The sequence below is a fragment of the Vicugna pacos genome, chromosome 19 (genome assembly GCF_048564905.1).
Source record: "Vicugna pacos chromosome 19, VicPac4, whole genome shotgun sequence".
Lineage (NCBI taxonomy): Eukaryota > Metazoa > Chordata > Mammalia > Artiodactyla > Camelidae > Vicugna > Vicugna pacos.
The window spans coordinates 28444817-28516020 of record NC_133005.1 but is presented as its reverse complement, the minus strand read 5'-3'; the positions used below and the strand labels follow the sequence as shown (position 1 = coordinate 28516020).

The 71204-nt window shown below is 48.0% G+C and overlaps 2 protein-coding genes and 1 non-coding gene across 3 annotated transcripts; 1 reads left to right on the top strand and 2 right to left on the bottom strand.

Moving 5' to 3' along the window:
* The first annotated feature begins 12469 nt into the window (after window positions 1–12469).
* Window positions 12470–45396, top strand: TGM2 (transglutaminase 2). The gene is made up of 13 exons (XM_006202552.4): window positions 12470–12583; window positions 15830–16009; window positions 20822–21064; window positions 24699–24817; window positions 27337–27465; window positions 28511–28688; window positions 32267–32402; window positions 33065–33168; window positions 34599–34841; window positions 36400–36672; window positions 40887–41047; window positions 42070–42206; window positions 42937–45396. Exons 1-13 carry the CDS (start codon window positions 12574–12576, stop codon window positions 43085–43087), a joined length of 2064 nt encoding a protein of 687 aa, XP_006202614.1. The 5' UTR covers window positions 12470–12573; the 3' UTR covers window positions 43088–45396.
* Window positions 18915–18986, bottom strand: TRNAT-AGU (transfer RNA threonine (anticodon AGU)). Its single transcript has one exon. It is a non-coding gene; the product is annotated as a tRNA-Thr (tRNA).
* A 22682-nt stretch (window positions 45397–68078) lies between the features above and the next one.
* On the bottom strand, window positions 68079–68647 carry LOC140687276 (glycine cleavage system H protein, mitochondrial). Its single transcript, XM_072943589.1, has one exon. The coding sequence runs from the start codon at window positions 68637–68639 to the stop codon at window positions 68118–68120; it is 522 nt and encodes a 173-aa protein (XP_072799690.1). The 5' UTR covers window positions 68640–68647; the 3' UTR covers window positions 68079–68117.
* Window positions 68648–71204: the final 2557 nt, after the last annotated feature.

Below are 71204 nucleotides of genomic sequence, written 5' to 3'. Positions count from 1 at the left end.
ACTCCAGCCACACTATAAGACATCCCCTTTCTCATGAATTTGCAACACTCTTCCTCATCCCTCTGACTTTGCCTCTGTATGCAGAGAGATCCCTTTGCATGAAATGCTCCTCTCTGTAGTAGCTACCTGACAAACTCCTACTCATACTGCAAAACCCAGATTAAGTATTACCTCTTCCGTGAAGCCTGCCCTGATCTGACACACAGAGAGTCTCTCTCCCATCTGGGTTCCCTCAGAACCCAAGCTTTTCTCCATCACAACCTTGAACACAGTACATGGAAATTAATATTTACATAGTGAGTCCTTGTAACCTGTTTCCTCCACTGATCTGAGAGTTCCTTGACAGCAAGAACTGTCTCACTCGTGATTCAACCCACAGTAGGTGCTCAATAAGTAAATTATTCAGTAAGTAAAATAATCTCTTTAAAAAAGAAAAAAAAAAAAACAGCTTTGTCTCTAACCCTTTGTGGTCTCGAGACAACGTGCGCCTTAGTGCCCTAACTAGAAAATGGCAAGGCTGAACCGGTTGGCTTCAGAGGGCATGAACTCTCTCTTCCCACAAGCTGTGATGACCCAGAGACACCAGGGATGATGTCAGCTCAATGAAGAGCTAAAGGAATCAATTTTTTTAAAAAAGAGCTAAAGAGGAAATCGAGACAGAAGGAAGTTCTGCAATCTCTAAGGTCACCCAGCATCTAATGCACAGGGACCAACCCTTCACCCCTTCTTTCACTGAGTTTCCTCCAAGCTGAATGCAGCCCACTATTCAGATGCAGCATACGCTCCTCAGGCACTCACGCTGTTCCCACATCACCACATCAGGGAAAAGCATCTCAGGCAGAGGGGACAGCCAGTCCAAAATCTCTTAACTGGGAAGGTCCCTAGGGAGCTGAAGGAGCGTCAGAGAGACCAGCATGGCGGGAGCTGCAGAAGCAGGGAGAGAACAGAGATGATGGATGAAAAACACAGGTCCCCGCATGCAGTGAGTGCTTAGGGAAAGATGACCATGCAGCTGCTGATGTGGCGGCTGTTGTCAGGACATGTGACCTTGGGGTTAATATGAGAAGGACAGACAAGTACAAAGAACAGACGGCAAAGGTACCAAGGGGTGGACAGGGCCCACCACCTCCCTAGCGTGAGCCTCCGCCTCCTCCCACCTGGACTCTGACACCAGCCTCTTCCCTGTTCTCTGCACATCTTTACTCCCACCCTAGTGAGCAATTAGCTCACGACAGGGGAAAGATATTGGTAAAAAGCATGGGTTTTGGAGCTGGGCAGCCTTGGTCCTGGGCAAGTGTGTCAGTTTCCCATCTGTTAAAGGGAGAGGGGTCCTGAAAACGCTTTAACAAAAGCCACTGGAGGTGGCTGAGCTGGTGTTTGCTACTCCCTGTGAACCTGGGAGGGAAAATTCATGAAGGCCAAAGACCTGTTGGCTTCTGCCTCCTTGGGGCACCACAATGAATGGCCTGTCTGAGCTCTAGCAAGGCAATTCCAGTGAGTCCTGGAGCTGCTGGTCTAGAAAGATGCACTTTTCCCGGGGCTGTCTGATGGCAGCCAGGAAAGGGCAGGAGTAGGGAAGGCAAGTGAAGGTGGCCCTTTGGGTTCAGCTGGAGAGATGGGTCAGAACACGGGACTGGGACCCACAGGGAAGGCGAAGACCAAGAAAGAACCTACTCTGAGGGACCCCAGAGCCCATCCCAGCTCTGAAAGTTCCACCCCGTGACTGTGGGCAATCTTCTTGATCTCTCTGGACCTCACTCTTCTTATCTGGAAATTGGCCAATAGAGCCGTTCATCATGCAGACAGAGACAATGACAACTTAGGGTCTTCAAGGGGCCAGATGGGGCTATTTAAAAACAAAAAAAAAAACAAAAAACAATGAAAAGCATAGAACAAAGAATGCGCATAAATCTCCACACAGAGCTGGCACACAGTAGGTGTCTGGGAAGATAGTGTCCCCTCTCACCCAAGCCCCAGAGCTTTGAGGGAGCAAAGGAAATCAAGGTGGTTGAGGCTCTTGAAAATATTAAGATTCATCAAAACTGCCAACATTTATGCAGCTTTGGCTGTGCCCTACCCTACCCCATGCAACAACTCATTTATTCTCGAGCTTGGCATAAGATTGGACAGCTGGGAGCTGTTGAAGCCTGGAGCTCCCCATCACTCTGCCTCCCAGCTTCCTGATAAGCCTGAATACCACTCAGGGAGGGTGGTGATCTGGGAAGAAGGTGGGTCCTGATGCAGGACTTGTCCAGATCTGAAATGGAGCATCAGTCACTTCCCTCTTCCCATCTCTCCATCCTCAAACAAAGCCAACAGCCCGACTGCCGCTTAGGAAAGGACAGGGTTAATCTAATTTGAGCCTCTAGAATGTGCACAAGGTGATTCATTTTATTTTAAAAAGCTTAAAAAAAAAGAGAGAGAGAGAGAACTCGACCTGTCAGGTCTTATTTAGAAACCTGAATATTCTGAAAATATTGACGAAGAAAGGGGGCTGCATTCATGAGAAGATTCTCAGTGAAAGGGGTGATGATAATCCAATGTGACAGGAGTATTTTTTTTCTTAAGCCAGAAAGTCAGAGGGTGCAAATTGCTCCTCTGGGGGTCAACCAACTAGGGTGCAAGCTCAGGAAGCCATCTGTGGGGGCTGCTGTTGGGTGAGCGCTGGCGCCCCTCCCCCACCAGCTACATTTCCCAGGAATCGTAAATCAGTGGACTCCATCTTAGTCACAGGATGTTGAAATCACAACCTTGTCATTTCTCAAATGAGCAAACTGAGACCAGGAAAGGGAGTAAAGCATTCTACCAACCATCAGTCAATCAACATTTATTAGAACCCAAATTTTGAAGCCACTCTCCTCCCACCAAAATGACCAGGGCTTTAGAAAGGCAGCTGTGGCTCCCTTCATGACTTTGATTTGGATTCAGATCCCTGCTGTGTGGTCCAGGGCAGGTTATTTAGGCTCTCTGAGCCTCAATTTCCTCTGTAAAATGAGAACAATAATCCCTGAACCCCACAGAGTCATTGGGAGAATTAAATGAGAGAAATGTCTGTTCTGGTCTTTGGTTACTTGAACAGGCACAGACTCAGGGCAGCTTAACAATTCCCCAAAAAATCAATTGGAAGGACATGAGGATGGCTCACAGGTATTTACTCGAAAGAAATGAAAAAATATGTCCACACAAAGAGCCGTACCTCTGCGTTCATAGCAGCTCTAGCCATAATCGCCCAGAACAACCCAAATGTCCTTCAACTGGTTAATGCAGAAATAATGACAGTAATGTATTCATTCGATGGAATACTTACTACTCAGCAGCACAAAGTAAGGAACTGCCGACACTTGCAACAATTGGATGACTCTCAGATGCATTAATGCTAAATGAGAGAAGCCAGACCCAAAATGCTATCTACTATATGATTCCATTTATATGATATTCTGGAAAAGACAAAACAGTAGAACAGTAATCAGTCAGCAGTTGCCAGGGACAGAGGGAGTGGGGAAAGAATTACCAGGAAAAGGGCAGGGGGGAAATTTGAGGGGTGATGGAAACGTTCTATATCATGATTGTGATGTAGCGACAGGACAGTATATGTTTGCCAGCTCACTAAACTGTACACCTCAAAAGGGTGAAATGAATTGCATATAAATTGTAACTCAATAAATATGACTTTTTAAAAAGTCAAATAAAAGCTGAAAAGCCTAGCTTTAGAAAAGACAAGAAGTAAAGAAATTTTAGGAATGAACCAGTAAACTTTAGCCATCATTTAGATCTTGTGTTGGAGCTGGAAGATTCGAAGTCCCAGAAGAGCACCTGATTGGCTGAGTTTGGGCCCCAGGCCCACCCTTAACTAGAGTTGGGCGGGGCCATTTGATTGACAGCCCCATCAAGCCTGTAGAAAAGGGCAGTTTACCCAGAAGTAAATTGGTGGACCAGCCGTGTCTAACAAAGAGGGCACCATCAACTGCAGAGGACTGTAGCCTTGGGGTTTATTATCCTGGACACCGAGTTGTGCCTTTGCAGGAATGAGGCCAAACCTTCCAGCTCCTGTGACAATGGGACATGTTGACTGCAGAGTCCCCTCAAATGTGAAAATCGGGTTTCAGACTGAGTCAAGCAGAGTGCTGCTTCAGACCTACAAATAATGGGTTCAGACAGTCGCCCGACTGGCTCATCAAACAGGCAGGAGAAACAAGTGGTTAGTACAGCCACATAAGTGTTCAATTTAGCTGGACGTGCTCAGCCACTGCCCTAGAGGGTCATTTATTTCCATGAAAGAAAGTGGGTTTTACTCTTATTGACTGAATGAGGTGTGTCAGGCAGACCCAACCAATGACTCAGCCAAAGTGGGGGAGATACAGGGTGATGATCCAGAATCCATGGTTCATCCCCCATGTCGCTGGCAGCCCCAACTGACCGTGGGGGCTTATCCAGGCCCCCACTTCAAGGCTGAACTCCCCTGGCATGATGTTCCAGCAGATCAATTACAACTATGGACTTCAGAACACTGGCTCTGCCCCTTCTGAGCTTTGTGACCTTGGGCAAGTCACTTCACCTCTCTGATCATCCTTTTAACACAATAAGAGATTTTTCAAGCACTTTCTTGGATTTTACTGGAATAAAGTGCTCCAGAAGCATTTAAAGGCAAAAATAGAATTGTGAAGTAAACAGAAACTCAGTGTACCATTGGCAAAGTTTCGAATCTCAGATGTAGGAAAGCTCATGAATTTCCTCTTTATTCATGTGCAGTGCTTGTGGGTTTGGTTTTGTAAAATTGTGCCAATATTGACAAAAGTTTTTTTATGGGATGATTGTGGATTTTTTTGGTAGATTTATTTTCTCTTTTATCTCCATCTATATTTTTTCTACCCACTTCACCAGAAATTCTTTATTTTGGAGTATTTCCATTTTCATAAAAGCCCAATTCTAAATATAAATAGATTATTCTTTTTCTCTTGAAATATTCATCATTAATAATCAAAGTGGTCCATAAAAACATTTTCCCACTTAAAAATTTTCTCTGCAGCCATTATGGGAAACAGTATGGAGATTCCTCAAAAAACTGAAAATAGACTTATCCTATAATCCAGCAATCCCACTCCTGGGTATATATCCAGAGGAAACTCTAATTCAAAAAGATACATGCACTCCAATGTTCATAGCAGTACTGTTTATAATAGCCAAGACATGGAAACAACCTAAATGTCCATCGACGGATGACTAGATAAAGAAGTTTTGGTATATATAAACAATGGAATACTACTCAGTCATAAAAAAGAATAAAATAATTCCATTTGCAGCAAGATGGGTGGACCCAGAGATTGTCACACTAAGTGAAGTAAACCAGGAAGAGAAAGAAAAATACCATATGATATAACTTATATGTGGAATCTTAAAAAAAATCAACACAGATTAACTTATTTACAAAACAGAGACAGACTCACAGACATAGAACACAAACTTGTGGTTACCGGGGGGAAACGGGTGGGGAGGGATAAATTGAGAGCCAGAGATTTGTGGATACTAACTACTATATATAAAATAGATAAACAACAAGGTCTTACTGTATAGCACAGGGAACTATATTCAATACCTTGTAATGGCCTTCATGAAAAAGAATATGAAAAGGAATTTATATATATATATATATATATATATACATATCCATATATATATATATAAATGAATCACTATGTTGTACACCAGCAATTACCACAACATTGTAAATTGACTATACTTCAATTAAAAATATTTTTTTCTCACCTAGGGAATACTGAAACTGCCTTTAATCACTAATTCTCACCCTCTGATTATGGCCCCAGTACTCCTCCCATCACTGTTAGCAATTTGGAGTGGATTTTTCCAAACCTTCTTCTGTACACGTTCATTTAAACATTTCACATATAATTATTTATTTGTTCTCATAGGAAATGAACATTCTTGTGGAATCATCCCCTACATAATGTCCTGCAATTTGCTTTCTTAGCTCAGCATTATGACTTGGAATTGTTTCCATGTCCATACACAAAGGATGACTTCTTCTGCTTTTTAACTGCTGTGTAACATTTTCAGGCATGGTTTATTTATCCATCCCTCTTTCCTGGGCACTTAGGTTGTGGCCAATTTTTGCCATAATAAATAATGCTCCAAAGACCCTCCCTGTACACACCCCTCGGGCACAAGTGCAAGTATTTCTTTTAGGTTTTTGATTTGAAGATGGGACCATATTTGCAAAGGCTTTCAGAGCTATATTTCTCGGCTTTTTGTTTGTTTGTTTTGTTAACTGCCATTTTTAAAAACTATTGCAAAAACCGTGTTATTGAGATATAACTTACCATAGAATTCATCCATATATAATGCACAATTCAACAGTTTTTAGTATATTCACAGATTTGTGCAACCATCTTCACAACCTACTATCAGAACATTTTCTTCTCACAGAGAAACCCTGTACCCATTAGCAGTCCCTTTTCATTGCCACTCCCTTTAGTTCCTGACAATCACTAATCTACTTTCTGTCTCTATGGATTTGCCTATTTGGGCATTTCATATAAATCCAATAATACTATAAGTAGTCTTCCATGTTTGGCTTCTTGGATTCTTTGGAAGTTCATCCATGTTGTAGCATTTTTTTTAATGGAGGTACTGGGGATTGAACCCAGGACTTCGTGTATGCTAAGCATGCGCTCTAACATTGAGCTATACCCTCCCCACTACTTCATTCCTTTCCATTGTCAAATAATCAACCACTCTTTTTGAATGCTTATTCTCTACCAGGCATGCTGTTAATCCTCACAAAAAGCCTGAGAATGTAGGCACTATTACTATCATATTCTTTCTACAGATGAGGAAACTGGGGATTGGAAGTGCTGGGGCTTTGCCAAGATCACCCAGGAAAGTAAATGGCAGAGCTGGATTTAAACCCAGATCTGTTGAGCTGAACTGTGTCCTTATAGCTGAGCCACACTGCTTAGAGGAAGCAGGCGGGGAGTGAAAAGTGTCTCAGGGGCTCAATGTGCAGATCACAAAGTCCCTTTTACTCATAGGATGCCTCTGGGTCCCTGTCATGACCACTGATGACGGCCCTGTGAAGGCTGGTTAGAGTGAGCAGGACTATTTACCCAACTCCAAATGGTCCCACATCTTACCAACGTCAGAGCCCCTGGGCCTGCTTGTGCTGTTTTTCTGACATTTCTCTGTCTGTCTGTCTGTCTGTCTGTCTCTCTCTCTCTCTCTCTCTCGGCATTTCCCACCTCTAGCGTTTCTTCTCCCCAGTCCTAATGTCAGCTTCTAACCTTTAGGGGCTGTTACATCAGTTAGGGTGTTACATCTTTCTTAGGACTGTATGCCAAGTAAGTGATCATTGGTTGTGAGTAAGGGTCTGAAGTGGGTTTTCCTGTGAGTAAAGCAAATCTTACTGCCTGAAATGGTCAGGATGCTACTCTCAAAAATCCTAAAACTCTCCATTCCCTGGGGTGTCTGGAGAGTCAAGAATAGTAACCACTTACTGGTGACAACAGTAACAGAATCAACTCATTCTCCGTGGGAGGGATTTCCACTTCTTCTTTGCGTCTCCTCCTCTGAGCCCAGTGGGTCCTTTTTTATAAGAGATTAAGACTTGAGGCCACACAGCCAGTGAGAGAGGGGCCAGGAGCTGTCAGACCCCGTGTCAGCCCCCACCACAACTCACCCTGGTTCCATCATGCAAGTCTCACTCCGTTCTCTGCTACAATGCTGTGCCCAACTGCAAGTTAAATCAAAGCATCTTTCTACCTTTTCAAAGTTGGGAGTAGAGGTACAGGCCAGTACTTACTTTTCTGTGGGGTTTGGAGGTCCCATCCTGAGTCTGCCCGAAATTGCTGTGTGATCTGGAGAAAGTTGTTTGCGCTCTCTGAGGCTCACCAGTGGCTCTTCCTACTTCTGGGATGTGATTGGGCAGTAAATTGGGCCCAGACCTCTCATCTCTGATGGAGGTAACATGAGATGCCCCAGTACCATGCCCTGGCTCTTGGTCCTGCCCCAGGCAACCAGCACACAGATCCTGCCAACCAAGGCTCTGGGCTCTTCCCTCAAGGCTTGAACAAGTGTATCTCTCTGTGTCTGTCTCTCTCTGTCACAATCACTTATTCATTCAACAAACATTTATTGAGCAGTGACTAAGAGCCAGGTAGGTGGTCAGAGACAGAGACACACACACATTGGGCCTTATACAAGGCAGACTGTGACTGTGTCCTGTGGGTGTTGGGTGGAAGGGAATGGAAATCCTGCTCTGGATGGCCTCTGGGAGGAGGTGGCCTTTGGAGGCACCCAAAGCCTGGGTGAAACTTTGATAGGTTAATACAGGAGGGTATCTTAGAGGGTGCAGCTTGAGCAAAAGCCTGGAGGTAGCTAACTACAAGGTGCATTTGGGGGCTGGTAGAGTGTCTAGTGCGGCTGGAGGGTGCAAACATGGGAGGCACAGTTAACAGGGAAGTTGGACCAGACCAGCAGGGCCTAAAATTTGTGGCCAAAGAGCTCAAATTTTCCCCTGAGGGGTTTCAGCAGAAGAGGGACAAGCTCAGACGACTTCTCAGAAGGCTCCTCTTGGCCCCACGCCTCCTCTCATCCTCACAGCAGCCCTGTGAAGTCTGGGTTGTGATTCCTGCTTTTACAGAAACAGAAACTGAAGTTTCGGAGAAGTAAACTCAAGTGTCCACAGTCCTCAGAGCTTAACTGGCAGAGTTGGGGCAGAGACCCCATGCTGGGGGAAAGGGCAGTGGAGAGGGCGACACATTATAAGGGCAAAGCTAAGGACACTGGCCAGATCAGTTTTCCTATCTGCAAAATGGACACATTAGGAGGGCCCTCCCCAATCAGGTGCCCTGCTCTCTGCTCCCCGTGGCCTGGGACACCTAGACCTTGCCTGGGACAGGCCACTCACCACCAGCACTCCCCTCTCAAGGGCCTGAAAGGTCATGCTTACTCCTTGACATTTTCCCCAAGTCTTCTGTCCTAACCCCCCTACCTCAGCCACTCCCACCTCAGGGGAGTCTGGCACTGCCTTCCCTGAGCTTCATGCTAGACACTGCTCATCTGCCATTAGTCACCAGCTGGTAGAAAAGCTGAGACCAAATCCTATCGTGGTCCCACCCACTACTGCCCAGACCTCCCTCCCCTCCCAGCTCAGCCATCCGGTGCCATCTCTGGTTGGGGGGGGGGTCCCTTGTCCTTGGGGAATACCTGAGCCGAGTCGGGGCCTGGGAGCCCAGCTGTGCTGTGTGACTTCAGACAGTTTCCCTAACCTCTCTGAACCTTAAACCTTCTCCGTTTCCTCCTTCCTTCCTTTTTTCCAGTCTTCCTTTAACTCTCTCTGACTCATCCCTCCCTCTCATGCCATAGACATTTATTGAATGTCTACAGTGCACCAGGCACCATGGGTCACAAGCATGGACCACTGCCCTTGGAGGCCTCACTCGCCAAGGGCTTCATGACTAGACAGGACCCTGGGTGGATGGGAGCGGGAGAGAGGAGGAGCATAAGACTAACCTCTGAACTATGGAAGAGCCAGCACAGGCTTTTGAACCAATTCCGGTTTCCATGTTCCCACTTACTGTGTGACATTGGGCAAATCACTTTACCTCTCTGACCCCAGTTCCTCACTTAATAAATGACAAAAATCATATTGTGAGATTTAAATGGGCTATCTGGCTGATAATGGGTTCATTCTAAAGTTCTAAAAATTCATCTTTATTACACCTTGAGGCCTGGAAGCCCTAATGGAGTGAAAGACAGATTCCTCTGATGGCGGGGGTGAGGGTGGGGGTGGTTCAGGCATCAGTCAATGACCCTGGGTACAAGACTTACTGGGAGGCAAGTGTTTCTTCCAAGCAACCCCCTAACGAATATTCTAAATTGTTTTGCAACCTGCTTCACCTTCATGTAAAAATTTCCCTTTTGTGGGGGAAAGGGAATCCTGACTCGATAGCATCATTATAAAAGATTTTAGGTGACATTTATGAGCACTTACTGTGTGCCCCCCACTGTACAACATGATCTCTGATTCCCAGAGGTGGTAACTCTTACGATACCCATTTTAGAGAGAAGGAAATTGAAGCCTGGAGGAGTCTACTAACTTGCCCAGGATCACACAGCCAAGAGTGGCCTCAGCTGGGGCCTGCACATCATCCCCCTGCATGGGGTAAGGAAGGGCCCCTTCCTGCACTGTCTGGGGACCTTGAGCCCACAACTCCCCTCCCTGGGCCTCAGTTTCCCCCTCAGCAAAACAGAATTTTGAGTCTTTACTAGCACAATGAGGTAAGACAAGGCAGGGTTTCCCGGTCCCTGTGAACAGATGGGAAAACTGAGGCCCGGAGTGAGGCCAGGGCTCCCTGGTCACCCAGCCAGAAGCCTGGTTTTTGGGCCCAGCCTGGGGTCTGTTCTCTACCTGCCACTTCTTGGAAGGAAGTCCTGTCCCTAGCTGGTCCTGTCTTGGGATTGCTCAAGGCACTGCGTCACCTTAGGTGGTTCCAGTACCACAGAAGCGGGGAGAGGAAGGAAGAGGAGGCCACTGGCTGAGTCAGGGTCTGGGACTCTGGGCCAAGCCCAATGCTGGGTGTGAGGAGCAGCCTGAGGGGTATTCTACAGAGATCCACTGGATTCCTGCCCTCCAGGGAGCTCTCAGACGGGGGTTGTAATGGGGGATTAGTACCAAGTGGAGGAGAAAGTGTAGTTTTCAAATGGAGAAGAATGGACAAAGGCCAAGCCATCCTTTCTTCTGGGGCAGGGCTGACACTTGTAGAAACAGAGAGCCTGCAGCCTTCCTTCTGCAAAGCCTGACTGTCCCCTGGGGCCTCCTGTTTCTCTTTGAGGTCCCTGTACCCCAGAGCCAGGTTTTGGGACACATGGCATTTTTGCTCCAAAACTCAGAGACCCCAGTTACCAAGTGCTCACTACGTCCTCGGTGCCCAACCTGAGTCATTCTGGTTGAGTCTTACCCCAGGCCTATGAGGGAGGAAATTCTTGCTCCCATTTTGCAGATGGGGAAACTAAGGCCCGGAGAGCCAAAACACCTGCCCATGGCTCCACAGTGGGAACTCAAACCCTGGCTTCTTGACTCCTGTCCCCTCCCCCTGCTTCTCCCTCTCAGCTCTCACCAGCTGCAGGGAACAGTTTCTATTAAAAAAAAAAATATCTGTAAAACGGGGCCATTACAAGGTTCACCCATGGGGCCCTTTTATGGGTCAGCAGGGCCCCAAACTGTCGTGAGCTTATTCAATAAGATGCCAGGCAGGGTCCATTTGACTCACGGATAAACATCCACTAAAGCAATACAGGTTTATTCCCTGCACTGAGTCACATAGGAATGGAAACTGGGACCCATTTTGTAGCCCAAATCCATCCTAAATATGGAACTTATCCTGGAAAAAAAAGGGCTGGGGGGAGGCTCACAGGCCCCTGTATCGCCAAGAACCCTCCCTGCTCTGAACTCATGGTGGGTAAGAATCCCCACCCACGGTGCTAGGAGCGAGAAGTCAGAGGTTGAGTCCCTGGGAGGTGGGCTTTGTTTCCTTCTGGCACACAGTGGGTCTGCAAGGAGCTTCATCAATGGAAGGAGGAAGGGGAAGGGGAGTAAGCGGAGGGGTGGCGAGTGGATGGATGGATGAATGATTAGATGGATGATGATTAGATGGATAGAAGGACAGGAAGATTGTCTGAGTTTTGCTACAGCGACAGGTGTGATGTGTCTGTCTTTGTGGGTGTGTCTGCATGTCTGTACGTGAGGCTGTGTTGGTATGTGTGTCCGTCTCCCAGTATCTGCATCTTTGTGTGTCTGTAGGTGCCCCAATCTGTAAATGTCCACATCTGAGGATGTGTTGTCTGTGTGTGTCTGTGAGCTGTGTGCATCTGGATACCTGCTTATTTGTATGTGGCTTTTGGTGGTACCTGTCCGTGTATGGCTGGTTGTGTCTATGTACTGGAACGTCTCTGATTTTAATCTGATTTTGTGTCCATGTCACCATGTCTCTGTGTCCAGGTTTATCTCCTGTATCTGTCAAAGTGTGTCTGTGTTTCTGGTTGTGTGTCTATGTCTGCTCCATGTGTATCTGTTTCCGTGTGTGTGTGCGTGCGTGTGTCTTCTGTCTCCCAGGTCTGACCTGACTATGGCTCCACATCTATGTATCCAATTACGCCTGTGTGTCCTGGTGCAATTGTGTGTGTGTTTCTGTGTCCAGGTGTCTCTGTTACCCAAGATCCAACTCTGTGTATCCAGGTGTGTCTGGGTATCCTGGTCTGTGCGTTCTGTGGCTGCTGTCCCAGCCCTGCGCTCTGTCTGCTCCCCCAGGGGGCGCCCTTACCTAGCCGCCTCTTCCTCCCTTGGGCTCCTGCCCCCCGGGCTGCGCCTCAGCGAGCTGCCCCGGACTGGGCAATGCTGGTCTCACCAGTTCCCCGCCTTCCCATGAGGCCCCGCCCCTGGCCCGCCCCTAAACAAGCTATAAGTTCTCGTGGCTCTCGGCTTCTGCATTGCCGGCTGCCAGCAGTTCCGCACTTGGAGGATCCTGCCACCAGTCTGAGGAGTACAGCCACCACCTGACCATGGCCGAGGGTGAGTATCAGAGTCAGCGCCACTGCCGCTTAGAGGGTCCCGTGTCTGGCCATCCCTCCCTGGTTTCAGTGGTCCCACTGGTGCACTGGGGGTCAGGACTGGGCTGGGACCCAATCCCCAAGTCCCCAGTTTGGAGCACAGAAAGATGGTTGGGCTGGGTGAGAGGTCTCTGGCTCCGGGTGTTGGTTCTGCCTGGGGCCTCAGTTTCCCTAACCTCAGGGCACAATGATTAACCCCTGACTCCCTGGATCAGATGAGGCAATGAAACACAAAGGTGTGTCATTATTGTAAGGCACCGTGTTAGTGGACCACTGTCACCTCTTCCTCAGTCAGTGACTGGGGGCCAGCTCCCTGCTGAGTGCCCCAAGTGAAGCTGTGCAGAGGGTGCCGGCCTGGCCTCAGATACTTAGCTTTGGTTTGTCCCTGGTGCTGTGTACACCAAGTCTGTCTGATTCCTTGGCTGTAGGGGTCGAAGAGGAGCTTCTAGCATCTTATGGGGGAGTGGGCTGAGAGCAGGCTTGTTCTTCTAGGTCCCTCCCTGCCCTCGAGTTCTGCAACCCTAGTCCTTGTTGGCTTGTTGAGTGTCAGTTTCCCCTCCTGTAAAACATGGACAATCAAGCCAGCCCTTGGTACATCTGTGAGGGCTGTGAGGAGGGGAGAAGGGCTGAATTCATTTCCTACTTGCCCCCTATACACACACACACACACACACACACACACACACACACACACACACACACGGGCAGGGATACCATCCGGGAGGAGGAATTTCTGTGATGGGGGATGCTCTGCACTAACGCTTCTGGACTCAGCATCCTGGCTGACTTTTGGGTCAAGTCCATTTAGAGATGGCCCCTGCAACACACACCCCTGAGGAAGGACAGTGGACAGAGGGAATGTGGACGGGGATATGCAGCAGGTGGAGCAGGAACGAGAAAGGGGGACCATGGCCCTGCCTGCCTGCTGTGTGAACTCAGGCCACATTTGTCCCTCTCTGGGACCCAGTGCCCCAACACATGCGATCAAAAACCAGCTCAAGGCTGGCTGTGACTTGTCACCTAGGTGGCCACTTGTGCCCCATGCAGTTTCCCACCCCTATCCCCAAGAGTGGGGCTCAGTAGGGCTGGAGGACCCTGGAGATGCCAGTTATGATAAACCCCCTGCCCCACTGCCAGAGTGGCTACTTCCTACAAGGGTCCCAGTGGCCTGGAAGACCTCGGGTCCTTTCTCAGTGCAGAAATCCGATGATCCTAGACCCCAGTATTTGTGTACCTCCAGGGTTGGGCAAGATTTCTGGAAATCCTTTTTTAGACAATAGCATGAGAAAGTGCCCCATCTGTCCCAGAGCAGGAACTGACCGTCTCTCTAAGGTCTCCCAGAGGGACAACGGTGGCCTCTTTCCTGCCTGAGCTCTCTGGAGTTGAAGTTTCCCCAAACTGTTTTTTCACCCCAGTAGGTCAGCAGGAAGTTCTTCCTTGTGGCTAGTGGAGGTCTCCCCTGCAATCCCTCAACTTCCCCCATGTCTCCTTCCAGGCTTGAAACAACAAAGGACTTGGGCGGGGGGCGGTGGGAGGAGTGGAGGAGGAGGCAGGGGATGGAGAACAAATCCTGAACTGTGAATGAGGTGGTGTCCAGTGTGGGCTCCAGCGTCTGCAGCCCTGGAGTCAAACCCCAAAGCCGTGGCTGGCGCTGGCTGTGAGACACGGGGCTGCGTGCTGTCTTTCTACAAAACGGTGATAGCGAGAGTAGCTGTGTAAGTGGGGTAGTTGTGAGGTTTGGCAGAGATAATCCACACAGATGCCCTCGGCAGACACTAGGCAATGTATTTGCCCCTCATTTGGGAGATGTTCCATGTAGGAGGTAGGAGACCTGCATGGATGTCCCCATGAAAGGACCTACTTGCTGGGTGACTTTGGCAAGTCCCTGCCCCTGGGCCTCAGGGGAACCACATACTCTCACAGTTCCTACAACTCTGAGAGTCTGCCTTGCCCGCTCCTCCTACCATACAGTCCCACTAATCTTGACCTTGAGTAGGTCAGATTGAGCTTGCCAAGTTTTATGAGATTTGTGCTTCCCTTAAACCCTCACTCTCCCTTCGCCCCCACTCCTGCCTTGGTCTTCAGCTCCCTCTGAAACTATAAAGAGAACTTTCCCATATCAAACTCTCACCCTGTTAGGCCCTGAGGACAGGGTGTCCTCTCCTAAGCCCTTACAGCCGCCCTTTGAAGCTTCAAAAAAGGAGGCACAGAGAGGGAGAGACACCTACCCAGGATCACACAGCAGCACAGCAGAACTAAAATCCAGAAGACTCCAAAACCCCTGTCACTTGAAAAACCTTTATTATGGAGAATACTGAACATACATAAAATAGAGAGAATAGTATAATAAATGCCTATGTTTTCATCACCCAGTCCCGACCACCACCAGCATACGCTTACTGCTGCCTCCTGCCCCTCTCACTACCCCCTACCCACTATTTGGGAGCAAATCCCAGACATCGCCTCATTTCATCTGTAAATATTTCAATGTATCTCTCCAAAGAGATGGTCTTTTTTTTAGACATAAACAAATTAAAAAGTCCTCAGTATCACCATTATTCCATCAGTCTTCAAATTTCCCATGGTCTCGTGCATGTAGTAAATGTTTAAAATAGTTTTTAAAATCAGAATCCAAATAAGGCTCACACAGCTCTGTGGGCTGAAATGTCTCTTCGGTTTCTCTTAGTCTCTAGGTTCTCCCTTCAGCTTTTTTTTTTTCAATTTTTTTTCTTGCAATTTACTGGTTAAAAGAACCAAATGCTTGACCTAGAGTTTCCCAGAGTAGGAATGTCGTTGATCACATCCTGGTTCTGTGTTTAATGTGTTCCTCAGTCCTCTGCATTTCCTGGAAATTGGAAATTGAATGTACAAGGCAAAGTCAGTCATGACAGCCTAGCTTGTGTTTAGTGAGCATTTATTATGCACGAGACATGGGGCTAAATAACTCACCACAGCCCTGCGAGGTGGGTCCTGCTGTCCCCTACCTGTGGATACAGATGGGGGAAGTGAGCTGCCCGAGGTCCCACGGCTGAGAGGCAGCAGTGCACCACCCGTGATTGAGTCAGGCCATCAGCCCCTGGGTGACCTGGCAGGTGGGTATTGGAAGGACTGGCTCCCAGGAGGCCCTGACGCCCCAAGTTCAGGGATCCCAGGGCTCACAGCTGGCTGAGGGATGGACCACAGCTCAAGCCCCTCACTGTCCCCACAGATCTGGTTCTGGAGAGATGCGACCTGGAGCTAGAGGCCAATGGCCGTGATCACCACACAGCTGAACTGTGCAGGGAGAGGCTGGTGGTGCGGCGTGGCCAGCTCTTCCGGCTGACGCTGCACTTCGAGGGCCGGAGCTACGAGGCCAGCGTGGACAGCCTCACCTTCAGTGCTGTGACCGGTGAGTCCCTCCCCCGCCTCCCTCCTCTCGACCTCCCTGTTCTGTGATTTCATGGTCCCCTGATGGACCATGGGACAGGGGACGCCATTCCTCTTTGTCCCCTGAGAGATTCCCAGTAGTCACTACCCCATGTTACAGATGAGGAACCTGAGGCCCAGGAAGTGGAGTGATGTCACCGTGGGCCACTCAGCTTTGTAGACACGGCTGTGCTCCTGGACACCTGGGTTTCTGACAACCTGTTAGCACCAGGGCTGGGGGAAGTTTCCTTCCTCGCAGATGCATCAAGACCCTGCCCGCCCTTTCCCACATCAAAACAACTTTACAGTTCTTATCAACAGCTGCTTCCCCAGGCCCACACAACCTGAGAAGTCCTCTGGGATCAGACCCAAATGGGGTCTGGGTGGCAGAGAGAACTCAGCTGGCTCCAGCCCTCTGAGTGGGCAGTTTTGTGTTCCCATGGTTCCTTCTCTAAGCCTTGGGAGGCTGCCTCAGGTTCAGGGGCTGGACAGATGCACCTGGGTTCTGGTGTGGACCAGACTGCATACCCGCTGTGTGACCTTAGACAAGTTGCTTAGCCTTTCTGAGCTAAGGCACTCCTGGCTCAGAGTTGTTAGGTGAGAAGGGCCTGACACGGGAGAGTGCCCGGCCAACGTGAGCAGCTGTTGCTGGTCTTGTTCCAGGGACTCCAGTGATGGAGGAGGGACAATGAGGCCCCAGCCATCCCATCCCTAGATGTCCAAAATCTCATCTTCTTTGTTTGCCATTCTCAGGAAAGTGGCCTTGAATGCCAAATCTCTGGGTTTGGCTTCTGGTGGGAACCACTCCCTTGAGGTCAGTGAGGGGCCACCTGGCTGGGACTCTGGCCCGAGGGTGGGAAAGGCCAGCTCTTTCTGAGGGCTGCGAGGTCAGAGAGAGCAGCGAGCGGGCTGAGGTCCGTATTTACCTGGGAAGCCGTTTGATAAGGCTTATCACAGAGCCTGCAGACTGGCCCCGGATATCCCCTCCATCCCTCTCCTCCCCACCTCTTCCCTTCAGGCAGGGGCACACCTACTAGCCGGGGCACCCCCCCAACACATACCCAGCACCCCTGTGGTCCCTGAAGGGCCTCCAGCAAGTCTCTAATCTTTCCAGCCTCAGTTTCCCCCTCTGTAAAGTGGAAGGCTGGATCCATGGCAGTGAAGGGCTGGGTGTGGTACCCTGAGAAGAGCCAGGCTTGGGCTGAAGAAAATTACAATGTCTTTGAGCACCTACTGTGTGCAAGCTCATTCTGAATCTTGCTGTTGTAGAGGCATAATAAGCCCCCATTTTACAGATGGGAGCACTGAGGTGCGGAATGGTCAAGTTACTTGCCTAGGTCACACAGTGAGTTAGGGACATGGCAAGATTCAAACCCTGACCCCAGAGTTGAGGTTTTCTGGTGCTTTGACCTGACAGCAGGGACATTTATCTCTTTACCACCTGCTGGGCCTCAGTTTGTTCCTCCGTGAAATGGGTGGTAGATGAGCTGCTGGCCTGGGCAGCTTGGGATTTCCCACCTTCTTTTTCCTTCTTTCATGCTCAGGGTGTCCCCCCTTCTTCTCCATTTGTCTAGGCCGCCTGGCAGTAGGTAATAAGGCCCCAAGTTCAGGGTTGAGGCTGCAAGGGAAGTGGGCAGCAACTAATCTCTGTTCTCCAGTCTCCGACCGACTTATCTCAAACCATTGCCAACTGCCCGGGTGACTCCCACAGCCCCCAGGGCAGCCACGGAAGGCACTGTATCTCTGGGTGCACACGGCTTCCCTGAGTTACCAAGACCTTCCCGCAGGCTGGGGAAGCTAAGGGACAATACCAGGAAGCCAGGCTTCCCCCACTCAAGGCCTGGCTTGGGTCAGCCTCCAGCCCTGGGCCTGGCCTGAGCATACTGCTCTTGTCGGGACATTCTAGCTTACAGTCAGCCTGTCCTATCTCTTCAGGGAAACTGAGGCCCAGAGAGGGGAGAGAGCTGGCAAAGGTCACTCACCGAATGGCCTGGCCCCAGCCCTATCCGGATGCTGTGCATTTTACCCAGGCAGTTGGAGACTGGACAGGCTCTGTTGTGGGGTACAGGCCACAGCAGACAAGCACCCTCCTTGTTATGGAATAAAGCTCCGCTTCCCCCAAGGGGGGCGAGGGTTTGGAGGGTGGGTGGGGTGAGAGTGAGGTCAGCCTGAAGCGGTGAAAAGAGCCCTTATACAGCTAATAGAGGGCTTAACCTTGGAAGGTTCCCCTCATCCACCCCACCTGGCCCCTCACTGCTGTCGTCGGGATAGTGGCCAGGACCCCTCAGATCTCCAGGGTCATTTAGGTCTTAGAGGGGTCTCTGCGATGCCTCTGGCCCCACAAAGAGTACCGTGTGGAATCACAGCCAAGGAACTTTCTAAACCAGCTTACGTGAGCAGTGGTGGGGCCAGGGGAACAGCCTGTCCTCATTCTACCCATCAGGACCCCTCAGAAGAAAGGTTTGTGTGTGTGTGTGTGTGTGTATGTATGTGTGTGTGTGTGTGTGTGTGTGTGTATACACAGCTGCCCCGGGACAGAGAGAAAGGGAAATGTGTTTCCTCACCTACCCCCGAGGGTGGTGTGTCAACAGTGACAGTGGCTATGGGACCTGGCCCAGGCTGTTACTATGGTGACCAGATCATTGATCATCCAAATAGTCTTTTCTGAGAATGAAAAGGGTGCTGTTAAGAATTATGCTGGGACCATAGGCATAAAATAGGACTGTCCTAGGAAAACTGGGACATACCGGTCACCCCAACTTTACCCCTCTTGCCCTCAGTTTCCATATCTGTGAAGTGATTCAGTTGAACTAGACAATTTCTACATTTCACTCCAGTCCTCAAAACCTGTTATTTGGCCTGAGAATTCTGATTTTTTTTTTTTTTGATGGAGGTACTGGGGATAGAACCCAGGACCTCGTGCATACTAAGCACATGCTCTACCACTGAGCTATACCACCCCCCTGAGAATTCTGATTTGTGATGGTCCTTTTTGATGACACTGAGGATAGCGCATGTTCGCTGCATAATTACGATGTCCTTGTCACTGAAATGTTTTCTGTGAACTCTCACTAATTCCTCTGAACAGCATTAGGAGGTGGTCATGACAGTAATGAACAGTCACTATCATTTACTGAGCACTTACAACGTGCCGGGCACTTTGTAATGTGCTTTACAAGCCTCACCTTCTTTAAGCCTCAAGATAACCTTATGAGGAGGGACTACAATCAATTCCATTCTACACATGAGGAAACTGAGGCACAGAGAAGCCAAATAGCTTGTCCAGGGTCACAGAGCCAGTTTTGGACCCAGAATCAGACCTTTCCAGGCATGTGATCTAAGCCTATTTTCTTCTTTGATGAGAAAGCTGCAGATCAGAGAGGCCTGGGGACTTAGCCCGGGTCACACATCTCCCAGGGCCTGAGTGGAGGAGCTGGACCCAGGCTGGTTCTTGGGCCCCAGTGCTGTCCAACTCCTCGAAATACTGACTCTGGAAGACAGTGTTTAAAGGCTTACAGCTGTCTCCTGGCACCCAGACAGGGCCCCAGAAGCCTGTGTCATGCCTGTTAGTTCATGGTTATATTTGGGCCTGGGTGTGGGTGTGGGTGGGGCTGGCAGGTAGCCCCTCAGTGAGCAGGCCCCCATATTGTCAGCAGTGGGCGGGCAGAGCTGCAGGGAGGGAGATGGAAGAGTAAACATAAGCCCTCCCGGGCAGCCGCCCAGCCAAGCAGAGAAGGTTCTGTTTCTTCTCTCCGCCGCCCAGTCCAGAAAGAGTGACCAGCCCCCACCCATGCCTTCCCCATGACTCAGTCCTGCCTGCATGGGCTGGGCCCTCCCCTCCACCTGAAAAGGAGCCAGTTCAGGGCTGGCTTTCAGCACACCGAGCCCTGAGACCCCTGCTAGGGAGCATCCTCTTTGGGAATGAGATGCACTGTGGGGACAGCCGAAGCCTAGAGACCTGGACTCAGATGCTAGCTTTGCCACAGATCCCTGGGAGATTCTGGGAGAGCCCTTCTCTCGGAGCCTCACTTTTCCCTCCTGTATAAGGGGTCTTGAGGGAAGCGGGAAGTGCCACGCCAGTGAAGTGTAAAAGGCTGTAGGGAGGTGATAGATGGTTCAGACCATCTCACTGGAGCTGCCGATGGAGATACCCAGGTCAAATGTTGGAGGGGGCCTGGAGAGACAGACACCTAGACCTGCGTTGTTCAGCATCTCTGCTAGCCAACAGCATGCGGGCTTTCAGAAGGGCCCTACTGGACATCAGAGGACCAAGTTCCCATTTTACTCAGAGTCTGGGCTTCTTTTACTGAGAGGGAAAGGAGGATACTAACAGGTGGAGGATACTAACAGGTAAAGGATTTAGGCTGAAAAGAGGACCCTTGGGGAGTGTCTTGCCTAATTCCTGTCCATGCTACAGATGGGAAGACTGAGCCGAGAGAGGAGGATGGTTTTGGCCAAAGTCACTCCAGTCCAAAGCAGTGTGACAGTGACCCTGCCCCAGGCCACGCTGTTCCTCCTCCCAGGACGACTCTCCCAGGAGACTGAAGACGTGCTGCATGCCTGCAGTTTTTTGTGCATTCCCACAAAACCACCCTGATTCCCATTTTACAGATGAGAAAGCTGAGGCTCAGAGAGTTGAAAGCTCTCATCAATGTTCCCTCAATGGGCAGTGGCAGAACGAAGCCTCAAACCCAGGCCGAGGGGACCCTCCGGGTGTGTGCTCTGCCCCTGCCAGCCCTGGCTCTCACCCTCCCTCACCACCCTGACTCACAGCCCCTGCTTGCTCCCTCTGCAGGCCCAGCCCCCAGCGAGGAGGCCGGGACCAAGGCCCGCTTCGGGCTGTCTGATGCTGTAGAAGAGGGTGCCTGGGCGGCCGCGGTGGTGGACCAGCAAGACGGTGCCCTCTCGCTGCAGCTCAGCACCCCAGCCAATGCCCCCATCGGTCTGTACCGTCTCAGCCTGGAGGCCTCCACCGGCTACCAGGGCTCCAGCTTCGTGCTAGGTCACTTCACCCTGCTCTTCAACACCTGGTGCCCAGGTGAGCTGCGCTTCATCTATGGGCGGTGTGGGGAGATGGGCAGGACCCACCCGTGGGAACCACTAGGGTGGGGGAGTGGGGCGGAAGAGACCTCCAAGTGGATTGAGTGAGGCCCGCTCCGTACAGCTCCGTGCCCCAGCCTCCTCCGCCAAACCTCATGACGTCAGGACTCTCGTTACGCCTGTTTAGGGAGGAGAGACAGGCTCACAGAAGCAAAATGACTTGCCCCAGGTCATGCAGCGACCAAGGGATCTCACCCCCCAACCCCTGTCTGAGGCCCGTAGGTGCCCCGGGCATTGTGAGCTGGGCATGGAGGTGGGTTCAGAAGCCCCATTCAAGAAAGGGCAGCCCAGCGGACGCCCAGGGCCATACCTTCACTCTGGGCTCTGTTCTGCAGGGCTCTATTCTAAGTTCACCAGGCTGGCTCGGGGAAGGGAAACTGAGGGAGGTGGTGCGGTGGGTAGCCAGGGGAGGTGGGCAGGAGCAGCTGGGTCCCCTTAGTGCCTCCTTATACATGCTCTCCATGATTCCTCTCAGCAGTTCCCGGGGTTGGTGGGGGTCGGCATCCTAGTTTTACAGGCAGGAAACAGGCTCAGAGATAAATGACTTTTGGCAGCTCCTTCAAGAAGCAAGTGGACCGTGCGGGACAAAACTAGAGGGTTAAGAAAGAGCTGAGTGTGTCTGGAGCAGGAGGGAGGAGGCGGGGGCTGCCACACCCCTTCCCTGGCCTCAGTTTCCCCATCTGACTCACAAGCCAGTGGGATCTCTCTGCCTACGCAGCAAGGCAGAGAGAGAGGCCATGTGGGCAGGCCCAGTCTGGGAATGGGTGTTGCTCCTCAAAGCCTAGGCCCAGAGCAGAAATTCTGGCCACTCCAGCATCGGACAACTAGTTTCCTCCTGGGCCAATGCTTTATTTATTTATTCTCTTCTCCATTTTGGGACATTTTATGTCATATTTGAATAGGAAGATTTTTTTAAATTATCTCTCTTACACACTTTGGCTTCTATTTCTCATTATAACAGCAAGACGTGAGAACATCTTCTTTATAAAATCTTCAAGTTCTGCAGAGACACAGCCCTCTTTGGCTTTCCTCCTTGGGCATCACCATTATTTGCCGTCTTTGGGGGGCTCATCTCCGCAGATTCGAGTGTATGTGCCTGGAGATGTTGCTGTGCTTCTTTTTCTTCCAGTTTTATCGAGATGTAATTGACGCACAGCCCTGCAAAAGTGTTAAGTGTACAGCATCATGATTTGACTTACATACATCATGAAATCATTATGACTACAAGCTTAGATCATCTCATACAGATACAAAATTTAAGAAATAGAAAAGAAGTTTTTTTCCTTGTGGTGAGAACTCTTAGGATATACTCTCTTAACAACGTTCATACAGCAGTTTTAATTATATTTATCATGTTGTATGAGACATCGGTGTATTACAGGTCTCTCTGTCTGTCTTAAACATCAAAGGATCCCACGGTGTACAGCAGCCGACATCTTGGGTTGTCTTCTTCTTACCTCTTCTGTACGGTTTAACGTTCTTTTCACATCAGTCTGCATACATCTGCTCATCTTTTTTAAGAGCTGGGAGTGGCCGGGTCTTGCCGGGTGGACCGTTCATTCATTTGGCTCCCACCCACGGACATGAGGTGGTCCCCCGTGGCCCATCACAGGGAGGAGCCCCCTTGCTCACAGGCCCCATTGCCACACGGAATGGTTTCTCAGGACAGAAGGGACCTTGCTGGACCCGCTGTACATTCATGTTGATTTTAGTCAATCTGAACTTACAGCTAGTTGGTGACCTTCACCATGAAGCAGGAACATGGCAGTGTGCCTGCCCCACCCCAACACCTCAAGGTTGCAGAGTTCAGGGAACGGGGAGCGAGGTTCTGGGGGACGCTCCGGTCCTCTAGTCCTGCCCCTTCCCTGCCTGGCGGGTTGAGGTGGTGGTGAGCCAAGCAGCAGAGTGACTAAAGGGACCTGCGTTCCAGGGTGGGAGCTGGTGATGCAGAGGGAGGAAGTTGGGCTCAGTGGGGGTTGAGGTGCGGGGGGGGGAGGTATATGGCTCTCCCTCTGAGGGGAGAGGGCGGATCCACCTTTGATAGGGATGCCTCCTGTCCTTCGTCCCTGAGCTCCAACATGCACAGGATCGACAGCCAGTTGTGAGGCTTCTCATGCCCAAAGTCTCCACGCTTACCTGACAGAGACCTGAGCAGGGACATCATAGTCTGGGCTTCCTGGGCTGCGGGGGGGACAGTTCCGTATGTCCTGACACTCCCATTCGAAAGGAAAACACCAAGGGCTTTTCTTTCTCTTAAATTCTTTCTCCTGCACTGCCAGCTGATTGACAGCCACATAGTTCATTGATCTCAAGGCTGATTTTCATTGCGCGGTCTCAGAGCCGAAGGGCAGGATGCCTAAGACACTTGGCACCTTTCACATTTGCTTCCTCCAAGTGAGCGGTAAGAGTGGGGGTTGCTGGTCGCTGCAGATGTCCCCAGGGATCCAAGGGGCCAGGGCCTCTGCATCTGGGCCCCGCTCCACCAGGCACTGGACCTGCTTCCCCGGGCTGACTTCAGGAGGCACACCACCTGGGACCTGCTGTACTTTTAAGGACCTATGAAAATGTGTTCATTTCCTTTAAAATCAACGGAGAAAAAATGAACTTTTAGGCTAGAGAATATATTTTAACATGTAATATTAATATATCATCATTATACCAACGCAGTCATAAAATATATTTTTAATTTTCTTTAAATGGAGGAAGGGTCCCATAGAGGCAACAATGCCCAGGGCTCCCCAAAGTCAGAATGTGGCTCTAGATTTCCCCTTCCCAGCTTCAATTTCTTCCCCTGTGAAGTGGAACAGGAAAGGCCAGCCTGACCTTTGACCTTTGACCTCCTGCCCTCTGGCCTGACTACCCCAGTCCCTTTTCTGTCCTCACCAGTCACAGGGGACTAAGTGCCCTGCATTTTCCAGCCTCATCTCTGCGCTCTCTGGTCCTCTGCTTAGAATGTCATCAAGGCCACCTTCAGATGCAACCTGGCCCCCAAGCTGGACAGGACCCCACCTGACCCTTTCTCAGCTTTCCCGCCACCCTGAGTCATGCTCCTTCCTTGAGCTGACACAGGACTTCACTTTGCAAAGCATTGTTCAGATCTGTGGTCACATTTTACTCCCAGGGAAGACAATCAGGTGACAGGAGAAGGGAACTGCCCAGGGTCACACAGCAAAAGAGAATCAGAGCCAGGGCTACCTAACTTCTGGCCTAGAGTGCCTCTGTCTCCTGTTCTGGCATCAGCTTTCCCATCTGTGAAATCTTCCTGAGACTCAGTTTTGCCATCTGTGAAATGGGGCCTCCAAGAATCCCTCCCACACAGGGTTTTTGTGGAGATTAAACAAGTTAATGTATGTCATACATTTATCACAGGTCCCACACGGGGTAAGTATGGGATAAAAGACAGCTGTTGTTGTCACTAACCAATAACACCTTGTCTCATTGACAAAGGATTATTAATTAATGATTAGTATTTCTGATTAAAAGAGAGAAAGGCTACTGAGAAGCCGGCCTGGCCCTGGGGAGCTGGCCCCTCGCCAGACCCAGAGCTGAGGCCCTTTCCTTTCCACCTGCAGCGGACGCTGTGTACCTGGACTCGGAAGAGGAGCGGCGGGAGTACGTCCTTACCCAGCAGGGCTTCATCTACCAGGGCTCAGCCAAGTTCATCAAGAACATACCTTGGAATTTTGGGCAGGTAGGGCCACGCCCTGCCCCTCCAACCCTCTCGGGCCCACTGCGTACTGGGCCCTGAGTCTGACGCAGTCAAAGTCAAAAGTGTGAGCAGAGTCACCCATCCCATGCTGTCAAGGATTCAAGGGCCCCAAAATGGCTGGAGGCTAAGAGAGGGCCCAGTCCAGGCCTGAAGTCACACAGCAAAGGGTGGCCCTACCCACCATGGGAGCATCAGCTCTCGATTCAGGGTGGGAAGGAATCAGGAGAGCCTTTGAGATTTGTGGGGCTGGCAGGTACTCTAAGAGGGAGAATGGGAACATTCAAGGCCATATATCAAAATCATAGGCAGCACTTGGAGAATGCTTACTGTGTGCTAGGCATGTGCTGAGAGGGGCTTTAAAACATTATCTAGATCAGTGGTTTCAAACTTAAATATACATCAGAATCACTGGAAAAGTGTTAAAAGACAGGTCACTGGGTCCAGCCCCTAGTTTCTGATCTAAATCTGAAGTAGGTCTGGGTGTGGGCTGAGAATTTATGTTTTTAACAAGGTCTCAACTGATGCTGATGCTACTGATCCAGTGTCCATAATTTGAGAATCCCTGGTCTGGTGTATCAGCTAGCTACTGCTGACTAACAAACAAACCCAAACTGTGGAGGCTTAAAAAAAATCATTTATTATTTCTCCTAAATCTGTGGGGCAGCCAGGACATGGCTGTCTAGGCTGGGCTTGGCTGATCTCAGCTGGACGGCTCATCTCTGTTCCACATGGTTCCTCCTTGTCCAGCAGGCCAGCCTGAACTGGGTCTCTAAACCAGTGCTTTTATTTCCTCTACTATCCAGCATCCCATAAAAATTCTTGAGATATTGCTGAGAAAACTCATGAAGCAAGAACCATCACACCCTTGGCCTCTCAACCTCCGGGTGTTTTAGTGGGTATTGGCCTCCTGGGGGTTGGGTTCTCCTTGGGACATTTCCCAGCAGCCCCCGGATCAGGGTCCATGTTCAGGACTAAGGAATCCTGCCCTGGGACCACAGGAAAGTCCTCCCTAAGAGCTGGGGCTCTGGCCTCAGTTTCCTCTTCTGAATAGTGGGTATAATCATTGCAAAAATATCTTCCCCCAAATAATTGCCAAAACCCTGGAGCCAGCTGTGGGCTGTAAATGAAATGGTGACATGACTGCAATATATCAAGAAGGAATTGGCTCATGTTCCTCAGGGCTCTGGATTCTCCCCTGAGAAACAGAATAAAACCTTTCTGAGGAAAGAGTCTCCCTTTCATTTCCTGAGTTCCTGATCTGTGTCCAGTCTCTGCACAGCCTTGGGACATGGCTTTGCAAAGCTTCTGGAAGTCATCATGACCCAAGATAATAAGACCTAAAGGAAGGAGGGGAATGACTGCCTGTGGGCATCAGGGCAGGTCCTGAAATAGGCATCTGGGCTTTGAAGATGGGTGCACAGTATTCTAGGCAAAGGGAACTGCGTGAACAGAAGCTCAGAGGTGGGAAAGTATACGTTGTACCTAAGAAGTATGTTGTAGCTTGGGGAGCACTTTATAGGAGAAGGGGCCCCAGGAGATGACAGCGGGAGAAGTCAGCAGTGTTCAGGTTGTGAACAGCCCTGAATGTCAGGCTGATGGCAATAGGGAGCCACAAAATGGTTCAAGCCAGGGAGGGCTGTTCTGCAGCATGGAGACAAGGCCTGGTTTGGGACAAGACCACAGAGATGGGGAGCAGGGGGCAGACAGGAGAGCCTTTGAACACGACAGATGGGTGGCCCAATGGAAGGTGACAAGGACGGATTTTGATAAAGATAACTTCTGAGTTGCAAGGTTGAGAAGGTGTGAGTCATACAGGGAGAGGCAGGAAGAGCATTCTAAGCAAAGGAAATAGCAAGTGCAAAGGCTCTGAGGCCATGAGCCTGGGGCAGGATGAGTATGAGTGAGAGTGGTGAGAGATGAGGTCAAATTGGGGATGGGACACGGATCACAATGGCCCTGCAGGCCACAGGGAGACATCTGGAGGTTACTCTGGGTGCAGTGGAAACAGGAGTGATAAGATTAGATTTGTATCTTTATAATCTACTTGGGTTCCAATCTGAGCAGTGTGTGTGGGTGGGGTGAGGGGAAGAGGGACACTTACCAGCTCTGCAGGATGAGTCAGGCTTTAGGGAAGTGGAGGTTTGGCTGAGCAGAGAGGGAAGGGGCAGTGGCATGGCTTGAGGTGACCCTGAGCCTCTAGAGGGACACCCCAGGGATGTTGAGCTTTCACTCTGTGGTCTCCACTACAAATTCCCAGGCCCGCAGCCTGGATGCAGGCACACCCTCCCCCATTTTCTCTCACACTGTCATTGTCCCATCCCACCCTTTCCCAGGCCCAGTGAAGCTGGCACCCCAGAGAAGTGACAGACCCAGCCCGAGCCCCCAAGTCTGGTGTGTAAGGCAGAACAGAGAGGTCCCACAGCTGCTGGACTTCAAGGTAGCCTTCCTGGAGGAGGTGACATCTCATCTCCCTCATCCTCCTCTTGTTTCCTCTGACACAGTTTGAAGACGGGATCCTGGACATCTGCCTGATGCTCCTGGACATCAACCCCAAGTTCCTGAAGGACGCCGGCCGTGACTGCTCCCGCCGCAGCAGCCCAGTCTACGTGGGCCGGGTGGTGAGCGGCATGGTGAGTGAGTGGAAGGCCCACCCCAGGGTCCCTCCCTTCCTATGATGATGGGGGTCAGGCCCCGTTCTGGGTACGATGAGGGGACCTAGGAGCTGGGCTAGTCTCAGCTACGAGAGCTTATATTTGGAAAGACAAGATTTACACAAATGAGAGTAATGCCATGTGGTCCCTCAAAGCAGTTCATTCATTCATCCATTCATTCACTCACTCACTCATCCAGCAAGTATTTATCAAGTGTACCCATGGGCTAGGCCTGAGGGAAAAGCAGGTGTAAGACATGAATGGTCTCCAACTTCCTAGAGCTTCTGTTCTAGTGGAAGTGTGGGAGGAAACAGACATTAACCACCATATCATGGGAGCGCACAGTCATAGGTCATGATGGACGCGCTGAAGGAACCAGGCATATGAGTGTCTCCTACAGGACTAACCCCAGCGTGGGGCTGAGGGACCTCCCTAAGTGATGATTCATGAGTTGATGTAGTAACTGGGAGGAGAGGAGTGTCTCAGGCAGAGGGGACAGCCTGCGCAAAGGCTCTCTCAGGAGGGATGACTTTTGCAAGCTGGAGGAGCAGAAGGGACGCTGGTGTGGCTGAAGAAAAGCGCTAGCGGGAGGGGTGGGCTGTGGAGGGGGCTGGGGCCAGACTGTGCAGGTCTCCTGGGCCATGGTTCTTGAGGCTGCATTGTGTTCTCCAGGTTATGGGTGTATAGGGGGAATGACACAATCTGGATGGGTCTTTGTAAAACAGATCATGCCATGTCACTCGCCTGCCACCCTGGGACAAATCCACATCCCCAGCATAATCTCCTTCGCAACCTTGACCCCTCTCCACCTCCTCCTTCAGGTTTCTCCTTCCTGCACCCCAGCCTCCAGCCCCAGCCATCTCCAACATCCCAGTCTGCCACACCTTGGTATCTTTGCACCTGCTGTTCCCTCATCCTGGAACGCCATTCCCTGCCTTTCACCACACACTGAACTCTCACTCACCCTAGCCCAGTCATCACCCTCTCCCCAGGCTCGGTCACTCTGATGCCCCACTGGTTGCAGGTCAACTGCAACGATGACCAGGGTGTGCTGCTAGGACGCTGGGACAACAACTATGGGGACGGCGTCAGCCCCATGTTCTGGATTGGCAGCGTGGACATCCTGCGGCGCTGGAAGAACTACGGCTGCCAGCGTGTCAAGTATGGCCAGTGCTGGGTTTTCGCTGCTGTGGCCTGTACCGGTGAGCTGTGTGCTGGGCTGTGGGAAGGTCTGGAGCCTGCCCCGGGAGCCCCGGGAGTGGGGCCCAGAGAGTACTGGAGTGGGAATTGGAAGACTCCAGTTCAATGCCACCCGTGTACTGTGTGGCCTGGAGTCGGTGGCTGCCCTTCTCTGGTCCTTTTCCCAACAACTCCCCTCCTCCGCCCACCAGGTGGTTGTTCGGATCCAGGGATGTTGGGAGGCAGCACAGGCTTAGGGTTGAGAATATGGGCTTTAGAGCCAGGCAGGCCTAGATTTAAAATCCCCAGTTACGCTCACTTGCTCTGTGACCCTGTGCAAATGACTTCTCTCTGAACCTCAGTTTCCTCATCTGTAAAGTGGGGACAACAACATGACCTGCCTCCTAGGGTGATGACATAAAGCCGCTCAACACAGAACTTGGCCCCAGCTAGCTCTCAGGAAACATTAGCTGTTCATAACTTGATAATAACAGTAATATCATCTATTGATGTCAAGAAAGAGAAGGCGCTTTCTGAAATGTAAAGGAGGAAAGCTAAAGCTATTTTAACCAAAAAAGTAAAATACAAACAAGGTTTCCTTAAAAAACCTTGAATATCTGAGCCTAGAAGACATTGAAGAGAATTCCCTTATGAGAACAGGCTAGTATCATACACTAGTTAAAAGCATAGAATTTGGAATCAAGGCCTGAATTCAAATTCCAGCTCTGTTTCTTACCACTGTGTCTTAGCTGTGTGTTTTTGAGGAAGTTACTTAACTCTTCTGAGCCTCAGTGCTGTTATATGTAAAATGGGCATGATGACAGTGCCTTTATCCTGGGATGGTTGTGAGTTACCATGTGTGAAGTGCTTAAAATGCTTCAGGTGCGTAGCAGCAAATATATAGTGCTGCCACTTAACTATTATTACTGTTACTACTATTATTGTTATTCTTATTATCCCTCAGCTCAGGAAATCTAAGAGGCTGATCTTGGGTTCCCAGCTTTTTTGACTCCAAGACCAGCGCTCAGGCCCAGAGCAGGGTCCCAGGGAGCCTGTCGACCTGTGCTCCACACCAGCAGTCTGGGGGTGGGGGCAGCCTGGCCGAGGTTCCCAGCTGGGCTTTCTCTGCTCTCCCTGTGACCTCTGAATTCCCCTTTCTTATAGAAACTGCCTCACCTCAGACCCTTCCCTCTGATGGGCCTAAAGCCCCGTGGGTTTTCTGGAGAAACCTCACCGCCCATGGCCCCAGGCTCGCTTGCAGATGCCTTCTTCACCCTGGGCTGTGACCGTCTGAAGGTTTAGCTGCAGAAGCTGCCCTCAGTTGTCCTCCCTCCAGGCCCGGGGCTGAGTCCAGTCCCTGCAGCCTTCTCCCAGGCCTGATGTGTAACACAGCCAGGGAAAAAACTTGGTCAATTAAGGAGGCGTCAGACCCCGATGGCCACGGGGTTTCTGCAGGGAGCTAAGTGGTGGATTGGCCCAGGGACTCGAGCTAAACTGCCTGGTCTGAATCCCAGTTCTGCTTCTAGCCCCTGGGTGAACTTGGGCAACAGAGCTGGTGTCTCCAAGCCTCAGTTTTGTCACCTGTAACATGGAGACAGTGGAGACTGACTGGAGTCACAGGGAGCCCTGGGGACCCGGGGTGATGTCACTTAGCACGGTCTCTGGTTCAGGGTAGGCTGGGTTTGTGGGATTCTGAGGGCAGCTGGGATTCTTCAGCTGGATCCCGGGGTATTTTCTCTGTGTCTACGAGTCAGTCGACAGTGACTGGATGGACATTGGCAGTGACGGGCATGGTGACATACTTTGCTGTTCTGCCAGACTGCCCGCACCCACCGCCTTCTGAATCATCACAACATCCCGACAAGCTGCTATTATTAGTGCCTCTTGGAGGAGGAAATGGAGGCTCAGAGAGGGAAGTGGCTTGCCCAAGGTCACACAGCTGGTGTGTGGCACAGCCAGGCTCGGAACCAGGTAGGCCCGATCTGGTGCAGCCTCCTGACCTTGGACGGTGATAATGAGGCCTCCTGGGACACCATTCCTGGGACGGGAGTGCAGCCTTGCTTCTTGCACAGCGGGCAACCCTCAGGTGTCTACTCCGAAGCCTGTCACGTGGTGGGACGGTGGGATGGGGTCTGGGATTGGGACACCAGCCTCTCCCAAGGGCAGCAGAGCATCTGACCCCTACCCAGGCCAAAGGGCACTGGAACACCAGGCAGGAGGTGGAGGGTCACAGCTGTTTCTTCATCTGGTCCTCACATTTCTTGACCAGAATCCAGGGCCATCCGGGAAGCCCTTCCCTGGTTGATGGCGGGCACGGGGCAAAGGGCACGTCCCTGCCCCTCCCTCATCTCTGAGACTCAACTTCAGTCAAAACTGAAAGTAAAAACGATTCTTGCAGGTTACAGTTAGTAGGGCTTTCTGTTTCACTTTTTTCTTTTTTTTTTCTTTTTTTTGGTTTTACTTCCTCTGTCTTACCCTGAGAATGTGTTACTTTTACAGTACACACAAAAAAGTGACATCCCCTCTGTCAGGAGCACCCAGCACCGCCATTCGGACAGGATTTGCCCGGGCTCTTCCTCCCTCCTCTGTGGCTGCAGATGCCACTTGACATCCTGCCTCTTTGTCACTTGTCACTGCAACACCGGTCCCTTTCCCAGTGAGTGTGGCCTCTCTGTAAACTGGGCTGCAGCACGAGTGCAGGTCCTCCTTGTTCACAATGGAGTCCCAGCACACCCGAGGACCCTGCACCTGTGCCGTCCCCGTGCTAAGGAGGTGGAAACAAGGCCCAGAGAAGTGAAGGGACTGGCCCCAGCCGGAAGCAGCTGGGGCTGGAACAGAAGGTGTCCTGACTTGTTTCCTCTTCTGCCAGCTCTGCTGTTTACTTCTCCCTCTGAATCTGTCATTTCTTCACTTCTTCCCTTCCTCCTTCTCTTCCTTTCTTCCTTCTTCTCTTTCTACTTCACTCACTCCTTCACCCCATTTGACAAAATCGTCTGTGCCAGGCCTGTGCTGGGCTCTGGGGATTTAAAAATAAGACAGAGCCCTTGCTGCCCTCAGAGGACTAATTAAAGAATCTCTCACATACCCATCCATTGAGAATGAAGATGAATCCTCAGTCTTGCTATGAATGCAAATGATGGAATAATCTAAACCTGGCTTCACGGCTGTGGGACCAGCATGTGCCAATGTCCTGGGGCAGGTGGGAGCATGGCGTGCTGGAGGAGCAGTGAAGCCAGTGTGGCTGGAGCAAAGTGTGCAGGAGGTGGTTAGGGGACAGACCTCGCAGGGTCAAGGGGCACAGTGGAGGTCTGGCCTTGACTTCGAGGGCCATGGGGAGCCGTTGCAGAGGGGTGTTAATGTCAGATTTGCATTTGAGAGTCTTCTTCTGTTCACTGTAATGTGAAGGGGAAAGAGTGGACATGGGGCAGCTAGAGAGGTGGACGCCATTGTCTGGGCAAGGGGATGGGCACACCACCTGGACAATGGGTGCAGTGCTCCCTTTGGTACAGATGGGCACGTGGAGACCCAAGCAGGACAGATATCTCTAGGGCCTCAGCCAGTCCCCTAAGCTCTCTGCATCATGTTCCCCCACCGCCCCCAGTGCTCCGGTGCCTCGGCATCCCGACTCGCGTCGTGACCAACTATAACTCGGCCCATGACCAGAACAGCAACCTGCTCATCGAGTACTTCCGCAATGAGTTCGGGGAGATCGAGAGTGACAAGAGCGAGATGATCTGGTGAGGCGGGGCCCTGGGGAGGGTTCCCTGCAGAGGACACGTGGGTTGATTTCTCAGAGGAGGCCACATTTGAATTGGGTTTCAAAGTTGAACAGTGTTTAGACCAAAGGAAACAGTGCCTGGGAAGGCTCACCGGGATAGGAAGAGCATGAACGGAGGCTAAGAAGAAGGGAGGTCAAGGCACGGTGCTGAAAAGGGTGTCAGGGAGAGCACCTTGTCCGGAGTCTGGACAGCCAACCTGGGACACTGGGCTTAATTCTAAAGGCTTCCGACTGGAGAGGGGCATGCTGACAACTGTGGAGCAGGAGATCTGGTGGGAACAGATTGGAAGCAGGGGGCTGGGGTGTGGTCCAGGTGGATGATGATGGGGCCCAAATCCAGACAGAACCTGTGGGCTGGAAAAGACGGAACAGTCAAGAAAATTAAGAGGTCAGGTCAGCTGGACTTGAGAGCCACTGAGAGAGGAAGGGAGGTGGGGAGAGCAGTTGAGGACAACTCCCTGTATAGGAGGAGCAAAGAGGATGGAAGTGGGAAGAGGGGTGTCGAGGGACATGCTGGGCTCAGCTTAGGACATGGCAAGTGTGGGCGGACTGGCTGTAGGAGGTGACAGTGGAAGTCTGAGTGTGGGTCCTTACCCGTGTTCTGCTTCATATTCCCGACAGGAACTTCCACTGCTGGGTGGAGTCGTGGATGGACAGGCCAGACCTGCAGCCGGGGTATGAAGGATGGCAGGCCCTCGACCCCACGCCCCAGGAGAAGAGCGAAGGTGGGTGGTGGGCGTGGCCCCGTTACCCAGAGGAGGAAACGGAGGCTCACCCAGGGTCCCTCGGCTGGAGAAGGGGCAGAGCTGGGATTCTAACCCAAAGGCTATCGACTGGTCCACACGAGTGCCAGGTGGACCTCACTGATATTTTATAATGCACCTCTTTGATGATTTGAAAAATAATTCACACACAGCAGAAAATACAGAGAAGCACAAAGACCAAAATCAAACATCTTTGTCCTCGTCCGTATCATTAATGCTCACACACAGCTTCCAATAATTTCAAATGAATCCTTTCTCAGAATAATAGTTTAAATACACAGAATATAATAGCTAGGCTCCAATGATGTTGAGATCTTGTTATTAGAACTTTTTAAAAATCACTTTGTGATATAATAATATATGTTTTATAGAACAAGATCTAGTCGTGGAGTCAACAAGTCCCCTCGTTTGCTGGTAGAGATGGACAGTTATTTATTTATTTATTTCCGGTTATCTGTGACACTATGGAGTGATACGAAAATATCTGTGGTTCTTATGAGTGACAAGTCAGCAGGGCACCTAAGACTGTGGTTTGTGGTCTGCTTTCACAATCAAAGGAAGTGTTATCAAAATATAGTGAAAATAAAGATGTCATTTTTTTTCTCATCCGAGTTCATGAACTCTTGAATTCTATTTCCTGCGTCCTGGGCGGGGGCGGTCCATGGACCCCGGGCTTGGAACTCTGGCCGCACGTGGCCTTTTATTCTGGCCCTGTCACTCCTCCATACAGTACGAGCATGTCTTTATCAGATACTTTTCTGTGATTTGCACTTTAATTTAATGTTACCTCATTCCATCAAATGGATGCACCGTAATAGAGCTACCGAGTGGCTAGTCCTCAACATTTAAATCTGTGACCAGTTTGAGGCAGTCATAAACCACACCAAGATAAACATCTAGCTCTCCTGTTCCTGCAGTCAGCGCACAACTCCCTGACGATGTGTTGGGCACTGACTGCTACTCAGTCTGGGCAGGAAACCAGACAGACACACGCCCTTGCAAAGTATTGCGAATGCTTGGCGCCCTCATTTCCTTAAGTGCCTTGGGATAACTTTTTTATCTATCAAACAGATAGCATTTTGTGAATCCTCTATTAGGTGGATACGAATATCCCCATGTGAAGCTAGGACTTAGAGAAGTGAAGTAGCCTCCCCGAGGTCACACAGCTCATAAGAGGCTGGGCTCAGCTTTGAACCCCAGAAGCTGCGTTCCAGAGTCCGCATTCTTAATTCTTGCCCTATGCCGCCTTCTTAGAAATGGAGTACCTGAGTCGAAGGGCTGAATTCGATCTTGAGGTTTCCCGCTACGTGTGGTTGAACTGTGGAAGGTTTTGGAGGGTGTCACCCTCCTTAAAGCCCAGGCCCATCTCTCCTTCCTCCTCCCCCAACCAGGGACATACTGCTGCGGCCCTGTTCCCGTTCGTGCCATCAAGGAGGGCGACCTGAGCACCAAATACGACGCCCCTTTCGTCTTTGCCGAGGTCAACGCTGACGTGATAGACTGGATCCGGCAGGATGATGGGTCTGTGCACAAGTCCATCAACCACTCTCTGGTCGTGGGGCTGAAGATCAGCACGAAGAGTGTGGGCAGAGATGACAGGGAGGACATCACCCACACCTACAAGTACCCAGAGGGTAGGTGCCTGCAGGCTCAGAGCCGCCCATCAGCTCTGCCTTGCAGATAAGCAGCCTATTTCACCAGCCCCTCGGGCTTGTGTGTACGTGCTTGTGGGCACGTGTGTGTTTTATCTCGCAGCCTGCATACAACAGCGACCTGTAGATCACGCTCCATTTTAAGGAATTCTTTGGAAACCAAGTGCAAACTTGATAAACATACCGTGAGGACAGTGGTGAAGGATGATTCATTTAGGAAAAGAATTCTGTATTCCACAAAAGGATTCCGTTTGGTTTTTAAGCCTCACTTTCTTGGTGGGTTTGACTCTTAGTAAAACCAAAAGGGACGGCTGTTACATATGAGGGGCATGCGTCTCGACAGAAGAATTATGATGTCCATGTTGTTTGTTAACAGAACTTATCAGTAGTGGGGGCTACAGCGATAGATGGGCACATCTGTGCTTTTTTATTGTGATGTGTTTGTGGTGGAGAGGCTTGAAAGTTCAGGAGGGCCATGGAAGAGAGGTTCCTGGAACCCTGTAGCGTTTATTATTGCAGTATTTCACGTACAGCTGGGGAAACGGGCATGAAGATAGATGGGGAAGGTTTAAATTAAAGAGAAATGGGCCAAAAGAAACTTATACTAAGATGGGCTCAATCAGACATAAAGATGAAGCTTCTTTCTGCTACTAGGGTTAAATCAGTAGGGGGAAAAGGACGTGGTTTATTTTAAAAATTGGATTTTAGCACATCCAATGGCCAATTCAAGATGACAGTTATTTTCTAAGCATCTACTATGTGCCAGGCACAGTGGGATTCAGAGAAGGGACTAAGAAACCAGAGCCCCTGCCTCATCTGACCCCCACTGACTTTCCAGGGCTGACTGGGGTTGGGTATTAAGTGGTCATACTCTAGATGGAAGGGATAAAACAGAAGGAAAAGGTGCTTTCCCTGAAAGGCTGAGAGCTGATGGTTTGATAGAAAAAAATAGCTGTGTACCCAACAACACTGGAGAAAAAAAATAAAAGGAGCATAGGGGAGAGGTAAACGGAAGGTAAAGGAAGGGACAGCCATTCCTACTGGAGGGCATAACAGGGAGACGGGAGGGAAAGGATTTCAGGTAGAAGTAGTCCCCGTGCAAATGCTTGGAGGTGATGAAGTCTCCATTGTAGTAGTGCCTACTATGCACCAAGAACTGTTGTAGGCATTGGATATGACTTAGTCCTCAAGAGGCTCCAGAGTGTAAGCACATGTACAGAAAACAACCTGGTGGGCTAAAAAAAAAGACAAACATGTTAGGCAGTAGGCAGCTGTGAAACTCCGGAAGACATTGTGACTCATTCAGAAGGCTTCCTGGACTAGGGGTCCTTTGAGGGTGGGTCTTGAAGGATGATAGGAGTTTGCTCATGGAAAGTAAATCAAATACTCTCCTCTTCCTGGCACAGTGATGTAAAGAAGGGGCTCCTTCAGTGCTGCTCTGAGTCACCAGGACTCTGAGAAGCCAGCTTGCCTTGCCCCAGTCTCCTTCTCACTGATCCCCCTTCCGGCTCTGCTGAAGCTCTCTTCCCTGTCCCCACAGGATCCCCAGAGGAGAGGGAAGCCTTCACCAGGGCCAACCACCTGAACAAGCGTGCTGATAAAGAGGAGACGGGGGTAGCCATGCGAATCCGTGTGGGCCAGGACATGAACTTGGGCAGCGACTTTGACGTCTTTGCCCACGTCACCAACAACACCGCCGAGGAGCACACGGGCCGCCTCCTGCTCTGTGCCCGCACTGTCAGCTACAACGGGATCCTGGGCCCCGAGTGTGGCACCAAAGACCTGCTCAACTTTTCCCTGGAGCCCTTCTCCGGTAAGGCCCTGTGTTCCTGGGGCAGCTGTTGACCACACTGACGACGTGCAAGGGAGTGCCCTGAGCACTGAACGTGTGCAGTCCATCCCCCTCACTCTGGGTCAGGCCCTGTCCTCAGTACTTTATGAACAGCAACCGGTTAATTCTTATAGCAAAAGGAGGAGGTGGATTCTTTTATGGCCCCCACTTTCCAAATGAAAAGAGTGATCACAGAGAAGTTAAGTAACTTTCCCAAGGCCACGCAGTCATGGAGTGACAGGACTGAGACTTGAATCTGTACACTTAGCAGCTATACTGTTTTGTTCCATCTCATCTTTGCGTGACCCCTGACTGCTTTCCCAGAATCTCTGCTGCCCCTTCCAGAGAGTTCCTTTTCTCTGTCTCCAGCAACTCACAGCACAGGAGCCTCTCCCCAGAGCCCCTTTGAGAACCTCTCCTGTTCCTATAGAGGGTCTCAGGCTCAGGCAGAAGAGGTTCGAGACCAGCGCTGCCCAGAGAACTTTCTGTGATGGTGAAGATGTTCTGGGTCTGCATTGTCTGGTGCGATGCCCACTAGCCCAGTGTGGCTGTTGAGCACTTGAAATGTGGTTAGTGCCACAGCTGAACTAAAGTTCTAATTTCTTAACTTAATTAAATAACAAAGTTGAACAGCCGCACGTAGCCAGAAGCTGCCCTGTTGGACCGTGTAGCTCTAACAGCGATGGGAGAGGAGAGTGCTTTCCATCCAGCCCTGATCGCCTCCTCTTAAATGGCTCTGGCGCCTGGCCTGGCCTCCCTGTGAGCAGATCCCCTTCCCTGTTTGGGGCTGAAAGAGTGTAAGTACTTAACTCATCCCTCAGCCCTGGGCAGAGCCTCTGTCGCCCCAGCTTCCTGGTCATTGTGTCCTTGATCCCTTTCATCGCTGGCATTGTCACCATGCCTGGTTACCTCCCTAAAACTAAGCCAGAGGCCCTGAGAGGGGTTATGGCTGCCGAGGTCACTCAGTGAGGCCGCATTGAGCTTGGTCTCCTGTCCCTACCCCCCAGCAGCCTGATCCTGTTTTTTGTGTTTGGAGCCTGCAGGCGTGAGGGGGGCAGAGGGGTCTTGGAGTTGGGAGACAACCCAGGGACAGCGTGATGTGAATAGAACATCAGTCCACCCTGGGCCTCTGTCTCAGCCACCATGGGCACTCCCAGAGCCACACACCCAGCACAGGCCCTCTGTCAGGGTCTCTGAGCAGCGGTGAAGCTCTCATGACAGAGCCATTTGACACCAGGGCAGGGGTCTCAACACTTAAGCTGTTAAAAGGCATGTTTGGAAGCCAGACTTGGCTTTAAATCTGGCCTCTCCCACCTTCTAGATATACAGCCTTGGGCCTCGAATCATCTCACCCCTCAAATGGGGCAATAGCACGCCCCTGATGGGCCGCTGTGAGGACTGAAGGAGATACGTGCTCGGGAAATATCTGGAGAGTGTGAAACTGATAGGGTGGGGCCCTTCACTCCTCACTGAGCAGCAGTGCAGACAAGCGTGGGGAGACTGAGAAGCGCTGTGGGCCTTTCCTGAGCACCTGCCTCCCCAGACAGTGGTCTCAGGGCTGGGCTCAGTGGATCCTGATTCCCTGCTAATCTTGATGGCGCACAGAGGCCCCGGCCCTCACCTCTGCATCCAGGCCCAGAGTCAGGGGCGGGGGTCCGTCCCTACAGGTGTGCGGAGTGGCTGGGACACCCAGTTCCCAGTTCCTGCAATTCTGCCGAGAGGCTGTGGGCTTCTGGCTACTTCTCTTCTCCATTGCAGGCCTCGGGTTCCCCATTCGTACAAAGGCTGGTTCATCTTTGAAGAGCCCTTCCAGCTCCTTTGTGCGAATGCACACATGTCAGTTCCTTCTCATGCTCAGAACTGCTTGAAAGGGAAGACGTGTCTTTCCTGGAATCTGGATAAGAAGGTGAACTCCAGCCCTGAGCCTCGGATGCCAGAATAACTTCCTTCCAGGCCTCGGTTGAGTCACCCTTTGCCTCTCAGATGCATGGGGGCTCTTTGGAGCTTTGTTTTGCTTCAGTCATGCCCGCCAGCGTTTCTCATCTCCCCGGGGATGTGTTCACAGCAGAGGGGTCCCTCCTGTTGAGGAGACCCAGGAGGGGCACAGCCTGCCTGCCAGGAGAGGCCAGAGGAGGGCAGAGATCCTATGTGTTGCCCTCAGGCTGGAAAGGGGAGCTAGTCCAGATGTCCTATTGAGACCTCCAAGGCCAAGGTCAACCTGAGGCAGAGTCTCCCACCCTTGGAGATCCTGCGCTTTGGCTGAGTTGCCAGTTATTCTTTGATGATAAGATCTGGGGAATTTCCACGTGTTAGTCGACAGGAAGCCAGGCCCAGGACAGCTGATCGGAATCCAGGCGCAACCACCGTGGCCTCCAAGCTGTCCTGCTCTCTCCCTTCCTGCCCCCACCCTTTCGCTTTCTCTGTGCCCTCCCCTCTCCAGGTGGGTCCCTGGGAAGGCAGCCAGCTCCATCTCTGTGATTACTTAAGGAAACATCTAAGGAATGAGTGAGACCAACTGTACACGTTTTCTTCTCTTGGCCAGCATCTGGCCCGAGGCGAAGGCCAAGGTCCCTGCTGTGGATGGCAGTTCTCAAAGGTCCAGCCCCATCCTGGCCTCAGCCTCTTGGAAAAGTGAACAGTTGGGGCCACCTCCTCCAGCTCCGGGAGGACAATGTTTCCCTTCTTTCCTGTGGAGCTGGTCAGTGTTTCCACTCTGCGCCACCAGGTCCTGACCTAGGAATTTTCACTCCTTTTTGTCCTCTTTGGCAGAAGCTTTGGTTTGCCTCCCCCCTCCCCTCGCCACCACGTCTTCTGAGCAGAGGTGGGGCAGATCCAACCTGGGAATGAATGGCTAGGAGGCTGGGCACGCATTTTCCAGAGAGCGGGATGGGGACACCAGCGTGCACGTCCAGGACCTAGACCTTGACTCACACGGAGAAGGTGTCTGTCTACCCAGGTCTTACAGATGACCTCTCAGCGGGCGCTAACTGGTCTAGGCACCCCTGACCCTTGCGACCCTCCCTGTTTCATAGTCAGCGTGGGTCTCAAACTCAGAGCCCCTCAGCAGACAAGAATATGCAGCCCGCACTGAATAAACTTGACTTTGTTTGCTGATGTTTGCTTTTATCAGCTCCACTTACAGTAAACGAGACAGGTTTCCTGCAAATAATGATGAAAAGGTTCTCTAAGCAAAAAAGGTTAAGAAGTACACAGCGAGTAGACGGAAAGAAAAATAATGAGCAAATCGTGAGGATTTTTTCCGATGTCTAAAAATCCCATGAATGGCTGGAGTTTGGGAAATGCTGGTCTGGTTGGGGGAGGGAGGACGGGTGGCAAAAAAGAGGCACCAGCATCTCCCGTCATGGCACTGGGATGGCGAGGAGAGGTTGGCTGGGCTCCACGGAGCCCCAAGACCATCCCTCCAACATTCTCGTTTGACAGGGAGGCCTGAGGAGCAGAAGGGATTTGCCCAAGTTTCTCTGTGACCCAGTGGGCAAGCAGGGCCTGGCCCAGGCCTGTGGATTCTCAGCGCTGTGACCTTTTCATTGCTCTCTGCCTCCTATAAGCTGACCTCTGGTGCCCTAGGGCTTCAGTGTTCTTGTCAGGAAAATGGGGCTAAAATCCACACTGTGCTTCTCTGAATTGGGAGGAGTTGGCTCTACTGGCCTCTTTCTCACCCCATTGCTGTGTCACTTTTGCTTTGAAATGACCTCTGGCCTTAGCTCTGCCTAGCAGGTGCCAGATGTGGAGAACAGAGGAGAAACAGAGAGGGAAGGTCACCTTCCCAGGCTCACACAGCCAGTCAGTGGCCATGCAGGGCCAGCTTTCCCGATTTGAACACTTACTGGCAGAAGTATTTCTTCATCTGTAAAATGGGTACAATTCCACTAACTTAATGGAGGGAAATGGAGGTTCTGACAGGTGGAATGACTTGTTAGCTATCACCGGCTAGCAAAGGGCAGGGGTAGGATTAAAGCCAAGGCCCGTCAGAGCTCCAGCCTCCCCTCCCCACTTCCTCCCTGGGAGCCCTGAAGCCAGGGCAGGTAAGGGAAGGTCTTGGGACCTGCCCATCCATTCCCCAGCTGTGTGACCTCAAGCTCATTCCTTGCCCTCTCTGTGCCTCGTGGAAATGCCATCGGAGAGGTGGGGGCCATGATTCAGACATCATGAGTGCTCTCCCTTCTCCCCTCCTGCAGAGAAGAGCATTCCCCTTCGCATCCTCTACGAAAAGTACTGTGACTGCCTGACCGAGTCGAATCTCATCAAGGTGCGGGGCCTTCTCATCGAGCCAGCTGCCAACAGCTACCTGCTGGCCGAGAGAGACATCTACCTGGAGAATCCAGAAATCAAGATCCGGGTAAGGGCCACATCCCAGGACACGCCCCCAGACAGGTACACACCTGTATTCCTGCAACCTCAAGATGCTCCAGACTTCCTCAGATCCTAGCTTCACCAAAGAAAAGCATCATGAAGCAGAAAGAACTTGGGACTCACAGCCCCTAGGAATGAATCCTAAAGTCCCAGAGTGCTAGGGTCATGGCATTTAAGGGTCTCAGAATCGTGGACTCTTAAACCCTAAGCTCCTGAGCCTAGAGCCCCAAGCTCTGAGGCCCTGGTGGGTCAGGAAACAGTAGGAGAGTGAAGGGCATGGACTCTGGAGTCTGACTGCTTGGGTTTACACGTGGGTGGCCCTGGCATGTTACTTTGCCCCCAGTGCCTCAGTTTATTCATCGGGAAAATGGGTGTTGTAAGGATTAAATATGCATCTATAGGAAGCACATAGACCCATATCCAGTGCATTTTAAGGGCTCAATATAAACTAACTATTCTAATCACCATCTTCATGGTCATCACAGTGATTCACTTGGAAGAACCACAGCCCCAGAGCCCCAAAGGCAACAGTTACAAATACCTGGTTAAGAGTGGAGGGGGAAGGAGGGAGTGCTGTGTGCCAGACTGTCTGCTGGGAACTTGCTCAGTTAATCCTCATGAGAACCCTGCAGTCAAGCATTTCTCTTCTATGAAGAAACTGAGGCTCAGAGAGGGTAGTAACTTTGCCAAGGTCACACAGCGAGGAAAGGGAAGAGATCGGCCTGGCTCCAAATCCTTTGCTCTTTCCACTCCAGACTCCAGAACAAAGGAGGTACTTAACACATCCCGTGGGTGGCATAGAGCATCACTGCATGAAGGGGGCCTGGGCAGGTATCCTTATCTGTGTTCCCGGATGAGGCAGGAGTGATCGTGGCAGAGCTCGGCAAACACTGGGCCAAAGTGCAGCAAAGACAGAGGTGGCCCAGTCGGGACCCTGCCTGCCCTCGAGGGGCTCTGGGCCCCTCTCCTTCAGTGCTGCCCCTGACATCTGCCCTGTGCCTCTTCCAGATCCTGGGAGAGCCCAAGCAGAACCGCAAGCTGGTGGCTGAGGTGTCGCTGCGGAACCCGCTTACGGTGCCCCTCTCTGGCTGCGCCTTCACTGTGGAGGGGGCAGGCCTGACCGAGGAGCAGAAGGTGGTGGAGATGTAAGTGCTGGGCCCTCCAGCATGGGGGCCCTGGGAGCAGAGGGCAGAGGCTCGTGCATGGTAGGGTGCCCTCAGGCCCCAAATCCGTGTCTGTAACCCCCTCCTCTCATCGCTCACCCACCCACCCACACATCTGCCTAATATCCCCCGAGTCTATTCCCAAATACCCGCACGTTAGCTGCATTCTGTGCACACGTCTTCACAAACCCGAACAGTTACACTTTTAATCACCAAGCACCGGATACACAGGTCTTCACAAACACACAGGTGTCCACAACTGAATGTCTCCCTGCGTGCCCATGTGATGTTCCCTCATGGGTACATGTTTATATACACATACACATTTCTTATTTTTCATTTTGTCGTTGTAATGCAATTTACATACAGTAAAAAATACAGATCACGGAGGTACAGTTCAAGGTCATGCATGTGATCCCGTGAGCATCCACACTCTTACCCCCAAGCACACCATCCACTTATACACACACACGCACACCCAGATACACACACCCTGGCTCCTCTGCACATAGGAGGGCAGGTTGCCCAGGCCCTCAGAGAGCGGAGAGTGGTGAGCAGGGCCCATTTTATTCTTGTCAGCATTAAGCTGTACATCCCTGGAGGCTGTGGTCTAAGATCTCAGTAGTCACACGTCATCCTGGCCTGTCCCCAACACGAGGACCAGACCAGACTAGGGCCCCTCTCCTCATGTTCTTTCTCTCTCTCCCTACAGCCCGGACCCTGTGGAGGCAGGGGAAGAAGTCAAGGTGAGGGTGGACCTGCTGCCCATGAACGTGGGCCGCCACAAGCTGGTGGTGAACTTCGAGAGCGACAGGCTGAAGGCAGTGAAGGGCTTCAGGAACGTCATCGTCGGCCCTTCCTAACGGGCCCCCGTGCCAGCCCCACCTCAGCCAGCTGAGGGCCCCAAATCGACCCCAATCTCTATCCCAAGCTAATGAGCAAAATTTGCCCCTTCCTGGGCCTCAGACCCCAGGGCAGGGGTGGGCTGCTGGTAGGGGTCTTTGGAATGGAATGTCTTTCTCTCCTATCTTGTTCCCCTGAACCTGGCTCCCCACCCCCCTCATCTGTGAGGGATGTTTTGTGCTTCCTCCGTGGGAGTCCTGATCTTGGCTGACTGGGTCTGGGGCAGCGGGAGGTTAGAGGGGCTGGGGAGGCAGGCCTCCTGCCTCCCTTTCCAGCCCAGATGCCTGCTGGAAACCAACCGACCAATCACCGTATTGTTTGATCTACCCCAGGGCCCCTTGGAGCAGACAAAAAACAATTGTGCCCAGTAGCCAGATCAAGGAACGCAACTCTCTAGAGTGTCCTGAACCCCTTCCCCAGACTGTGCCCGGGCCCTAAGGCCCCTTGGCAGAACCAGAGCAGGTGCGGATGGGAAGGGTCCCGGGAACAGGCCAGACCCATGCTCCCCACAACATCCCAGCAACCCTGGCCCCATAGTCCTCCCTGCCACCCCCACCTCTAGTTGTGAGGCACCTACTAAGTGCCAGGTGCTTCCTGTGCTCACTGGCGCTCACACGACCACCAGCCCATGTCATCATGACAAGAAACTGCAGAGGATGGGCTGCTTTCCCAATGAGGAGACTGTGGCTGGAAGAAGGGAGGCGGCCCACTCTGCACCCGTAGGCTCCTGGATATTTGCAAGGCCTGGGTAATGTGAAGGGGCCGGCATGGAGCCCGGGCCTTTTGACTCTGAGTCCACTGCCCTGTTAAGGCTCCCAGAGCTGAGAATGTCAGAGAGGCCGTTTGCGACCTGATAGAAAAGGATCCAGTGAGGAGGTGGGGGGGGATCGGAGGGGTCAGAGCCCTGGGTTGGAGCCCCAAGTCCAGCCAGCCACTGCCTTCCCCTCACTGGGCCTCGGTCTCTTCGTTGGTCACAGGAGTGCTTGAACAAGCGCATCCCCAAGGCCCTCTCAGCCCTGCACTTCCAGTGCCTTATGTGGCCCAGCCTTGCCAGTGACAGGGAGTCCTACTCACTGGCTTCACAGAGCCTTGGGTCACAGGCCCACGGATTCTGAGTGCGAAACTATGACATGAGCACCCTCCTGCCCCAACCCTGTCTGAGTCCCTCACCTGTGCCCAGGCACCTTCCTTCAGAGCCCCATTCAGGAGAAAAGAGCCCCGGGGGCCCCTGTCCTACCCATGAGCCTGCCCACCGCAATGCCTAGACGTCACAAGAGCCTTAGCTGCTTGTGCTGGTCACCCACCAACAAGGCTGCATCTCAGCCACGTCCTCTTCGAGGAGCCAGGGCCCTGGAACACAGCCCTTGCCCCAACCAAGCGCGGGGATCCCACGAGTTGCCTTCTCTGGCTTTAACCCTCTCTGTCTCCATGTGCCTGGGCTTCCCTCAGCCTGGAAGAGGGAAGCGGGGAGAGTTCTGTATCTGGAGTGGGGTCACAGCCTCCCGGGCCCCCAGAATCCCAGAAGGGGCCTTGGGGAGAGTCACGCTGATGCACTTAGATCTATCTGCTTTGCACAGGATGAAGCACAAAATGAGCCGACATGTATATGTTCTATATAAATATTGCTCAATTTCTCTATGGTTTTATAAACACTTTGGGGTTCCAAGCAAACAGTAGATATGCTTTTGAGCCATAAGGAATGAGCACTGAAATAAAGAGTTTATTTTTCACATTCAAACAAGGTCTGGTCCGTTCCTCTGCATGCTTTTGAGGAGCATGGGTGGGTGAGCTCACTCACATTGGACCAGCCACCTCCTGCCTAAAGCCTTTCCCCTCCCTCAGATTTAAACTTTACTCGCATTTAAGGCTCTACACTGTCCAGCTCCATCCTCATCCCTTTCTTTGAACAAGCCATGTTTGTGCCAGAATGAACTTCCTGTTTCCCTTCTAACATCCTGTGCACTCGTCAACCTTTTGGCTTTTGCATGTATATAATTCCCTGAGCTTAGAGTACCCCTCTTCTTACTCATCTTGTGAATGCCTACTCATCCTATAATGCTTAACACCAAAGTCACCTCTTCCGGGAAGCCTGTCCAGATTTCTTCTCAGGCCCCTAGAGCTCTGAAACACAGACCAACTCAAATATTTATCCCAGTGACTTTCAGTTCCATGTTGATATATCTGTCCCCTTCTCCATCCTGTCTGAAGTCCTCAAGGCCAGGGACCAAGTATCTCTTAAACAGAGGCTAATAAATGCTGAATTGGTAAATCATTGTGTTTCAAATCAGCTCGCATAAGACCAGTGCTGTCCAGTAGAAATATAACTTGAACCACAAATGCAAGCCATATATGTAAATTTAAATTATTCCAGTGGCCAAATTACAAAGAGGGAAAAAACAGGTAAAATGCATTTAACCTAGTATGACTGAAATATTGTTACTGTAACAGAATTAGCATAAAAATTATTAGTGAGATATTTTACATTCTTGTTTTCATATAAAGTCTTTGAAATGTGGTGTATATTTTGCACTGACAGCCTGTTTCAATTCAGACTAGCTGCTTTTCAAGTGCTCCATGGCCACGGCGGGCTCTGGCTACCACATTGTTACTGAATAAGGACTCATGCACCCATGGTGCAGAAAGTCAAACTTTGCCTGTGGGTGTTTGCAGCAAAGGGTTTATTTGTAGGGCACCAAGCAAAGAGAACAGGCAGCTCAGGCTCCAAAGACCCAAACTCCCTGATGGCTTTCAGACAAGGGTTTTAAAAGTTGTAGGATGCATGATCCGCTCATGGACCTTCTTCGGACTGGTTGGCGGTGTGGTAACAGGTGATGTTTCAGGAATCTCAGCCTTCTGGTTCCAACCAGTCTGGGGTCTACGTGCTTGTGGTCAGCCCATAGTCACCCTCCTTCACCTGGGCGGGGGGGTCTTAGTTTCTGCAAAACGACTGAAAGATACACATCAGATTGTTATCTACATCCCTTCAGGAGGAATTAGGAGTGTCCTGTGACTCTGTTGTCCTCATTACTAACTGCTTGAATCTGCTCTTTGGAACTCAAGAAGGCCTAGGAGACTAAAGCCTTTTTGTTTTGTTTTGATTTTTAAACAAACAAGAAACGGGAGACACAGAGGCTACCTGAGAAGACTCCACAGGGTCCTGCTTGGTTTCAATCCCCACTTGTCTCTGATATTCCTCAATCCTGAGGGGAAAAGAGGTGGGACAAGGAAGGGAATAAAGTTTTGGATGGAGAGGTTAATCATAAACTTGGCAGGGGAACTCAGTTTCAGTTGGACGGCACCAGGTCTAGATTGATTCCAGGAGTGTGGGGACTTGGTCATTCATCTCATTCCCCACCAGTGAAGCACAGATAAATGTTTGTTGATTGAATAGATGATGGAAGGCAATCCCTGCCCTCAGGGAATCATGTTGAAACATATGATATGCACCTAAAAAATAAATCAAAATCAAAGTGCGACATCACATTTTCTGGGGGCCGAATAATTCTGTCCCTTGAAAATTACTCTGGCTTAGATGGCCTGAACATTTTATCAATTAGTGGCCAGCAAGGAAATAAAAACCACTTGGCTATTTCAGGTGGAGAGGGAGTTCATAAGGGAAATTGCCAAAGGCATCTGAAGTGCTAAGAGCAGAGGGAGCAGGAGTGTTGCCCAGAAATCGGGAAGCAGCTGCTGCCTGGGATGGTTAGGAGCCCAGGAGCCGGTACCCACCATCCAGCTGCTGGAGGCACTGCCACTGCACCCCTGGAAGCAAAAGTGCTGCTGAATCTATGAATCCTGCTGAAGTTGGTCCCGGCAGGAGCCAGAAGGAGAGAGGCATCTCTCACGGTTCTGCCTTCTCCCCACCGGCAGACCCTAACCAGAAACTAGCTGGTCGGAGGCTCTGGCAAGTATCATTTTCAGGCTTCCAGTCCCTGAAAAACAGAGATGGCAAGGCAAGGGTCCAGGGGGAATGGAGCTGAGTAGCTAATACCTGCTGCTCTCTCTGCAAAGAACACACTTACCCTCACCTCCACCTAAGGAACTCTTACTCAGCCTCCAAAACCCTGCTCCAAAAAGATCTCCTCTGCTAAGCCTTCCTGGACTACAGCCAACTGCTTCAACCTCTGGTTCCTCTCTGCATATTATAGAGAAACTTTTGCAATACTCAAGTTGGCTTGGATCAGGACCTGCTGTGTGTATGCCTGGCTCACACTCTGGAGCACTCCAAGAGCTGGGTCAGGGCACCCCTCCCACAGGGGGACCCCCAGGTGGACTCAGGACTGGCACCTCTAGCTCCCAAGCCTGACTGCCTCCCCTCTAAAGAACAGGGACAGGGCTGGCCCAGCCAGGTCTGCCAATGCTGGGTTCTGATGTCCAACAGACCCTGGATCAAATTCTGGCTCTGCCACGGATTCACAGTGTGGCTTCAGGCAGATTCTCAACCTCTCTGTGCCTTTGCATCCTTACCTGTAGGATAAGGATGATTTGGTGTTTACTTTCATGACCAATGTGCAAGTTCAGTAAAGCAGTGCACATAACATATTTAGCTGGCTCTTGGCACATTCTAATCGTAGCAGCCAACTTTCCTTCAGGTCAGGAACCTTTACATGCACTGAGTTACTGACTCCTCAAACAATCTTATCAGGCTGTTCCCCCCATTTTACAGATTTGATAGTCACACAGCCAGTAAGGTGCAGAGCAGGGATTTGAACCCAGGCAGCCTGCCCTCTCCAGTGCATGGCCTAGCCAGAGGAGGTCTGATTTCTACCTGGACCCTCCCTTCCCACCATGTCCCCGGGTGCACAAGGCAGAGGCTTCCACAAAAGCCCTCGTGGAGGAGGGAGGGGAGGTCTGATCAGGTCCATCTTTCCACCCCTAAAAGTCCCTCTCCTCTCCAGCTGCTCTCGTTTACCTAGGATGCCTGCCAGCTCACCCCTTGGCCTCAAGCCAAGCCCAGAATAACAGAATGTTGACCGAGTCCTAGAGGCAAGGCTTAAGAGGGAGGGCCAGGCAGGGGCCTCCTAGAAACACATGCACCCTGGGGCCAGGACTGGGTTGGCACATACACTTCCCAGCCTCCCCACCTCCCTCCCTGACAGGCCTAAGCAGATACACAGAGACACCCACCCACAAGATCATGAAGCCTTGTGTTTTGTTTCAAGAGGCAAAGTCAAAAGTGTTCCATTAAAAGCAGAAGAAATGAAACAATGGTGATGCACGCTTGAGAACAGGGATCCCTAACGACCTAAGCTGAGCAAGAGAAGCAGACACCAAAGACCACGATCCACATAATTCCACCTGTGTGAAGTTCATGAACTCATCGACAGTATTAGAAGCTGGTGTTGTGAATGGAGAAAAATGGATTAAGACAAAAGTGCTGTGATAACACACAACAAAGACACGGTTCTTTTAAAATGGATTTTATGAAATAAATGAAGATATAGGTTTCTTACTCAACACAAATGGACAGCAGATTTGACTTTCTAAAGATTTTTTGTATCATTAAAACAAGAACATTTTTGACGTTGGAAAAGAAAGATGGCACATTAACAGATGAAAGTTTGTATGCCTGGAATATTTTGCTGTTGGATTTGTATGAGTATGACCTTGTGGAATGTGACTTTAGTAAAATTTCTAACACTTTGAAAAAAAAAGCAGTTCAGGCTGTGTTTTTCCTGCAGGGGAGAGACTGGACAGGAACACGAGGAGGCCTGGGGGCTTTGGGATGGCTTTCGTTTTTTTCATCTGGGTGCTGGGTTACCAAGTACATCAGCCTGTGAAAATGTATCATCTATACACATATAGTGGTGCTCTTTGTATATGTAGGGTTGACTTCAATAAAAGTTCAAAAAATATAGTATTGGAATGTTCTAGAATTAAGTCCAAAATGGGGTGGAAACTTGATCCACAGACCTAGGACAATGGGAGTAGTATGTCTCCCCTCAACAGGGAAAGGTCAAGAGAAAGCCAAGAGCTAGAAGGTTGGGCTCAAAAACGTAGTTACCATGTGACCCAGCATTTCCACACCTGGGTATAAACCCAAGAGAACTGAGAATGTACAACCACACAGGAAGTTGCATGTAAATGTTCATAGCAGCCTTATTCATAATAGCCAAAAAGTGGAAACATACTAAATGTCCATCAATCAATGAATGTTAAATAAAATGTGGCCTATCCACACAGTGGAATATTATTCAGCAATGAAAAGGAATGAGGTACTGATACACGCTCCACATGGATGGACCTTGAAAACATACTCAGTGAAAAGAAGGCAGTTACAAAAGACAACATATTGTGAGTTCATTTCTATGAAATATCCAGAAGAGGCAAATGTATGGAGTGATTATCTGGGGCTGGGGTGGGGTTGTAGGGACTGGGAGATGGGGACAGCTCAAAAGCATGGGTTTTCTTTTTGGGGTAATGAAAATGTTCTAACTTTGATTGTGATGCACAATTCTCTCCAAAAAGCCATAGAATTATACACTTCAAAAGGGTGAGTTGCAGCAAGTAGGGTATAGCTCAAGTGGTAGAGTGCATGCTTAGCATGCACAAGGTCTTGGGTTCAACCCCTGCTACCTCCATTTGAAAAACCAAATAAATAAATAAATAAACCTAATTAACTCACCCCTGAAAAAAAAGTTTAAAAAAATCTTTAAAGGGTAAGTTGCAAGGAATGTGTATTATAGCTCATTAAAGCAATTTGAAAATAAATAATACTCAACAGGGAAAAAAAAGGAAGGCTGAGCCCCAGAATCTCAGACTTGATTTAGGCTTAGGAAGTCTGCCTGGGTGTGCCTGTGACCTTGGGTAAAGCTCGTCCCTTCTCTGGGCCTTAGTTGGCCCTGCTATCAAAGGGGAGATGAGGGAGTTGCAGCAGAAAGCACTGATGTGGGCATGTTGTCCATGACCACGTCTGCTCCTTGCTCAGCCTGTGAAGTCTGGGGGTCGTCCAAAGGCTGGTAAACCCCTAGTTGTTCATCAAGGTCTTTGCATTCACAGTCAACAGGCCACATTTCATCAGTGGCCTTTAAAAGTGGCAGAAGAGACGCTTTTCCAAACATTGTTCCCGGCCACTGCTCCATGTCAAGGATACCAGAGGCGCAGGTGAAAACTCCAGTTTCTCTCCAGGCCCTTAGTCAGCTCCCAACTCCCCGTCAGCTCATTTCAAAATCATCTGGAGTAGACAGACAGACAGACAGACAGACGAGGGCCCGGGGAGAAATGCCAGCCAGACCAAGTAAGACAGGGATCTGGCTTCACTTGGTAAGTTAACCCCATTCACCCCATTCAGAAAGGGAAACAGCACTGGTGGGGCAGGGGCAGGGCCACGATCCCAGAGCCAAGGCTGAACCCAAGGACTTTCCTCTTTCCACTTGTCTCAAACAAACCTAAGTGCGGACTATGTGCTCAGCCTGGCTGTTGTCCAGAAGAGATGAGAGAGGCACCGTGACCAAGGGAGGGCAGCTCCTCCCTGGGAGGCCTGGGCCTGTGTCCCCTCTCCCTTCTCTCTTGCTGTTTGACTTTGAGGAAGCCACTCTCCCTCTGCAGGCCTTTGTCACATTGGTGCTTTCAATTACTGCCCTGTTACCCAACCCAGGGATGTAATGATGGAAGGGAACAGGACTTGTAAATTGTAAAGGGCTGTAGACATGGAAGCCAACAGAAATTCTGGTCTTGGCTGAGGCTCATTTGTTTAACCCGTGCCTGCTATGGGTCAGGAAGGGATGCGGGTGGCCTGGACCAGGGTGTGGCTGTCTTGGAGTCATCTGAATGGATCTGAGGCATGCAGAGGAGATTCACTCATTCAACATCTTTTTTGGCTCCTACTGTGGGCCAGGTGCTGCATTAGGCCCTGGGGAGACAGTGGTCAGCACGGCAGGCCTGTCCTACAGAGCAGTTAAGCAGCTCACCAGTGTAAGTGACATGTGTCAGAAAAATAGTCTAAGGCTTGGGACAACAGGGCAACCAGGACCATGATAGAAGCGAGGGGGCCGAGCATTACACGCATTTACTTGCTGGGTCCTCACAACACCCCATGAGGTGGGAGCTAGCATTACTTTCTCTGCTCTACAGGTGAGGAAACTGAGGCCCAGAGTGGTTATGTGACTTGTCCAAGGTCACACAGCTAGCAAACAGTGGAGACAGGATGCCAATCAGGCAGGCTGGGTCCATAGCAACTTTTCCTAACCCCTTGCTTTGTCATCATCTGTCTGGGGATGCAGACTTAGAAAACGAGAGGGTCTTCTTTGACAAGGAGGTCATAGAAGACCTTCTGAGAATCTGATGCAGAAGCTGAGACCCTAGGGAAGAGGAGCTCGGCCAGGGAAGGGTTGGGGTGGGCGGGGCAGAGGCCGTTCCCCAGACAGCTGATGCTCTAGGTTCTGGGCCCCTCACTTGTGTGGGGCCTTGCTGACACCAGGATGGCAGGCAGCTGTGGAGTATTCCAGACAGGGAGGGAAGCCAGGTTGCTATCAGGAACCATTTCAGTGTAAACATTTCTGGGAAACAGCCTCAAAAACTCTCACTCAAAAGAAGGGAATCTGCAGCTTGTAAGTCTCCAGCAATTTGTTATGATTTCTTCTCACATTGCTCAGAAATTTTCACTCAAAAGAAGGGAATCTGCAGCTTGTAAGTCTCCAGCAATTTGTTATGATTTCTTCTCACATTGCTCAGAAATTTTCACTTTTGTACCCAATTTTATATTTATAATTTTATCTTGTATTCTTTTTATTAAAGATAACTCTCCCAAATTAAAACTAAATCAGGGGGAGGGTATAGCTCAGTGGTAGAGCACATGCTTAGCACGCACGTGGTTCTGGGTTCAATCCCCAGTACCTCCAATAAATAAATAAATAAATAAATAAATAAATAAATAAATAAATAAATAAATGAATAAACCTAGTTACCCACCCACTTCACCCCCAAATCTAAATCCACAACGTGATAACACAGGCTTCTCACCAGAATGGCTAAAATGCAATATATATATATAAATTGTCGGTGAAGATATGGAACAATGGGAATGTTTCTGTGTGAGGGCCTGTAAATATGTATGACCCCTTTGGAAAACTATTTGCAGTATCTAAATGGAAGTTCATTTATCTTTGTGAGGCAGCAATTCCTCTCATGGATGTTTACCCAACAGGAATGAATCCATATGTTCCCCGAAAGACATGTGCAAGAATGTTCTAAGCAGCCTTATTTTTCCCCTAGTATTCCAAAGCTGAAAACAGCCTAAAAGTCCAACACTAGCAGAACGGGTTACAAATTGGTATAGCCATTCCAAGCAATGGAATGAATGAGGAAGAATAAATGACAGCTACATGCAACGACTTAATTGAATCTCACAAGCATGTTAAGCAAAAGATGCCAATCGCACAGTACACACTGAATGATTTTATTCAGGTGAAGTTCAACCCTTGGAAAAACTCTTGTGTGATGTTTGAAGTCAGACTGTGCTAACTTTTAGGGGATGGGTAGCAACTGGAAAGGGGCACCAGGGAGGTGTCTGGGGAGCTGATGATGGGCTGATCCTTGAGCTGGGAGCTGGTTTGTATGGGTGTGTTCAGTTTGGGGGAATTCATCCAGCCGTATGCATGTTGTACTCTAATGAACCCCCACTCTAATGATATAAGCTTTAAGCCCCTTGAAACCTCGCTCTTGAGACTAGAGGAGGGTTTGAAATTTATTATCATGCAGTGGTTCCCACTGAAGGGTTGTGAGCAGCAGGTGACATAATCTCCTTGATGCTTTAGGAAGCTCCCTCCAGCCACCCCAGGGAGGGCGTGATAGCGCCAGGGTGGCAGTGGGGAGACTTGGGAGGGGCTGCAGAGGTGGCCAGTGAAGGGGGAGGGGCAGAGAAGTCTTCCTGGGGGGAAACCTCAAGGGCAAGCCTGGCATGGAAGAGGTGGAGGTGAGTGAGGAGGATTGTTTGGGCAAAGAGGGGGAGCAGCCAGTGTGGGGGTCCGAGGAGCAGAGGGAGGTCTGGTCTCTGATTATTCCACAAGTGCTTGGTTGCCCTCCGTCTAGCCAGGCCTTGAGCTCTAGCCCTGGCACCACCTGGAAGCCAACTCTCTCAACCAACTCCCTTTTCATCCCTTCCCAGGCCCCGCCAGGCCCTCTAATGGAAACTTTGAGGGGCCCACAGCCAGCTCTTGGCAGCCACCCAGACCCTCACAGCGCTGACAATTTGTCTCTCCTCAGTCATGACTGGTTTTTGTTTTTTTTTCCTCTTTCTGGTTTTATTGACCCATGCCTTCATGAGGGCCTCTTTGGGGCAGACTTCAGGACTGACAATGTTGTATCTTGTCTCATTGAGGTGCCTGGAGGCACCCATTTTACAGATGAGGAAAGTGAGGTCTGACAAGCTGAAGTGACTTGGGGCCAAGATAACCCACTCAATAGGGGGCAGAGCTAGATGTCAGCAATAATGCCAATGACAGCTGCCATGTACTCACACGCAGGGGTGCCAGCGCAGTGCCAAAACCAGGGCAGCAGTGCGTGCATTGGTTCATTCGGTCCCCTGCTGTGACCCAGGGAAGGGAGCTTCAATTATTATCACTCCCTTAAAAAAAACCTGTTTATTGAAGCCTTACATGCCTGTGCAGAAAAGTCCACAAATAACAGCCTGATGAGTTTCCACAAACTGAATTCACCCATGAAACCTGCACTCAGGTTCAAAAAAATAGAACAATTGATACAACACCAAAAGCATAAGTGATAAAAGAGAAGACTGATAAATTGGGCTTCATAAACATTTGCTACTTCTGTGTTTCAAAGGCTACCATCCAGAAAGTGAAAAGACAACACACAGCATGGGGTAAATATTTGAAATCATCTCTCTGATAAGTCTAGTGTCCAGAATCTATAAAGATCCTTTACAATTCAATAATAAAAAGGCAAGTAACCAAGTTTAAAATAGGCAAAGGACTTGAATAGACATTTCTCCAAAAAAGATATACAGATGCTAATAAACAAATGAAAATATGGTCAACATATTTAGCCATTAAGAAATGAAAACAGAAACCACAGAGAGATGCCACTTCCCAGCAACCAGATAGCTATGATCAGTAAGACAGATAACAACAAGTGTGGGTGAGGATATGGAAAAATTGGAACCCTCGTATATTGCTGCTGGAAACATAAAATGTACAGCTGCTTTGGAAAACAGTTTGACAGCTCTTCAAAAACACAGAGTTAAACACAGAGTTAACTGATTCATCAATTCCACTCCTAGTGGAATCAGAGAAAAAACACATTATGTCCACACAAAAAGTTGAACACAAATACTCACAGAAGCATTATTCATAGTAGCTAAAAAGCAGAAACAACTTAAATGTCCACCAACTTATGAATGGATAAGTAAAATGTGGTACATCCATACAATGGAATATTATTCAGCTTTAAAAAGGAATAAAGTATTGATACATGCTACAACATGGATGAAACCTGAAAACATTTTCCTAAATGAAAAGGCCACATATTCCATGATTCCAATTTTATGACATGTCCAGAATAGACAAATAGAAAATAAATTAGTGGTTACCTAGAGTCAGGAGATGAGGGAGGGTGAAGTTGAGTTCAAGAGGATTAGGGTGACTTTTTTTTCTTTTCCTTTTTTTTAATTAAAAAAAATTTTAATAGAAGTATAGTTGATTTATGGTGTATTAGTTTCTGGTGAACAGCACAGTGATTCAGATATATATACATATATATATATATATATATATATATATATATATATATATATATATATACACACACACATATATATATTCTTTTTCATTATGGGGTACTATAAGCCACTGAATATAGTTCCTTGTACTGTACAGTAGGACCTTGTTGTTTATCTATTGTGTACATAGTAGTTTGTATCAGCCGATCTCAAACTCCCAATTTAACCCTCTTTCCCTCCTGGTAACCATGTGTTTGTTTTCTGTCTATGAGTCTCCATCTGTTTTGTAAATAAGTTCATTTGTGTCATTTTTTAGATTCCATTTATAAGTGATGTCATTTTCTTCTGACCGACTTACTTCACTTAGTATGATAATCTCTAGATCCACCCATGTTGCTGCAAATGACATTATTTCATTCTTTTTTATGGCTGAGTAGTGCTCCATTGTGTGTGTGTGTGTGTGTGTGTGTGTGTACCACCTTTTCTTTATCCATTCATTTGTTGATGGACATTTAGGTTGCTTCCATGTCTTGGCTATTGTAAAATGTGCTATGAACACTGGGATGTGTATGGCTTTTCAAATTAGAGTTTTCTCCAGATATATGCCCAGGAGTGGGATCACTCAATCATATGGTAGCTTTATTTTTAGTTTTTAAAGAACTTCCACACTGTTTTCCATAATGGCTGCACCAATTTACATTCCCACCAAGAGTGTAGGAGAGTTCCTTTTTCTCCACACCTTCTCCAAAGGGTGACTGCTAATGAGTATTTTCTTTGGGGGAATGATGAAAATGTTCTAACATAATATTATAATGGTTGCATAACTTGTATATATACTTAAAACCATTGAATTTTACACTTTAAATAAATGAACTTTGTGGTATGTAAATTATATCTCAATAAAGCTGTTAAAAAATAAAAAGATACTCCATGCCTTTTTTCATGCTGTTCTAATTCCTGGATTGCCTCTACCTTCTAGTTATCTGAATGCACCCCCCAAAAGGACAATTTCTAAGGCCCAACTCAAGTGCATTACAATGATTTCCTTGATCCATTCTCATCAGAAGCAATTTCTCTCTCCTCTGAACTCCCACATTAATTCAAGTCATTCACTCAGAGGTGATTTATAAGGCATCGATCATGTGTCTGGCTGGCACTTATTATATTTCACATGATTATTTAAGACCTGATTTCATCTCTGCTACTATATTGTAAGCTTTTGGAGGGAGGAGATTATATCTTGTTCCCTTCTGTGTACTCAGAACCCAGCCATGTGACTGGCACACAAAAGGCATTCAAGGAAGATATGTAGAATTCCTTCTACATTTCCTTTTTCTCATATCAGCCTCCTCCCAGGACATAGCTTCTCGGTGGAAGGTTCCAGGCCTGACGCATCCTTGTATTCCCCATAGAAATAGCCCAGTACTTAGTAGATATTTTTTGAGTAAACACAAAATGACTAAGTGATGAAGATGGCTTTAGTTTCCATCATAACTGTCCAGTGAAAGGTTTTGAAAGGAGGTGAGACTTACATCCATGTATGGAGGATGTGTAGGGATAAGTTAGGATTTTAAATCCAAATGGGAAACAGTAAGAAGGAAGGGATGTGATCTTGCAAATATCTGCATGGAACAGGAAACCATAAGAGATACCTAGAAGAATTAAAATGAGAATGAAACATAAGTTCTAGAAATAAAAATATAATAACTGAATCTTAAAACTCAATGATTAAGCTTGATCATGGATTAGACAGAGCTGAAGAGAGAATTAGTGAAGCAGAAGATAAATGATCTAGAATATAGCACAGAGAAATATGTAGATGTAAAATATAAAAGAGAAATTAGAAGGCATGGAAGATAGGGTGAGAAAGTGTAAAACAGCTTTATTAGGAATTTCAGAAGGATACAAAAGAGAATAAGAGGCAGACACAATAATTGAAGGGATAATGACTGAGAGCTCTCCAAAACTGATGACAGCTAATAATCCACAAATTCAGGAATCTCAACAAACCCCAAGCTAAACAATAAAGGTAAATCCATGTCTAAACACAAAATGGTAAAGCTAAAGAACATCAAAGACAAAGAGAAAAATCTAATGAGCATCCAGAGAATAAGAGAAATACCTTCAAAAGAATGACTGAGTGATGCTGAATTCCAAATAGCAACAGTCAGTGGAAGCCACGTGATGGTGAAATGATATCTTTGATGTGCCAAGAGGAAATACCTACCCAACTAAAATTCTATACTCACCAAAAAGTACCTGAAAAACAGGGCTTAAATGAAGACATTTTCAGATAAACAAAATCAGAGCTTTCTGCTCATATATTCCTCATTCAAGAAAATCCTAAAGGATATATTTCATGTAGTAGGAATATGAACCCTGACAGAGGGCTTGAGATGAAAGAAGGAATGAAAAGCAAAGAAACCGATAAATATATCTGCAGGTCTATTTGAACATTAGCTATACAAACAATAATATTAATGTCTTACAGAATTTCTTTCTCTCTTTTTTATTTGATAGATTTATAATATATGAAAACTATGCCATATACATCAAGGTAGCATTTCGGTGGCTGGAAAAAAATTAAAGGTACGACTGTGTAAAGTTAAATAATCATGTTGTAATTTCAGGGATAATATTTTAAAAAATAGAAACAATGTATAATCTCCACACTAGTGGAGAGAGGAAACAGAATTTTAAAAATCAATAAAATAGCACAAAAAGAATAGAAAAATAACATAGAAAGGGTGAGATAAAGCACAAAATAAGCTAGTGGATTTACACCCATATACATCAATATTGTTATTAAATATCAAAAAGCTAAATGCTTCAGTTAAAATACAAAGATCGATGTATAGCTTGGATTTGAAAAATCCAACTATATGTGGTTTGTAAGAGGCATATGGGAAACAGAGATATAAAAGGATGGAGAGATTTATGTAACTTATAAAAGAATGGTGGTGTAACTATATTAATATAAAATGTATTATTAAAAATATTACTAGAGATAAGAAGGGTGCTGTATAAGGGTAAAAGTGATTTTAATTTATAAACATATATAACTATTTTAATTTTGTATATACCTAATGACACAGTTTCAAACTATACAAAACAAAAATTGAGAGAACAATAAGGAGAAAAATACAAATTTAAATCATAATGAAAGATTTTAATATAGCTCTCTCAGTATTTGACAGAACATGGAGACAAAAAGTCAGCATGGATATAGAAGATGGATTTATCAGATAGGGATAGGTTGTGCTGCAATAACAAAAAAATCCAGTCTCAGTGGCTCAGTACAACAAAGGTTTATTTCTCACTTACACAAAGTCCAGTGGAGTCAGGCAGTTCTCAGGACAGTTCTCCTCCAGGCAGTGACCTGGACCAGTCTTTTCCCATCACATGCCTTTGCCATCTCAACATGTGGTTTCCACAACTGTACCTCAAGAAGATTGAGTGTGGAGGTAGCACACTGGCTCTTAAATGCCTTGGCCCAGAAGTTACACACACATCACTTCCATTCATATCTCTTTAGCCAGAACTGGTCACATGGTCTTTCCTATTCTAAGGGTACTGAGAAGTATAGTCTGCCTTTGTTTCCAGAAAAGAGAGGAAAACCAGGTAGGAATGAGCATTTATAGTCTCTATGCAGGGGATTTAAACCAAACGATGAACAAATTTGACCTAATAGACACATATAGCTAATTCGGTGTCCAACGTCTTATTTTCAAACACCTAAGATAATTTACAGAATGTAACTATAACCTGGGCTATAAAGCCAGTCTCACCAAATTTCAAAGAACTAAAATCATATGGAGCATATTACCTAACCAGCTAGTTCTTATAACTAAGGTATAAATCAATAATGAGAGATAATTAGAAATCTCCATAAGCTAGGAAATTTAAAAATACACTTCTAAATAACCCATGGGTTAAAGAAGAACCGACAAAGGAGGCAAGAAAATCTTTTGAATCAATTGATAACAAAGAAAACTCATATCAAAATTTGTAAGTGTAGATACATCAGTATGAAGAGGGAAATTTATAGTCTGACGTATGTCAGAGAGGAAAAGAAGCTGAAAATTGGTAAAATCAATATACACCCAAAGCAGTTATAAAAAGAATGTCAAAACAAACCCAGTAAAAGCAGGAAGAAGTAAACAATAAATGCAAAACCAGACATTAACAAAATAAGAAAGCAGAGATTAAAACAGAGCCAGAAGATGGTTCTTTGAAAAGACAGTAAAATGGACACATCTTTCAATGAAATTCGTCTAGAGAAAAACAGAACTGGCATCAAACAAAAACAAAAACAAAAGAGTTACGAATAAAAACTGGGACATCAATGCAGATCCTGCCAATATTAAAGAAAACAGAGGGTATTCTGAACAACTTTCAGTCAATACATTTGAAAGTTTCAGTGACATGAGACCAACCAACAACCTAGCAAGGTGTAATATACCAATTTTCACTCAAGACAAAAGAAAACCTAGAGAATCCTCTAACAATTAAGAACACTGAAAACCCCTTTCATTAAGAAAACTTCAAGTCTAGATGGCTTCACTGGTAAGTTCTATCCAATATTCAGAGAAGAAGCAATTTTGGTCTTCCAGAGAATAGAAAAACAGTAAACAATTCCCAGATCATCTCGTAAGACTAACATAACCCGTGTACCAAAACAGCACAAAGCCGTAGCAAGAAAAGAAAATTACAGGCCAATTTTACTTGTAAATCTAAATGAAAAATCCTTAATAAAGTATTAGCCATAAAAATCCATCAATATATAAAAGATTATCACAACCAAAGTGGGCTATTCCCAGGAACGCAAGGTTGATTTAACATTAGAAAATCTATTCATGCAATTCAGCACATAAACTGATGAAAGGACAAAAACTACATGGAGAAAACCACTTGATAAAAAAATTAATATTGGAGAGGGCAGGGTATAGCTCAGTGGTAGAGCACATGATTAGCATGCATGAGGTCCTGGGCTCAGTCCCCAGTATCTCCATTAAAAATAAACCTAGTTACCTATCCCCCCACACAAAATTAAAAATAAATAAAAGGTCTTGCAAAAAAAATTTGTGATGAGAACAAATTTTTTTAAATTTATATTTACTCACGATTTTAAAACTAAAAAATTATAATCTATAAAATTATGAACAGAAAGGAATTTCCATACTTTGATAAAGATTATGTCTGCAGCTAACATAATGAATGGTAAAATATTGCAGGCTTTCCTTTTGAGATCAGGAAGTTAAGGACGCCCACTGCACCCATTTTATTCAACATTTTACTGGCAGTCTTATCCAGTGTAGTGAGGCAAAATAAGAAATAACAGTCATCTTTGGAAAAGTTGTATTTGGAAAAGAAATAAAAGTCATCTTTCAAAGGTGCTATAATTAGCATGTATAGAGAAACGTCAAAATGATCTACAACTGTGTTATTTAAATTAACAAGAAAATTTAGCATTTTTATTAACTACAAAATAAACGTATTAAAAATATGTTTCTACATAACGACCTACTGAATTATCGAATGAAGCTGCAGAGGGAAGCCGGGAAGATTTATACTTGAGAGGCAAGAAGATCTTTTGAGCGTTCAAAGGTCAGTGGGTGCGAAGGGGTTACTCTGTGTGTGAGTGAGCTTTCCATAACTGGAAGGGTTCAAGCAGGGGCAGGACAGGATGGGCTGCATACAGCGGTGCTGGAGAAGGAAACTGGACTCATGGTGAGAGGCTGGTTCTCCCCAGGCTGGACCTCAGCTCTTCTCACAGTTAGCCCTGGGAGACAGCCTCTTTTCTTTCTTTTGGCGCCTCTCAAAATCAATTTAATCCTGGTCAAGTGGGTAAAACAAGCCAGGATCTAAGGTTCTGGAACATGTTTGTAATAATCCCTAATCTTATCTCTGTCCACCCCTATCTCCTAGGCGCTCCTTTCAGAGAAAACCCACAATGGTATTTCTCTTGCCCTCTCCTGTCCTACTCCACCCCACCAACTTATCTTCCAAGTTCAAGCTCTGTGGCGGAGCGCGCAGCTTCCCTGAGTGTGGTGGGTGTTGGCCTTGGAGCTTCAGGAACAAACTTGAGAGGGTTCACCCTGTTCGAAGCCTTCAAAGGCTCCCTACTGCCTAGAATGATGTTTGTTTCTTTTTTGTCTTTTTTTCCAACACACAGACCCCTTGGAGAAAGGCAAATCCTTCTTGCAAACAGCACCCTGGCATATCTACTATGTGCCCAGCCCTCTGCTATGGCTTTACAGGCTTAACTTCATTAAATCCCCATGATTGCCATGAGGTAGGACCTATTATTAGCTCCCCAGGTCACACACTAAATGGGGATTTGGGATTGGAACATTCTCAGTTCAGCCCACACATTCTGAAACACCATGCTATCTGGTCTGGTTTGGTTTGATTTTTGTAACTTTGTTTTCCAAGTCAAATTTGACATGCTCGCCTAAAGGCACAACATGGAAGAGTGGGAATGCTTTTACAGGGGGGCCTGGACTCCTCAACTCTCCCAGTTGATCCCCTAAAGTAGCTCCCCCCAAACCACTAAGCCACCAGATCCCCAATCCTCACCAGAGGGGCCCAGGAGGCAGAGCATATAAGTGTGCAGATGTTAGCGTCAGACGGTCCTGTGCTTTCCAGCTACCTGACCTAGAGCCTCAGTTTACTCACCTGCAAAATGGGGCTCATGGGCTTTTCTACTTCTGCAGGGTTATTTTGAGGATTAAATGAGATGGTGAATGTAGGGCTCATCACCCAAGAGGTGCTGCAAACATGTTGTCTGTGGTTACTGGCAGCCTCTGGGGTTTGGGGTAGCCCCTCAGCACCTCTCTCTGGACTTTCAACTTCAGAAGGTGCTGCCACCCAGGAAATGAGGCAGCCCTGATCCCTGCAGGGACATGGCCATAGAACCTCATTGGCTCTACCTGCTGCTGGAGGATCAGGGGCAGATGCCGGGAAATGAGGCTGTTAATAAATCTGTCAGTTTCCAGGATCCCACTCCATCCACAGTCCGGGGCCCCTGCTCTGACAGGCACTGCAGGAGGGCTGAGGCCCAGCTGGCAGCAGACCCAACTGTTGGCCGAGCTGCTAGATAACTCTGTAATGAACTGTCCCTCAAGCGGGAGGCATTAACCATGCTGCCTGGCCCCTGGGGTTAACTCTTCCCTTTCCAGGCCCAGGGAAGCTGAAAGCACATCTTGTGTGAGGGAGGGCTGTATGGATTACCTATTGCTGCCTAACAAGTTACCCCAAAATTCAGCAGCTGGAAATAAAAAATAACTATTAACTCTCAGTTTCTGTGGCTCAGGAGTCTGAAAATGGCTTAACTGGGTGGTTCTTCATCAAGATTTTCCAGATAGTGGCTATCCAGCTGTTGGCCTTGGTGGAAGTCAGGTCAAGGCTTGACTGGGGGAGGATCAGATTCCAACTCACTCGCACAGCTGTTGGCCGGCCTCCAAACAGCTGTGTCCAAGCTCACTCACACGGGCCTGTCCGCAAAGCTGCCTCACGTCAAGGCAGCTGGCTTTCCCCAGGCAAGTGATGAAGAGGAAGCAGGAGAAAGCAGCCAAGATGGGAGGCACAGCCCTTTCAGAACCCCACGTTTTTACCTGTCACTTCTGACATTTCCAATCTGTTAGTTGTCAGTCAGTAAGTCTAGCCCACACTCAGGAGGGAATTATACAAGGGTGGGAACCAGGAAGCAAGGGATCCCTGGTGGTCATCTCAGAGGCTGCCCATGTCATGGGGCTGCTGCCAGGACACACACATAGATCAGAGGCCTGGTGCACCTGCCCAGAGAGCCAGGCATTGGCCTCAACTCCTCATTCCATCTATTGCCAAACCCTGCTGATTCAAAGTCCTAACTAGCTCTCAAGTCTCACCACTCGCCATCTCTTGACTGTCATGGCTCCGCCCAGGCCCCCATCAAGTCTCACCTGGATGTCCTCACTCATCACCACCTGCTTGCTGGTCCCCCCCGCTGCATCTATTCTGCTCCCCTCAATCCCCTCATCCCTCCCACCATCACCTTCTGCTTCCCAACAGTATTCAGAGGAGTCTTTTCAAAACACAGATCTGACACTGTCTTGCCTTGCTGAGAATCCTTTGGAGGCTTTCCGAGATTCTTAGCATGAAGACCCAAGTCTTCTCTGTGGATGACAAGATTCTGCAGGGTCTGGCTCGCCCTGACCCTCAGCGGCCCCACCACACAGCAGTGCTGGCCCCTTTCAGTGCCTCGAACATGCCTTGTGCCCTCCCGGCACGGCCTTCGCACGTGACGTGCTTCCTGTGGAAACATTTTTCTCATCCCCTTCACTTAGTTAACTCCTCATCACCCTTGGGATCTCGGCTCAAGAGTCACTTCCTTGAAGAAGCTGTCCCTGTCCAGGCCTAACTAGGTTCAACTCACCTGTTGAAAACGCAACCTAGGGTCACAGCACTTTGCCAGGCCCACTGTGCCTTCACCTGACTGGTCGCTGTCTGTCTCCCCCGAGATTCTAAATGCTTGGTGGCAGGGACTGTATCTGGCTTTGCTAGCTGCATCCACAGTGCCTGTCACCTGTGGGTGTTTAAGAAACACATATTGAATTAAAAAAAAAATTAAAGTCCTTAGGCAGATGATAAAACTACAACTTTGAAACATAATTCTTTAGAATCACAGAACTCCAGGGCTGCAAAGGGCTCAGAAACCAGCCAGCCAGCCTCCTCAGAGGACACTGAGGCCCAGAGACAGGGGAGAACTGTCCAGGCTGCAGAGTGAGTGGGAACAGGGCAAGAGCCAGGCTCCTGTGTGACCCCTTCACCTGCCATTTCCCATCTGTCATAAGCCGCACTTACCTTCTGTCACCACCGAAACTTCACCACTGGCACCTGACGAATGCTAACAGATTATCTCCATCAGCCCTAAAACCTTGGCACAAAAACTCCAGAAGCTGCAAAGCCTCCTTTCTGGTAAACTCTTTTCTTAGCTCTGGAACTACCAGTTCCAAAAATGCAGAGTCAGTTCTGAAAACAGCCATTTCGCCCATATCAAGAATAAGGCTTGCTTTTGAAAATTCTCTGTTGTGGGTTCCTCCAAGCAGAGCCCTAGACCATCTGAGATGGCAGGGCCCTGAGATATTCTGGGCCAATTCCAGAAGGGGAAACTGAGGCCAGAGAAGGACAGAGAACTTCCCAAGGTCACCTAGGGAATCGGAGACAGGGCTGGGACCAGAACCTGGGCCCCCTCCACTCTCTGGCCAGTGCTCCTGTCTCTACAGCAGGCTGCAAGTAGCCAGACTGAATTAACCTCAAGGTACCTGCAAGCTCTGATCTGAGGCTAAGATTCTTCTAAGAACAGGGATTCATCCTCGGACTATAGTCAGCTTTGCAGACTCCTGTTGCAAGTCCTCAGCAGAGGCTGATTTTCTACATGCGAAAATGGCAATATAGCGTTCCAAAATAAAGTGGCATTCTAAGGACAAACTGATATTGGAAAATAATTCAAAACTGGGATCCAAATTAGTTGCCGACGTTTAAAAACGAAAATATTTTATTTGCAAATCCAGTTTTCCACATTCTCTTAGAAAAACTGAACAACCTGGCAATACTGACTCTCCCTTACGGCATGCGACACTTGGCTGAACTGCACAGTGCTGTCACACACTCGCCTGTCCACAGCTGGCCAAGTCACGTCCTTTCTATTGCCTTCCCAGGTCTTGAAGGCATTTGAGTTTGCAGCCCCTGTTCTATTGGACTTGAGAATCCCCTCTGTAACTATTCCCCAGATGAGGGGTAGCATGGGTACTGTTTGTTGCCTCCAGGGGCAGGGAGTTTGCTTCCAGTGTATTCCATGGCTGGTCAAGTGGATGGTGGAGGGGAGGGAGAGCTTGATTTGAACCATGGCTTATCTGAATCCATGTATAACAAGTCATGCTGTCTAATGAACTTTAATTACCTTGAAATGAGGACTCTCCATGCTTGTTTTGGCTGAGGCAGATAAGAAAGCCACTCTTGGGAATGACTTCATAGATTTCCAGGCCATCAGAATGAAATACAGATGCCATTGCATTCCGGGCAGACTAGGGGCCAGGTCTGGATGGTCCTTTTGAAGTTTCAAAGGCAACCCGTGCTCATATCCAACGAGGGTTTGGAGGTCTGTCTTCAGGTTCTTGAGCAATGTTAGCTGTCAGTTAAACTGCCTTCCTATGACCTTGCCAGGAGCTGTCACCACCAACCCATGTTTCATCATCCATTGGGGTGAGGGGGCTTACAGGCATCTCAGGCCGCTGAGTACCTCATCAGGAGGTCACCCAGGAAATCTGGGTAGACACTCTTGTACAGTGTCTTATAGAGTTCTTGGCGAGCTTCAGGCTTTGGAACTTTGAAAGCAATGGCTTTGTTCCTACCACACTTATCAGTAGTCAAATCTCAAAGCCAGTGGAAACACTGGAGTCCAGGACTGTTCCATCTGGGAGGGCCCTTGTATACTTCATCTCTTCTAACTCTCTGCCTTAACTAAGAAGCTCCCAAAGGCACCCCAGGCAAGGAGAGTCAGCCAGCCTTGGTGGGGCAGTGTCTTCTGGATAATGGGTCAGAAGCTCTCCCCATTTTTAACTCCTGCCTTCTGTTTTATCCTCAACGTAAGGACCGTTTTTCCTGCCTGTCTTCATCTACCTACACTGAGCACCACCACATTTACCGTCTCGTCTGCAGACTAAACTGTTCCAGGTCATCCTTCCTGGGAGGCCTTGATCTTGAGGCTTGGCCACTCTCCTGCAACTGGCCGGTGTCCCTCCTCAGCATCTTCTCACAACAGCTGTGACTGTAAGAGGACACAGGTCTTGCTCTATGACTCCCGGAGAAGAACAGCTGAGTCCAGCCAGCTGTCCCACATCCCAGGCTCACATGCCCAGAGTTTGCACGGATTGCTCCATATTAGTAAACAGCTTTTATTTATTTAACAAATACTCATGTAGCTCAGCTTACTTTAGCAATATTTATCAAATCCCCATAATGCTCAGCATTAAGAGCCTATTATCATCCAGGGTGTACAGATGATGAAACCAAGACACAGGGAAGTAAAGTCACTTGACCAAAATGCCAGTTAAGTGGGGAAATCGGGACTTAAACTCAGATCATTGGAGACTGGAACTAGTGCTCGCAACCACCCCTGTGCTGCCTCTCCATGCAGTTGTTAACGTTAAACACGAGGATGAAGATCTCCAGGGAGATATGGAAATACCAAGTGTTCCCGATATGTCAGCCTCACCCTGAGATGTGAAGAGACTTGTCTAAAGTCACTCCATTCATCACTGACGGAGTTGGGACTTCAACAGGGTTCCAAATTTAGGGCTCTTTGCTCTAACCTAGAGCATGCCAAGTGAACTAATCAGATTTAACTGAAGTGGAATCCTCCAGGGTGGCATCACAAAGATTCTATCCAGGGAAGTGAAATGGATTCTAACCTGGCTTTGAGCCCACATGTTTATCTAACAGGCCACAACTACCCACTGGGTTCCTGGCCAGGGAGAGAAGAATCACCCAACCTAGGCATCTGATAGTTTGAAAGTGCATATGTTAGGAGATACATGGAGACCACATTAATTCATAGCCCAACAATGCGCAAGTCATCATGGTCTCTGTTGGGCTGAAGTGTATATTACATTAATTCGGGGATGGGCAAACTTTTGTAAAGGGTCAGATAGTAAATATGTTGGGAAAGGCGGTGGTCCCGGAGACTGAAACATTTTCTTACAGGAAGATAAGGATGCTCACAGCCGACGCTGGACATACCACCTTGTTTGCAAATGTCTTTCCCCTGCTAACAGGCTTGATGTGCGTGTCTTTGTTCTGCTTAAGCGTGTGCATCATAAGGCACGTGGCCAACCCCACTGCTTATATCTATTCCTGGTGGGAGGGAATAGGGTCCTCTTCCTGCAGCACAAGAGGGGCGCGTGCAGATCATCTTCCTGCATCAGCTACAGGACAGGACCTGCTGGCCCTGGGGAACCAATGCTCACTATTAAAGTAGATCTTGTGCGGTCTCTTCTCCCTGTGAGTGAAGCATCTTTCTACCTAGTTGCCTAGGTGACCCATGTCTTTCTTGGTGACTCTGACACCTGAAACCACGCACTTTAAATTTCTTACTATCTCTGCCTTTTAATTGAGGCATTTAGATAATCCGTATTTAATGTGATAACTGATATGATCAGATATTAATGTATCATCTTGCTGTTTGCTTTCTACATGCATCAACTATTCTTGGCTCCATTTTTTTCTTCCCTTCTTTTGGAATAATTGAATAATTTTTCTGATTTCATTGCATCTCCGTTGTTTACTTACTAGCTACAACTCTGTTATTTCAGTGGTTGTTTTAGTTTTTTTAGTGTATATCTTTACCTTATCCCTTATCACATTATACCCTCAAGTGACATTATAACTTCATAAATACTATAAGATCCTTTTAATAATACTTCCATTTTTCTCCCTTCTGACTTTGTTATTGTTGTCATACATTTTGCTTTTTTGTATGTTATAAAACCCCAGTACATTATTATTTTTGTTTAAACAGTCAATAATCTTTTACAGACACTTAAATTATAAGAAAAAATTATATACTTCCCTGAGGAGTCATTTTTAGTGCTCTCCATTCCTTTGTGTAGATCCAGATTTCTATCCGATATCATTTTTCTTCAGTCTAAAAAACTTCCTTTAATATTTTTTATCATTCAGTTCTAGTGGTGATGAATTATTTCAGCTTTTGTTGCTTTTTTTTTTAAGAAGATGAATATTTTATTAAACTGTTTCTTATTTTCCTGCAAGGCTGTTGCTTCATTGTATAAAAATAGCACCAGCAAACACAGAATATTGCAAAATTAAGATAGTACTGTTTGTTCTTCATCTGACACTGTACAACTAACAAAAACTTTTCTCTATTGCCAGTTATTTCCAGTGGGAAGATCATTAAGTATTTTCACCCCAAATCCGGGGATGTATGTAAGCAAGTTACAATATTATATAAGGCTTAAGACGACAATGTTACCCTTCAATTACATACTTTTTATAACTATAACTAGTTTTTACCACAGATAATTTCAGAAATTCTGAATGTTATAACTCGAGCCTAGCCTAAAAATCACAGGGTGCTTTGAAAAAGCATAGTATTTATCTGATGCTGTTAGTTAAGGGGTATTTTTCTTCTGGTAACATTGTTGCAAGTAGTTTCTTTTACTAAAAGCTGCTTTTTAAAAATCTTCTATCCACCACTAATTTAAGACAACTATGCTAGATTAAGTTGTTTCAAACTAGTTTATTTAAGGGTTCCATTTTCACTCTTCAATAGATTTTATGTATTTCTCATATGCTTCTTCACTCATTAGTTCATCTAGTTCTGAAGGATTACTGAGTGTCATCTTGATCAGCCAACCATCTTCATAACAAGATTTGTTGACAAGTCCTGGATTTTCTGCTAGAGCTTCATTAATTTCAGTAACTTCTCCAGATACAGGAGAATAGAGTTCACTAGCAGCTTTCACACTTTCCAAAGCACCAAACTCCTCTTGTTTGTTCAATTTTGTCCCAACTTCAGGCAGACTACAGTAAACAACATCTCCTAAAGCTTCCTGTGCAAAATTGCTGATTCCCACTGTTCCAACACCGTTTTCTGTCGTTATCCATTCATGTTTGTCTGTGAATTTACGCACGGAGAGCAGAGCCGGGCCGGTGCGCAGCGTCCGGACGGCGCCCGCCCGCAGCCCCCAAGGCCGCGGCAGGCAGGGTGTGGCGGGCGCAGAGACGGCGCGCAGGCTGCAGACTGCGGCCCGCGCGCTCCGCGCCGCTAGCAGCGCCATGTTCGCAGGAGTGCCAGCTTTTGTTGCTTTGAGAAAGTTTTTCTTTCACCTTCATTTTTTTCTTCTTCTCTTTTTAAATTAAAAATTGACTTACAAAATTAACTTAGTTTCAGCATAGTGACAACATTTTTAAACATTATAAAATGATCATCACAATAAGTCTAGTTACCACCTGTCACCACACACAGTTATTCCGATATTATTGACTATACTCCCTATGCTGTACAATACATCCCATGGCTTATTTATAATTGGAAGTTTGTCCTCTTAATCTCCCTCACCGATTTCATCCATTCCCCCAACCACCTTTCCGTCTGGCAACCACCAGTTTGACCTCTGTATCTATGAGTCTGTTTCTGTTTTGTTATGCTTGCTTTGTTTTTTAAATTCCACATATAAGTGAAATCATATGTGTTTGTCTTTCTCTGTCTGACTTATTTCACTTAGCATAATGCCCTCTAGGTCCACCCATGTTGTCACAAATGGCAAGATCTCATTCTTTTTTAGAGCTGAGTAATATTTCATTATACATCTATATCCCATCTTCTTTATCCATTCACCCATTGATGGTCACTTAGGTTACTTCTATATCTTGGCTGTTGTAAATAATGCTGCAATGAGCATAGAGAGGGGTGCGTATATCTTTTCAAATTAGTGTTTTTGTTTTCTTCAGAAAAATATCCAGAAGTAGAATTGCTGGATCACATGGCAGTTCTATCTTTATTTTCTTGAGGAAACTTCATACTGTTTTCCATGGTGGCTGCACCAATTTACATTCTCACCAACAGGGCACAAGGGTTCTGTTTTCTCCGACTCCCCACCAACCTTTGTTATTTGTTGTTGTTGTTTTTCTTTTTGACGACAGCCATTCTGACAGGTGTGAGGTGACATCTCCTTGTGGTTTGATTTGCATTTCCCTGATGATTGGTGATGTTGAGCACCTTTCATGTGTCTGTTGCCCAATTGTGTGTCTTCTTTGGAAAAAAGATCTATTCAGGTCTGCTGCCCATTTTGTAATAGGTTTTTTTTTTTTTATATTGAGCTGTATATTTTGGATATTAACCCCCTTTTTGCTATAATGTTTGCAAATATCTTCTTCCATTCAGGTATTTTTAAAAATGTCCTCAGCAATCCATTGGTTGTTTAGTAGCATATTGTTTAGCCTCCATGTGTTTGTGTTTTATGTAGTTTTCTTTTTCCTTATAGTTGATTTCTAGTCTCATAATCACGGTCAGCAAAGATGCCTGGTATGATTTCAATCTATTTAAATTTACTGGGTTTGTGACCCAGCATGTGTTCTCTTCTGAAGAATGTTCCATATGCACTTGAAAAGAATGTCTATTTTGCTGCTTTTAGATGGAATGTTCTCTCTCTATGTATATCTATTAAGTAAATCTGGTCTAATGTGTCGGTCAAGGACAGTGTCTTATTGATTTTCTGTCTGGATGATCTGTCCATGGATGTAAGTGGGGTGTTAACGTCCCCTACCATTATTGTGTTACTGTCAATTTCTCCCTTTCTGTTTGCTATGATTTGCTGTATGTATTTAGGTACTCTTATGTTAGGTGCATATATATTTAAAATCGTTATATCTTTTCATTGTTCCTTTTTTCATTATATAATGTCCTTCTTTATCTCTTGTTACAGACTTTGTTTTAAAGGCTATTTTATCTAAGCATTGCTACTCAAGCTTTCTTTTACTTTCTGTTTGCATAGAATCCATTTTTTCATCCTCTCACTTTCAGTCTGTGTTGAGTCTTTAGATCTAAAGTGAGTCTTTTGTAGGTGGCATATACATGGGTCTTTTTTTTTTTTAATTCATTCAGCTACTCTGTGTCTTCCATTGGAGCATTTAGTCCATTTACCATTTAAAGTAATTGATAGGTATGTACTTGAGGCTATTTTGTTCATTGTCTTCTGGTTGTTTCTATAGTTCCTTTCTGTTCCTCTCTTCTTTTGCTCTCTTCTTTTGTGATTTAATGACAATCTTTAGTGCTATGTTTGGATTCCTTTCTCTTTGTGTGTGTGTGTGTGTGTGTATCTATTACACATTTTTGGCTTGTGGCTACCATGCGGTTCATATAAAACTATACATACCTATATATATACACACACATATATATTGTATGTATCTCTTAAGTTCAAACACATTCTAACAACCAAGCATTTTTATTCCCCCAGCCCACGTTAAATGCTTTTGACATCATATTTTACACCTTTTTGTTTTGTGCATCCCTTAACTACTTGTCATAGATATAGATGATTTACTACTTTTGACTTTTAACCTTCCCACTAGCTTCATAAGTGATCGATCTACCACCTTTACTGAATGTTTTCCTGTACCAATGAGATTTTTCCTTTTTAATTTTCATATGTCTAGTTGTAGTATTATCTCTTCTGCTTAGAGAAGTCCCTTTAACATTTCTTGTCAAGTCAGTTTAGTGGTGCTGGACTATTTTTGCTTTTGCTTGTCTGTGAAACTCTTGGTCACTCTTTCAAATCTGAATGACAGCCTTGCTGGGTAGAGTATTCTTCCTTGTAGGTTTTTTCCTTTCATCACTTTAA

Coding starts and splice junctions, on each gene's coding strand:
- TGM2 (XM_006202552.4), top strand. Junction 32,403..33,064: donor GACAAGAGCGAGATGATCTG/GTGAGGCGGGGC, acceptor TATTCCCGACAG/GAACTTCCACTGCTGGGTGG. Junction 42,207..42,936: donor GAGCAGAAGGTGGTGGAGAT/GTAAGTGCTGGG, acceptor CTCTCCCTACAG/CCCGGACCCTGTGGAGGCAG.
- LOC140687276 (XM_072943589.1), bottom strand. CDS start 68,639: ATGGCGCTGCTAGCGGCGCGGAGCGCGCGGGCCGCAGTCTGCAGCCTG.